Below are 72089 nucleotides of genomic sequence, written 5' to 3' on the forward strand. Positions count from 1 at the left end.
CAGATGCTGTGTCTCCCTCTGCCTCTGCCCCTCCCCTGCTCATGCTCTGTCTCTCTCTGTCTCGAAAATAAATAAAAACATTTAAAAAATTTTAAAAAAAGAAATGATAATTTGTGTAGTATGCTGTTCTTTTTGTAATATGTGGTTTGTAGGGGCAGTATCTTCTAAATAAGATGCTATTTTGTACATTTTTCCTCTGCTTCTTGACTTGTCTCTGAATAATCTAGGTCCCTTATTTATATGTAATCGTTTTGCTCTCTTTCCATCAGAGGCCTTTCTCACGTGTCTGGTTATCATTTGCTGGGCATTTTTTATTGTGGGAAATATGCATAATATAAAACACACCCTTTTAACTATTTTTTTCAGCATAAAATTCAGTAGTACTGGACACATTCACAGTGTCGTGCAAACATCACCACCATCCATCTCCAGAACTGTTCCAGCATCCCAGATGAAAATTCGGTACCTATTAAGCCATAACTCCCCATTTCCCTCTTCACCCAGACCGTGGTGACCATTGTTCTGTTTTCTTTCTCTATGAATCTGACTCTCCTAAGTACTTCCTATAAGCAGAACCATACAATGTCCGCCCTTTGTGACCGGCTTCTTTCATTTAAGCACAGCATCTGCACGGTCCATCCATATTACAGCAGGTGTCAGAATTTCGTACCTTGCAAAGGCTGACAAATAGTCCATTGTGTGTCTACCCCACATTGTGTTCATCCCTCCATTGATGGGCACCTGGGTTTCTACAACTGTCAGTAACGCTGCTGTGAACGTGGGCGTAGAAATACCTGACTGAGTCCCTGCCCTCAATTACTTCTGCCAATTTTTTAAGGTGAGACAGTAAACAATTATTACTCTGGGTAGGTATGTGACACCCTTACTCTGAAAGGGTGTCAGACTCATTGTTCATTACAGGATCCCAGGAACAGCATATTCGTTTCAAAGCCGTATGCGTCGTGCTTTCTCCCGCATATCCAGCAGAAGTATCATTCACAGCACACAGCCCAGCACCTAGCACCGTGCCTGGAACTTACCAAGTGAATGGTACGTGGGTGACATTCTTTCTCAGCCTTCCACGTGTGATTTCCTTGTACTTTGGTATTTCCTTGATAATTACAGTTGTGATTTGGGAGGTCGGAAATGGGGTGTGGAGGGGCGCCTGGGTGGCTCAGTTGGTTGAGTCTGACCTCGGCTCAGATCATGATCTCACAGCTCATGAGTTCGAGCCCCTCATCAGGCTCTGTGATGACAGCTCAGAGCCTGGAGCCTGCTTCCGACTCTGCCCCCCCCCCCCCCCACTCATGTGCTCTCTCTCTCTCTCTCTCTCTCAAAAATAAGTAAACATTAAAACAAATAAATGGAGTGCAGAGGAGGAGAGCTGTACAGTTAAGCATTTGTGCTCAAGCTGCCTTGATTCTTGGAAATTCCTTGAATATATATATATTTTAGTCAGCCTTCAGAGCAGACTCCATATTTTATGAGCACCAGCTACATATATCTTACTGTGTAAGATAGTTCAGGAATAAGAGTTCAGGAATAAGGGGCCCCTGGGTGGCTCAGTCGGTTGAGTGTCTGTCTTCGGCTCAGGTCACGACCTCACAGTTCGTGGGTTCGGGCCCCGCGTCGGGCTCTGTGCTGACAGCTCAGAGCCTGGAGCCCATTTCGGATTCCGTGTCTCCCTCTCTCTCTGCCCCTTCCCTGCTCGTGCTCTGTCTCTCTCTGTCTCTCAAAAGTAAATAAACCTTTAAAAAAAAATTAAAAGATAGTTCAGGAATAAGGAATGACGGCTTCATCTTGGAGTGCCATGCAGACGCCTGTAGGACATGAAGGTGTCACAGGAGACAGGGGACTCAGAGGGAGGAGGTCTTGCTCAGGGCTGGCATCCACCTGTGCAGTCTTCCGTTTTCAGATGCTCCGCTCCGGCCGGTTCAGGGAGTGAGCTCACCAGGTCAGTGGGCTTCATGAGACAAAGTGCACTTTTGTGTTTTTATTTTCTTTTTTAATTAAGATTAACTTCCGTTTGACTCTGCTCGCAGACAGGGTCATGTTCTCATTATCTCGATGGGGACAGGATGGTGAGCGAGTCTGAGCAGCTGGTGTTTGGTTCAGTCTCTTCCTGAGTCTCTCCGGAGCCATCAGAGAAGAGGAACGACCTCGGTGGGAGGTTAGGGTTGTGCCGTGCAGATTTCGAAGTGCATTTTCTCTGGCTTTTATTTTATTTCTTTTTTAAGTTTATTCCTTTAGTTTGAGGAAGAGAGAGAGCAGGGGAGGGGCAGAGAGAGAGGAAAAGAGAGAATCAAGCTGTCAGCACAGAACCCAACACGGGGCTCGATCTCATGAACTGTGAGATCATGACCTGAGCTGAAATCAAGAGCTGGATGCTCAGCCGACTAAGCCCCCAGATGCCCCTGCACCGGCTTTGAAATAATCTTTCTCCTCTCACTTTTCTGCTGCTGGGGAATTGCTGTAAAAACAAGACACGTCTACTTAAATTTTGCTCCTATGGTAGTCATTGTTATTCATTTATTTACTTTACAAACTCCTGGATGGATTGTATACGATGTGGCAGTTTCTTTCTCGAAGTCTCTCACTTTGATCAGCTGAACACCATCTGGGATCATTAGACAGCAGTGGCTGTGGCTGTGTCTCGGGAATTCGCTGATGCCCCGTGAACCGGATTTGCATAAGCCTCTAACAGTCCCTGCTAATCAGTGTAGGATGTCGACCAGGGCCTGCCACGCTGGAAAGCGATGATTAAACTGACAGAGATCCAACAGCCTTCCCCGTACACAGAATTGCAACAAACTGTGCAGACAGGCAGGAAAACTTCCCAGCGTCCCTCCCTCCATCTACTGTAACTAACTAGAAATCTGACATGTCTTCAAGGAAATGTCGAATACTCCCCCATTACGTACTTCTTCACAATTCTTTCTTTTCTGTTCGATGTTTGTCGGAGATACAATGCACAGTGAATGCACAGATCTTAACCTGACACTTGGAGGCATCGTAACAAGTGTATCTACGCATGGAACTAACACCCCAGCAAGACAGAACATTTCCTTCACGCCGGCAGTCAGTTCTGTGTGTCTCATTCCCTTCAACCTCCCTGCCTCACAAGGAATCACTGCTCCGATTTCTTATCAGCGGAGATTCGTGTTGCTGGTTCGAGAGCTCCGCGTAAATGCAACCTTTGTGTCCTTTGTAATCGAACCGTGCACGGTGAATGTTCCTTTGTGTCTGGCTTCTTTTGCTCGTCCACGTAATTGTGTATGTGAGTGGTTTGTTCTCTCTACTGCTAAGTGTTAGTCCGCAACATTTTTAAATCATGGAATGCTACTTAAAGGGAGAACACATGTTCTTTCACCAAATGCGTGGACTTTCTCTCCCCCACCCCACATTAAGCAATTCTGACACTAAGCACCCAGAGTTGGTGCAAGCCCTACAGGGCTCTGTCCCACAAGACCGGCCCCTCCGCCCCATTCAGATACCAATCATAAGTTCTGCTTGTCACACAGACCAGCCAGTTACAGAATCAGGGTTTCCCACAACCCCCTGCCTGGGTCCAGGAAATTGCTAGAGTGGCTCATAGAAGTCAGGGAAATGCTTGCTTATGTTTCCTGGTTCATTATTTTAAAATGTTATAAAGGATACAGATGAACAGGGAGATAAAGAAGTCTAACATAGGGAAAGTTCTGGAAGTCTTGAGCATCTGTCCCCCTGGAGTTGGGGTGCACCTCCCCTTGGCACATGGATGTGTTCACAAACCCAGAAGCTCTCCGAACACCAGTTCAGAGATTTTTGTGAGGGCTTCATCAGGTAGGCACAATATATTATTATTATTATTATTATTATTGTTGTTTATTTATTTTTGAGAGACAGAGAGAGAGAGAGGCAGAGAGAGAGAGACTCAGAATCCGAAGCAGGCTTCAGGCTCTGAGCTGTCAGCACAGAGCCCGATTCGGGACTCGAACCCACAAACCATGAGATCATGACCCGAGCCAAAGTCCCGACGGAGCCACCCAGGAGCCCAAGGCACAATATATCATTAACTCAATCTCCAGCCCCTCTTCTCTCCCCCAGAGGATGGGGAACAGCAGTGGGCTAAAAGCTTTAATCATGGCTCGGTCTTTCTGGTGACCAGCTCCCATCCTGATGCTATTTAGGAGCTGGTCAAGAGTCACCTCATTTCCTGGTGAGCCTATCCCCCAGAGAATTCCAAGGGATTTGGGAGCTCTGTGTAGGGAACCAGGGTCATAGCTCAACTATCAGAGCAAAAGAGGCTCCTAGTGTCCCTATAAGGAAATTACAAGGGTTGTGGGGGTTCTGTTTCAGGAACCTGGGACAGAGACCAAGTAGATATTTCTCATGGTGTCATATTATGAGTATTCCATGAAACTTTTTATAGATTCTTCTATGGGTAGATATTTCGGTTGTTTCATTTTATGAATGAGGCTGTTATAAACAGACTGATACAAGTTTGTTTTTTTTTTTTTTGCCGACATGTTTTTACTTTTCTTGGGTAAACACCTACCAACTAAGTAGCTGAGTCATAGGGTAGGCATATGATCAAACTTCCTGTTACATTTATTTCCAATTGCATCATTCTTGTTACCGTTGTAAATCGGATTTTTTTCCCCATTCCATTTTCCAAATATTTAGTTCTGATTTATAAGAAAGAGAACAATTTTTTAAAATATTCGTTTGGGTAATTAGAGTCTTTGTGGATCTTTTTTTTTTTTCACTGATTCTTTTAAATTGTCTTTTATTTTACCCAAGCAATACACCAACAGTCTCATCACAAAAGATTCAACCATTAAAAATATAGAGGGAAAGTAAACATGAATGGTACCCCTTACCTTCATGCTAGTTCTTGCCTTCAGACTTTCTTCTAAGCATTGAAATATGTGAGTTTGCAGGTAATAAACTGCTCATGTAGATATCATAGATTTGTGTAGTTATCATGCCGGTTTGTTAGCAGGACATCCATTAAACAGACATTTATTAAAATGTCTTGTGCTAACAAAATCAGAATATTATTATAATTTTCTGACAGCTGGAAGTAAACTATCTTCAAGAGAAGGCACCTTTTGTAATTTGCACAAAAGTCTTGTGGACCTTACATTGATTATATATGCTACACATATACAGATAATATCTATTTTTTACAAAAAACATACACATAGGTCTTTCTTTCTTTCTTTTTTTTTTTAAGTGGAATCGGGGCCCCTAGATGGCTCAGTCGGTTGAGCATCCAACTCTTGATTTCAGCTCAGGTCATGATCTCACGGTTCATGAGTTTGAGTCTCACGTTGGGCTCCACGGAGCCTGCTTGGGTTTCTCTCCCTCTCCCTCTCTGTCTCTACCCCTCCCCCATGCACTCACTCTCTTTCTCTTCCTAAATAAATAAATAAGCAAACAAAAAAAGTGGAATCATACAATATTTATCGCCCTATGACTTTTTTTTCAGTTATCAATATACGTTAAGTATCTTTGCATTTCACCATTTAACATAGACTTAGCTCACTTTTCTTCATTGTTACATATTTTCGTATACTCTGCGCATTAAAATTTAACTTGGACATCCAGATTGGTTTCAGATTTTCATTATTTCAAAGACTCTTAAACATGTATGTTTGTACACACATGTATATATTAGGGAGGATTCTTAAGCAAAGAATTCCTGGGTTTAAAGGTACACACAATTACAATCGTTCAGGTACCACCGTTTATGTCTCCAGTAAGCTTTATGAAAGTACACTTCCATCACTGATGTATGGAAGTACCTGTTTCCATCCATTTTGTATAATGTAGGACATTACTTATCACCTTTCATTTTTCTAGGACATTGTTTATCTCTTTAACTTTTGGTCAAACAATGAGACTGCATTATTGTTTTATTTATTTTATTTTTTATTGTTTTATTTTTTTAACATTTATTCATTTTTGAGAGAGAGAGAGAGAGAGAGAGAGTGTGAGCAGGGGAGGGGCAGAGAGAGAGGGAGACACAGAATCCGAAGTGGGCTCCAGGCTCCGAGCCGTCAGCACAGAGCCCGACGCGGGGCTCGAACTCAAGGACTGTGAGATTGTGACCTGAGCAGACGTCAGACACTTAACCGACTGAGCCACCCAGATGCCCCTGCATTATTGTTTTAATTTTCATTTCACACATTCTCATTAACAAATGAGCAACATTTCATATATATGTTGACTTCCATTTACATTTCTCTTCGTGAATGTCCCTTTCATATTTTCTGCTTGTTTTTATTCTGTTTTTTTTTTTTTTTTGCCTTTTTCTTATTGATTTATGGGAACTTTTTATATATTCCGGATTGTAATCTTGAGTCTATTCTTGCAAATATTTTCCCCAGTCTGTCGGTGGGTATTTTACTATGTGGAGAATTTTGAAAAAAATCTATATTTTTATAGTGAAGTCAGTTACATTTTCTTGTTATGCTCAAGATTTTTTTTTTTTCATCTTGCTCAAGAAAGTCTTTCTGAATTCAAAGTTATCAGTGTGTTGTGTGTAGCGCTCGAGGTTGGGGGGATGTTCTGGGGGGTAGCAAAGAAATAGATGGTGGAGACATCATTGGAAGCAAATAAAACAGCAAGGGCACAAGTGTAGAGATGGAAGAAAATGGCGCCCAAGTCAATTGGAAGTAAGATGAGGTGAGGTTGTAAACTCCATTAGATTGGGAGCTTGGTTCATCTGACTCAGGGAGCATGCAAAATATAGCCCAGGACCAAACATTTTTTGTAAATAAAGTTTTATTGGAACACAGCCACACCCATTTGATTATCCATTGTCTACGGCTGCTGTTTGCACTATGATGGCAGAGTTGATATTACGGCAAGCAAGACCAAAAATGTTTACCATCCAACCTTCCCGGAAAAGTTCGCGGATTCCTGATCTAATTCATTAGCATGTCCCCAGACATACAGACTCTAGCATAATGTCTGGTGCATAATGTGTGCTCAGTATACAGAGATTTACACTGAATTGAAGCAGTACTAGAATTCGGGTAAGGAAGGGACCTGTCTTTGTTCCTTCTTGTTAAGGAGGTGGGGCATTACCTTAAAGGCAAAACATGTTTGATCCATTCATTCATTCATATATTCATTCATTTGAGACTAGACTCAAACTTGAATGGCCTCTCTATAGTGTGTTTCCATAGCAAACTGGATGAAACTTTCATCTCGCTGTTTTCCTACTTGCTCACTGTTTTTTTCCATTAGACTATGATCTACTTGAAGGTAGAGAGGATTTCCTTTGCCTTTGTCTCCACAAAGCATGGCATAATGCCTGGAACATCGGGATCCCTTGATAAATACTTTTTGAATGAATCAAACATTCATTTATCAAATGCTATTTTGAAAGAACGCAGAAACCCGGAAATAATGCTGATTCGAAGAGATGCTTGTGTTCCTGAGAATTACGTGGAAGTGCTTTGTAATCTGAAAAGAATTACACAAACGGAAAAATGCTTTTCTTGCTCCAAAACTCTTTCTACTTGTGTGCCTGAGTTAAGCATAGAAGCAGCTCCTTCAGGAATTGCTGACAAGAAAATGTGTGCAGTTTGGGTCCAGGTAGATGTGAGTCTTCATGAGTTCCTATGCTGATGAGCAACTTGTTTGCACAGGCCCAACTCAGGGGCCACATTTTAAATACAGCAATGAAAAATGAAAACTTTTATTGATGGGCCCATGGAAAAATGCCCATTCTTACCATTTGGATGACCCACATCTTTTGGTAGATTTCCTGGAGATCTTTGTTCTTCTAGTTCTTACTCTCTTGAAAGAATTGAAGAGTTGCCTCTGACATTAGACCACCTGATGTGAAAGGAGCTTGGGTGGCATTTGGTCAATAGTGGGCTTTCACCGCTCAATGCTGTCTGTCCTAAAAGCTTTGTTGCCCACTCTCCAGTCCTCGAATCTTTTGGACCCAGTTGCTTCATCCTTCTGGAGTTTCGCCCCCAACATCCTGAACTCCTAGAGTCTTGAGAGGCTCTCAAGATAATGGGAATGAATGGGAAATCCTGCAGAAAGGAAGCAAAAGGGCACAGTTGGAATAGTTAAGGCTGTATATCACCAAATCCCACCTCCGTTCCATTTCAGCCCATTTCCCTGTTATAGAGTCTGGAGTTTCCTCCCATCTCTACTCGCCCATGCTGTCCTCTTGGTCTGCAAAATCACCCCCAAGAGCTTTACTCCTTATAAGAAGGTGGGGAGCTGGGATTTACCTACAAGTGGCCATTTTACATTTGAAGGTCAAGGAGTCTTTCAGCCGGGACAAAGAGGCAGGGTCTTGAGAAGGGTGCCACGGATAGTCTTGTGTGTGTGATAGTCTTGTGTTCACATTTTCCCAACATGTTTACCCTCAATAAAAGAAGAATCTTCCTACAGCACAGTCCTCAATCAATCTCCAAGAGGAGACTTACTGGGCAGGGTGCATTTATAAGTCTGTTCTAGATATTGGACCCACTGTAATTCTGGGAGAGATTCTGGATATGTCCTCCTCTGTCCAGAGAAACCGGAATGACCCGATGGGGCAAGATAACAGCCTTACAGAGTTTTAACAGAAGGAGAAGCGTGAGGTTGACTAGTTTTTTTATAGACTCATGCAGAGACCCAAGCTGACAGACTGTATGTGAAAAGTGTCCAGGCCAGTCCCAGCCATCACGCTCAATGACCCTGGTGCCTTCATCTGTTTATTTCTCAATAGACTTATTGATTTTATCAACGCTAAGCAGATAGAAGCTGGTTCTGCTCAGGGGAAAATCCCACGGGTTAATTTATTTCCTCCTGACCCAGAAAGAAGGAATCTCTGGAACAATGTGCAGTGTTTCGCACCCTGTAATTTCCCGGATCCAAGAGGCCAAAAATCTACCAAAGAAGGTGACTTCTTTGCTCTTTCTCAAAATGTTCAAGCCACACGGGCTCCTGGACTCCTCTGAGGTTTCTAAGCAAGGGGCGAGCTGCTCTGAGGATGAGCCAGTGCCCCACGCAGCACATGAAAATTTGATGTGTGCTTTACAAAGCCTGCCTTGCTCAATGCAGGCGGCCCTTTTGTCCACAAGAGCTAATACCCTTTTGGGAAATGTGATTTCAGCTGAAATGTCGAAGGGGGAGGGTGGAGAGGGAATGTGGGACTCTGCCACGTAACCCCCTATCTCCAACCACTTAATAACTTGGCTAAAAGCTGCAATCAATACAGAGCCATCAGCCGGGCTCCGGCCCCTCACTGCCTTCCCAATCAATCAACAAGATTTAGTAAGCTACCAGTTGGAATTTATGTCACTTAAAAAGTGTGGGTTCCTAGACCCGTCCAACAGAGACTGATTAATTCCTCCCGGGCACTTTGATAAGCTTCCATTTGGAGAACAGCAGCCTGTTGATAGAGGCCCAGCTGTTAGACCTTCCAAATGCATACCTAGGAAGCGGAGGCATTTAGCACAGTGTCTGCTCAGCCGTACGTGTTCCCCACTGAGCATAACTCTGCCATCAATTAATAGCACCCTTTTGTGGCGGTGCTGGGGTCGAGAAGAAAGAGAACCACTGGAATCTCTGACAGGCGCCAAGCTTTTTATATTCGTTCTTTTGCACTTAGTCTTACAACAGCCTCAGGTGGTAGTTATAATTAGGCCTCATTTTGCACGCAAGGAAACTGAGGCAAGGCCTCCCTCTCCCTCCGCAGGAGTCAAGAGTGAACCCCGGCCATCACATCTATTCACCTTGCCAGGAAACGCAGCGTGTGCCCCAACCCCCTCATCATGTCACTTGGTTTTACCCCCCCCCGCTCCATGCCTACAGCCACATCGTGAGAGCAGCCCCAAATCACAACTAAACAGAATCTTTTATTTTTTATTACCATTAATTATTTTTTTTTTTTTTTTACAAATTTAACGTTTACCTGTTTATTTTGAGCATGTGAGCAGGGGAGGGGCAGACAGGGAGAGAGAGAGAGAGAGAGAGAGAATCCCAAACAGGCTCCATGCTATCAGCACAGAGCCCGATGCAGGGCTCGAACTCACGGACCGCGAGATCATGACCTGAGCCGAAGTCGGACGCTTAACCGACTGAGCCACCCAGGCGCCCCATGGAATCTTTTCTTCCTATTCATAGCTATAGACTTAGTGTGGCCAGCAGCCATGCCTAATTTTCTCAGTTCACTCACTCTCCTCCACCCCCAGATTTCTACTTTACGTCTTCCTCTCTTGCCTTGAAATCCCTGGAACTTCCTCACTCACCCACACTCTCAGATACGACCTTGCTTCCTGTCTCGCTGGGAAAGGGAAACACTTTGAAGAGGGCCTCCCTGGGCTCCCGCCACCAAATCTACCTTCTCCGTGCATTCTGCCTTCTCGCCTGTTCTTATCCACGAACCATTAATTCGGTCCCTTCCCCCCTCTACCCCGTGACATCACATTAGTGGTTCTGCCACATGCCTTCTTTAACATCTAGTTCCCCTTCTACTGGATCGGTTCCATTCAGAGCATAAGGACACCTACTTAAAGAGGCTGTTCCATCTTGGAGTGCCTGGGTGGCTCAGTCGGTTAAGCCTCTGACTTCGGCTCAGGTCACGATCTCATGGTTTGTGAGTTCGAGCCCCGCGTCGGGCTCTGTGCTGACAGCTTAGAGCCTGGAGCCTGCTTCAAATTCTATGTCTCCCTCTCTCTCTGCTCCTCTCCACTCATGCTCTGTCTCTCTCCTTCAAAAATAAATAAAAACATTTTAAAAAGAATTTAAAAATAAATAAATAGATAAATAAATAAGAGACTGTCCATCTGAAAGAGAAAACTTTCTCTTGACCCCATTCTCACCCCCCACCCCCCACCCGCTGTCACCTTCTTTCTCTGCTCCTTTTTGGATTTAGCAATAACCTTGACCAAAGCATTTTTGATGGTGTGATTGGGGCAAAAGCCTAATCAGAATGGGTTGAGGAACGGAGACGGTGAGTCTGGACCGTTACTTCAAGGAGTTGGCTGCAAAGAGGAGTACAGACCTCTCTTACACCAGCAGTATAGTTTTAAACTTTGAGACTTAAAGGTGAAGGAAGGGAGCCTGAGAAAGTAGGTTTACGTCGGTGCGATGCTCCCAAGAAGCCAGGCATGTTCACAAGCCTGGGAGGCAGATGATTGTAGAGAGATACGGAATTCCGCCAAAGAACTCTGACTGGGTTGCGGGAACACGTGAACGGGACAGGTTGGTGGGGAGGGGACTGGATTGCATGTGACCAACCAGACAGGGGTCTTTGCTCTGTCTCTCTCTGCCCTAGGACCTCAATTTGCACACTCTCTCAACTTGGCCTTCTCGAGCCCCCACTCTGGGTCTTTTTATAGCCTTACCTGAGCCGCGCAATATCTCAGGCCAACTCTTTGTAGGACTCACCTAGGGGCAGACCTGAGCCCTCGTGAGGTAGAGCGACTCCTTCATCCAGCCCTCAGGGCTCCAATCTTGCATCCCTATGGTGGGATCGGTTGTCCTTGCCTCCGGGTGCCATCCCATGGGAGACAGCCAACCAGCTCAGCCTGCCCTCCAAGGCTGTCTCTTGGCTTCTTGCCGCATTTTCATCCAAGGAATGGGGCCGGCCGTCTCTGTCCGCAGGTCTCCACCCTGCTCCTGCTGCAACGCAGATAATGCTCACACACCCATGCCTAGCCTACACCTTGGCTTTCACTCTCCAGAAAGCATGTCAGAACACAAGTAAACAAGAATACATAGTTATTCCAGGGGTAACTTTGGTGCTACTCTGATTAGTTTTGAAAGTAAATCACTTGCAAATATTGATGCTCTAACCTGTCATTAGCAACTTATAACTAGCATCCTACCTCGCAAGGGGTCAGGACACTCCCTGCAACTGAAAACTGTAATTAACATATTCAAGCTAAGTGCAGGCAGAGGCCAGACAGATCAGACAGAGGGAGAGAGGGCTGGGTGGGGACTAAAACGAGTGTCTATCAGCAAGGGGTAGAAAACCAGTCCCCTCTGATCCATTGCTATTGTCGCCCGCCAGACACAACCCATTTTCTGAGTTTTCCAAAGAAGCTAGAAATTCAAATTTTAGGGGAAACTTCTTTAAAAAAAATTTTTTTAATGTTTATTTATTCTTTAGAGATAGAGACAGAGGGTGAGCAGGGGAGGGGCAGAAAGAGAGTGAGACACAGAATGGGAAGCAGGCTCCAGGCTCCAAGCCATCAGCACAGAGCCTGACACGGGGGCTGGAACTCACAGACCGCGAGATCATGACCTGAGCCAAAGTCGGGCGCTCAACCGACTGAGCCACCTGGGTGCCCCTAAATTCTTGATTTTTAAATACTGAACGATAATGCAAAACCTTCAAAAACACTTTGCATGCCAAAATCCAACTGCAGGCTGAGTCTGGTCCCTGGGCCCTGCCAACTGGTTCTCCACCTCTGGGTCTGTGTTCCCCAGATGGCTCCCTCCCTGTCTCTCCAGCTCTGTGTGTCTGTCTGACCCCACTGTGCTTCTCTTCCAGATGGTGTTTCACCACCGTGCCCCGAAAAGCGTGGTGTTCACCCTCACTGGCAGAGGGGCCTGGAGGTGGGGGGCGGGGGGGGATGCACCTGCATTGCCAAGAGGTGGCCAGACAGGAAAGAGAGCAAAAGTGCTGGGGTAAATGCCAAGAGAGGCAGGGTCTGAAGACTCGGGCCACAAGGCCAACCCACTTCAACTGGAGTCACAGGGACAGAGAATGGGGTCACCTCTGCCACTTTCTGTCACCATCACATCAGCTGGGACTCCAGATTCCGTGTGCACTTGAGGGGCGCCTGGGTGGCTCAGTGGTTAAACGCCTGACTCTTGGTTTCGGCTCAGATCGTGATCTAGAGGTTCATGAGTTCAAGCCCCGCGTCGGGCTCTACGCTGATAGCATGGACCCTGCTTAGGATTCTGTCTCTCTCTCTCTCTCTCTCTCTTCCCCTCTCCTGCTCACTCTCTATCTCCCCCTTTCTCCAAAATAAATAAATAAATAAACATTAAAATAAAAGACTCCGCATGCATTCGAGAGTTGGCTTTAACTTGTGGGAGGAGACTCTGAAGGCTTGTATTTGGTTAGGGGGCAGGGGTGCACCTAATCTCCAAAGGGCTCTTCTTTTTTAAGGAAAGAGAACAGTAAGGCGTTGATGAGTTTGCGGAGAACCTGAATCTCTGGTCCCTACACTGAGTCCCTGTGAGGTCAGGGAACAGTCTCTGTGAAATCACTAGGTTCAACACAGTGGCTGGCACATAGTAGGGGTTCAAAACTCTTGTGGAAAAGACAGACAGAAGACAGAAAGGAAGAAGGAAAGAAGAGAAGGAGGGAGAGAAGGAGGGGAGGGGAAAGAGAGGTGTCTCTGAGAGTCGACCCTGTAGGTGAAGCCTTGCAGAATGTCTGATAAAGACTATTTCATTTTCAGGGAAAGCGTGGGCCGAATACCGGTCAGGCCTTTCTCTTAAACACCCCACACAGAGGAAGGAGGAAGGAGAAGCCTTGCAGGCACAGATTTTCGATCTTATCTTATCTATCTTATCTTATCCTTCTGTTAAAATATAAAACTTTCCCTCCCATCTGGAGAGAAATCGTTTTAGTAATGTGGCAGCTTCAATTCGCAGCTGGAGAAGTAATTTAGGAACAGGAACATGAAACAGTTCTGGAAGAATGACCATATAATTTAAGGCCCAGAATGATCACATTAATGGTGTAGTTAATATTGTGCCAGCTTTGAAACAGGGAGAAGGAGGCCGGCCCACCGGCGTGCAGTCTCCCTGAACCACCAACCAGTGGGTGCTGTGAGGTTACTTTCTCCGGGTTGCGGTGGACCTTGGTTCCCTAGGGTGGCCGTGGCTTCCCAAAGGCGCTGTTTCTGGAGCTGAGTGAACAGAAGGCACGCACTTCCCTGGCTACTGAACTCAAAGCCCAGTGAAGACCAGGTTCCGACCAGTGCGTCTCACTAATGGGTACAACATCTCCAAAAGCACTGACTGCATGACCTATTAACAACTCTGATGCATCCTCTGCGTCTGGAAAAGGGGCCGCCATTTTGTCCTGGGAAGGAGAATGCCAAGTTCTTTTCTTCTCATGCAAATCCCTCAGTGACTTGCTCCCTCTGTTGATCCAGTGAGCCTTCCGGGGGTATCTTCCACAGGCCCCCAATGCAGTTCTCTGGGCAAACCCCAATGAACACAACACCTGCTGTCGATGGGAGCCATTACTCCCTCTTCTCTTAGGAGGAGAACTTCCATCTTTCTTCACTGCTCTATTGCTGTTTCTTCTTCAGAGAGGAGGAGTGACTTATCCAAATGCCAAAACTGGAGAACGGAATCTTGCCTGTGTAGCTCAGCACGCTTCCCTTTTCTGCTTCTCGCTTGGATTCTGCTTTGCGTGGTAAATGCCTTGCTCTGCCTCCCTCTCTGGTGTGTGTGTGGGGGGGGGGTGAGTGGGGAAGAGGGAAATCTGAAGTTAAACCACAAGGTAATTTCCATGGGTGAAGGATAATTGTTATGGACTAAATTTAGTTCCCCAGGGCAACTTGCTAATAATAGAGTTAATGTTGTGGTTCTCATCTAATTTTTGTGTCAGTTGGTTCAGACTGTGAAGGAGAGAAGGGCATGATCAATGGCCCCCATATGCTCCATCATCTGTCTTTAAGGAGCCCACGGTCAACTTGGGAAGCAGAGGAGTAACCCAGTGATACAGTGATAAGAGTGATAAGTATAAAGGACTGTGACAGCCCAAGTGAGCCACATCGAGCCACGGAAGGCTTGGGGAATGAATAGAATTGGCCAGATGAAGTCCAGCACGAGCCTTCAACATGGTGGGAGGTGGGGAGCAGGAGCAGATAAGCAGAGACCAGGGAACAAAGAACCGTATGACTCTTTGTGGAGGAGTTTGGATTTTATCTTGAGAACAATGGGGGCCAAGCCAGGGTTTTGAGGAAGGGGGTGAAAGAGTGAATTGATCAGACTTAGAAAGATCGCTCTGACCTATAATGTTGAAGAGGTTGGAGGGAGGCAGGTTTGGAAAGTGAGAATGTTTTAGGAGACCGTTGAGATTATTCTGTGTGTGCCAGTGGTGGCCTGAAGTGTCGTATCGGCATAGACGAAACATTTAAGAGACTTTCTGCTGGTAAAATCCAGAGGGCTTGGTGAGTGATTAAGTAGGCAGAGGAAGCCTGATAAAGGAATCTTTGATGACCCCCAGGCTTCTAGCTTGGGTCTTGGGTGGATGGTGCACCTTTCACTGAAATAAGAAACAGGAAGGAAACAAGCTTTGAAAGAAGGAGGCTCAGGAGAAGCTGTTTGAACTAGTCTCTGTGGACAGTAGGAGAGCCTGCAGCCTACGGGAGCTCGGAAGTGTTCTTGGCAACTGTTGAGGCATCATCCGTATTTCGAGTTCAGTTAATGCAACTGGCTGGGCGTGGGTTTATTACTGAATGTCTCCAACCTACGAATCTATGGTGTCCCTTCTTCCGTGGTCAGTCTTCACCTTAGGCCACACCCTTAAGTAGAGGAGGTCGGTTCTGAGTGGATGGGGACACTCAGGGCTTCCAAGTAAAAATGTCAGGGAATGTCTTTGCCTTCATTACCTTCAAAAGAAACTGATCTCCGTGACCCTGCCGTTCAGGGGCTGCTGGGCTGATGTCTACACCTGTGTTTACACCCTCCCTGTCTGTCTAAAGGCACTCTAGCAAACGCAGTGCACACTGGAGATACCTGCAGAGCTTTCCAGAGTAACGGATGCCCCGGACCCTGCCCCGGTCCATCTGAATTAGAACCTCCAGTGGTGGAGCGCCACAGGCACTGACATTTTTTAAAAGCTCCCTAGGAGTTTCTAATGGATGGTCAGGACTATGAGCTACTGATCTAGGTACACTCTAGCCCTCTGAGCCATTAACCTTCACCAAGTTAAATAACCAGTCCTCCAGAAATAGGAAATACCTGCAGATCTGGAGATTTTGTCAATAGTGTTATAGAAAGTGATTTAAAAAAAAAAATTCCAGAATCTTCCAGCTGTAGGATAAGCTGATGTACCCTTTGCCAGAATGAGCCAGGGAGGACTGGGGGCAGTGGTGTCTGGGCTTGTCTGCTGGGGCCGCGTTAAGCCTCTGGCCGGTTGGGAGCACATCTCCCCTAAAGAGGGCAGTATTCCTACCTGTAGAGTTAGGGTGGAGATCGCAGTAAATGTTCAGCTGAGTTTCCAGAGAATTGGGTTCTGCCATGTGCCAGCCTCTGTGAAGATTGCTCTGGGCCGGTATTCCCAACGTCTGCCTGCATTTGGGATCCCACTTTACTTAGACATCATCAGGAGAGAGACTGAAGGTGATGTGCTGGCCATTGGGAATCTGCTTCAACCCTGGCGGGTTACAAACCAACCAAATCCTAAGCCCCAGTGAATCAAAGAATTGTTGACCTCTGCCCATGGGGTGGGCTCCCACCTGTGCCCCACAAGTCACTCAAAGTCAAGGACCAGACATTTGTCTTTCTTCTTTCTGCTCAAACAGGGCACTGCCCACTTTCTTGTCCCGTGGGCACCTGTCCCAGTAAGCACGGGAGCCCACAGACAGGGTTTGCAAGCCTTCAGAGGACAAGAGGGCGTGCTCACGTTTTTCCCTAAGCTACACTAGCTTTTTCACTCACAGGAGTTGCCAATTTTCTACTTTTGCAACAACCAAATGAGCTTTGTCCTATGCCCAAGACAACTTGTAATTCATCAAATCCATTTACACTCTTTTCCCTTGCTTTTTACCCAAAGAACGCAGCAGAGAAGTTATTAAATCCTTTCCTAGGGGTGAAATATGTAGAAAGGCTATGTGATTCAGCAATGCACTCCAAGAATTTAAGTAAATTTGCTAAGCTTGATCTCACTGTTATGAAGCCAAATTTGCTGCTCTTTACAAGATAATACGTAAAAAAATATATTCAGCACACACAGCTCCTAATATTCCCTGCTGTTCTCAACAATGAGAGCTAAGCTTCCTGCTTTAGCTCATTTTTTCTGAATAAGAGGAAATGGAAGGACAATTTTCTGTCCCTTCCTCCTGTGCCTGGAATTTCAACCACATCCCCAGAAGGTTTTTCGGTGTTTCTTCCCCATGGTTCAGTGTTTCTACTGGGCCATCATTTATCCCCATTTCGTGGTACAGGAAAGTCCACTTTTAGAGAACAGTGCAGATGTGGAAACTATGTCTTGGAAGTGACTTGCTTTTAGGTGAAATTAACTGCATGTTTGATAGTTTTGCTATATTTGGACATCTAGGAAATGATCACGCGAACTTTTGTTGATTGAGCATGAGATATGTGCCATGCTTTACACGGATGCTTCGCTATGTCAGTTCATGGGATTCTCATGGTAACCTTGCAAGATAAACACTATGATCTCGGTTGACAGATGATAAGTCAGTGTTAAGAGAGGTTAAGTTTCAGGGCACCTGGGTGGCTCTGTCGGTTAAACATCTGACTCTTGATTTCGGCTCAGGTCATGATCTCATGGTTTGTGAGTTCAAGTCCCATGTTGGGCTCTGTGCTGAGAGTGTGGAGCCGGCTTGGGATTCTCTCTGTCTCCCTCTTTGGCTGCCCCTCTCCTGCTGTCTCTCTCTCTCTCAAAAATAAATAAATAAACATTTTTTTAAAAAGAGAGAAGTTAAGTTTCATGCTCAAGATTAGAATTAAAATCTAATGAATTTATCCATTTATTAGCTTATTTGATAGAAAAGTTCATGTAGAAAAATAAACAAGAATAGCCAGGACAGCTCTGAAAAGGAAAAGCACGATCAGGCTTTGAAATATATTTGAAAACCTCAATGGTTAAAGCAGTATGTTATGGTCCTTGAATAGACAGGAAGACCAAACCATGGAAGCAGAAATCCAGGCACGGGAGTAAGCGTGTTGTGGCAGGAATGTTACCACCTGGTTAGACCCAATGGATATCTTGGAGAATTCTTCCCCTTCCTCCCACCCCTCCCCAGAGCTGGGGTTCTGCCTTCCTGCAGCAGGGCTCACAGTGAGGACTGAGGAATATTGCCAGGCAACTTGGACTTGAGTTATTCCAACCCTCTTATTTTAGAGACAAGGCAACAGAGATCCGGACATGGTAAGGGACTTGCTCATTCATCATTGGCGATGTGGTAGGATGACATTTCCAAGTATTAGTAAATATCCCACTTCCCACCTGATGTGGTACAGCTGGCGACCCCCTCCCACCCCCAGAAAGAGAGTCGAGGCTTTCACCACCCCAGGGCCAGCCCACCACCAGCAGTGAAGGCACCAGACCCTGTCATCAGCTCAGAGAAGATCCCAAGATTCGCCCAAACACGTTCAGATAGAACTACTTCTACAATTCCTACGGTCTAGGTCAACGGTTCTCAACGAGGGAAAGTTTTGCACTGGGCAATGTCAGATGAGATTTTCGGTTGTGACAATAGGAAGTGGGCATTGCGCCAACTTTGTGCATCTGGCGTCTAGCGTCTAGAGTCCAGTGATGCCACTCGTCCCACAGTGCACAGCACAGCCTCACGACAAAGAATTATCTGGCCCAAGATGTCAGTAGCAGCAAGGCTGAGACACCCTGTTCTATAAAGAGAGCTGAAGGACGGAAAGAAGGAGAATTTAGGATCGAAGAGATAGATGGAGGAAAGCAGAAGAGAAAAAGACACACCCAGAGCAGGGGCACCCGAGGGACCTGAAACAGGGACCACTTTAAGAGAAAGAATGTATTCTCCTACAAGGAAATGTGCTTTCCTTTATTCACATATTTCTGATAGCAGAGGGCTTCTGTCTTGACCAAGCACTGATGGAAAACAAATCTTCACTTACAAAGTTATTTGCCTGATGGGATGGGGAGAACGTTCCACAGATGGGATTCTGGCTCCTAACATTCCCAGGTGTTACTTTCCTGCACCGTGCCTACATTCTGTCTGCTGTGAGAGGCAGGACATGTTCATATAGTGGTACAACTCTGGCCCTGAACCTACCTTGTACAAAGTCAAGATCTGGGTGATTGGCACAGTGGACCAGAGAGGGTCTTCCTGGAAGCCATTCCTGGACCAGGATGGTTGGCAAAGACTTTGCTATATTCGGAAGTGACTGTGAACCTCATAATTATATCCCACTAAACCCAAATTGTATTCCCAACTCAACTTCTCCCAAGCTATACACACATTCATGGTCATCCCAACGCCATCCGGTCTGAGAGGAGGTGTGGTAGAGGGGAAGTTGAGGTAGAAAGAAACAGTGACCTTATAACCAGTTGAGATGAAAATATTTGACTTCCGTGAATTTGACAATAGCAAGCGACCGCTGTGTGCGCGTGTTGCTAGGTACCTCCCAGGAACTCAGAGAGGGTCTGTGCAGGTGAGAGGCATCGAAGCTTACTTACGCTTTGCTCCCATCACCACAAATACACCTTGGTGGGTAGTCTTCGCCTACCCTGCTCCCTGCCGCTCTGGTCCTGTGTGATATAAGAGAACAAGAGAGCACATTCGTGAACAACAGAAGTTGTACAGCAGGTTATTTCTTGACTTGGCAACTAAAGTTCTGATGGCGTGGAGCGTGTAGGCACTCTGGGGCCTAGACCCCTTCTTCGGTTTGCACATTTCTCTTGGTTGTAGTGATCTGAAGGGTAATAGAGAGTCTGTTAAGAATGCCAAGCGGGGAGGGGAGGGGGGGTCCCAGAGCCACACAACGTGGGCGTTCAAGATGGATGCAGCCAGAATCACACAGAAAGGACGGAAGGTACCCCCAAATCTCTTGGAGTTGGAGTGGGTGTTGTGATATAATAAGAGATTTGGGCTTTGCCCCAGTTTCCTGGCACAGAGCTCCTAGAATCCTTGGGATTTCCTGAGTGATGGGAGGCCGGGTGTATCTTTTGCTCTTCATAATAAGCCCCTTTCAACCACACCTGAGTTTATGCTAATGAAGTGGCTCTTGGAGGAAGAGGCTGGTTGCCAGAGGAACCAACCACGTGATTAGAGAGTGGGTGGGAACTCTCAGCTCCATTAGAGAGTGGGTGGGAACTCTCAGCTCCATTAGAGAGTGGGTGGGAACTCTCAGCTCCTGGGAAGGTGGAGGGGCTGGGATTGAGCTAATCACCACCGGCCAAGGATCCAATCAGTCATGCCTACATAATGGAGCTGCCGTCAACAGTGAGCCTCTGGGTTCCTGGTGACATGGCGGCGCATCCTGCGTGGAGAGGGAATGGAGACCACTTTCGTGCCTTCGCCTGTCCGTCTCTTCCAGTTGGCTCTTCCTGAGTTGTACCCTTTATGGTAAGCTGATACTGGGAAATGAAACACTTTCCTGAGTTCTGTGAGGGGCTCGTGGAAACTCCTGATTTGCAGCCAGTCTCTCCAAAGTATGAAAGGCCCAGACTTGCCATTGGCATCTGAGGTGGGGACAGTCTGGCGGAACGAAGCCCTTAACCGGTGGGGTCTGTGCTGACTCTGGGTGGTTAGTGCCAGGAGTGTTGTGAATCGACAAAGCAAACAATTTTTTCCATTCAGGAGTGGATAGGGGTCTCGCCCGGTGAGGCGTGCGGAAACCAGTCTGCCCCAGGAGACACGGCTGACTTTCACTGGCCAGAGCCCAGCTCCCTGGCCAGTGTTGAAAGTACGGACAAGAATACGCAGGCAGGTACTAGCAGGAGCCAGCTTGGAAGAGCCCAAGCCGGGCCCCTCGTCATCCCCACCCGTGCTGGGGTAATGGAAAGATCCATCCGCTGTTGCCTCAGGTGAGGCCGGAAGGGCCATGCGAGCCCCAGGGAGTTGAGAGCTGCTTGCGAAAAACGCAAGGCAATTACAGAAAGGAATGGCTTTGCTGTAATTTCTAACTCAGACTGGGAAAGAGTTAATGACCCTAGATTTCATTTTTAAAATATCACATTGGAATATGAAAATTCTGATTGGACCGTATGATTTTTTTTTTTTTTTAATTTTTTTTTTTTTTTTCAACGTTTATTTATTTTTGGGACAGAGAGAGACAGAGCATGAACGGGGGAGGGACAGAGAGAGAGGGAGACACAGAATCGGAAACAGGCTCCAGGCTCTGAGCCATCAGCCCAGAGCCTGACGCGGGGCTCGAACTCACGGACCGTGAGATCGTGACCTGGCTGAAGTCGGACGCTTAACCGACTGCGCCACCCAGGCGCCCCTGGACCGTATGATTTTTATCTGCCCCAGGACAGGTTAGGTTTCAGAGCCAGAAATTAAAGTCAGCCCTAGGAATTAAGAGTGCTTCTTTTTTTCTTTTCTTTTTCTCTTTTTCCTTCCTTCCTTCCTTCACCCATCCTTCCATCCATCCATCCACCCCTCTGTCCGTCCATCTATCCATCCATCTGTCCTTCCTTCCTTCCTTCCTCCCTCCCTTCCTTCCTTCCTCCCTTCCTTCCTTCCTTCCTTCCTTCCTTCCTCCATCATTCCATCCATTCATCCATCCACCCATCCATCCTTCCTTCCTTCCTTCCTTCCTTCTTTCCTTCCTTCCTTCATCCATTCTTCCATCTTTCTTTCTTTCTTTCTTTCTCTCTTTCTTCATCCGGAAGCCTGGGATTCTTGAAGTACTGATTATGCCTGTTAGATCAGCATCCAGGCTGCCATTGCACCACGGATATGTCTTACTCCTGCAGACTGCTCTCTCCCTGGCCCTTAGCTGAGTTTCTTCCTGGAGACTGAGGGGTGCTCCTGGAGTTCCAGGAGAACCAACCAGAGGAGTGCAATGAGGGTGGGCGGCACCAGAGAACTGAATTCTGTGACCTGGGACCAGGAATGGAGCGCACGCATTGGTGTGACAGCCTCACCAGATGCTAAGTTCTACCTGTACCCTTCTCCCCATCACCACCAAGACTTGTCTTGAAGCAAAGGTGAAGATGAGCAGGATTTGAAGCCTCTCATCTATGGAGAGGGGCCTGGAGTCTCTTGCTCGACCTCTGGGATAGGGAGCTGTCCTTTGTGGGACTAGAGTAGACTATTTGGGTCAAAGCCACCACTTTTAAGCAGGAAATGAGCCTTTTGCACAATGATTTATGTTGCTCACCATTCAATAGACTGTAACATTTTCTGCTCAGCTCTCATGGGAATGTTGCTAAAACATTGTGTCCACTTTCACCTCATGAAAAATGGAGGTGGGTTGCACAATGAACCCTAAATGCCAAGGGACATAGGTCCTACCTCCAGGAAAGCCAGTTTTCTTCAGCAGTGCCCAGAGAGGACAGGTGCATTTGGCTTTGAGGGGAAGCAGGGAGGGCTTCTTAGGAGGGAGGAGTCCTGAAGGCTGAATGGAGATCTCTCCTCGGGCCCAGACAGGAAAGGAAAGACTTTGTGAGGTTAGGAAACAGGGAGAACGATCTGAACATACTATGTTCTGTTTGGGAAACTCTGTAACTCCTGCGTCACAGCCAGAGCCTCTGGTCCAGAAACAGAGCCTCGATTCTACTCACTGCCTGAAAATCACAGCCCAGGAGAAGGTGGGAGGGAAGATTTTATTTCACTGAATGAATATGCTTTCTCATTTCCCGTCACCCTGGGGCCTCTGGGGAGCCTTGCAAGCACTCTGAGGGAGTCCTGTGGAGTCTGGAAGCACTGCCTTCTATACTGATAAGCATAACCGAGGCAGGCTGCGTGCTCCCTCTGCAGGGTGGAGTAGAGGATGCCCTGGGGTTTGGCTACTGAAAGGGGTGAACACTCATGCTTCACAAATGAGTCTTAAGACGGTGTGGAGTGGAAGAGAATTGCGTGGGTGTGCCTCGTGCCTGCCAAGGGCTTGTACGTAGAAGATGGCAAGCAGCAACTGGGGAAATGGATCTGTATCACGTGGGGGCTCAGATCAGGGAATGGGGAGACTTAGGGTTGACTCCCAGCTCTGCCCTCTCCTGCTCTGTGGGCTGAAACCAATGTCTATACCTCTTGTGCCTAAGTTTTCTTATCTATATATGTCATCCATTTGAACAGTATTTATTGAGCCCCTTCTCTGTGCCAGACCCTGCCGGATGTTAAGGATACCAAGAATAAAAGGCACTAAATCTTGGCTTCAAGGTGTGTGCCCCATGGTGGGTCAGAGGAGACAGCCTTTGGACCTCTCTAGTCCCATACTATGTGTTCTATTCTGAGATTTGAAAACCCTCCTGAGAAATTCCTAGAGGATCTCTTCTACTTCAGTCTCCTCTCTTTCCAGGTGCTTCGCAAAAGTTGTCCTTGGCCCCCATCCCTCATTCTTTGTCCTTCTGGAGCCCCACCCCCACCCCCATCAGGTTCCCAGGGCTCCAGGGGCAGCCGCTCTCCCCATCTCCCACCTGCTTCCTTCCCTCCATGCCATTGCTGAAGCTGGGGACTCTGATGGAACTACCTAATTCCAGCCAGGGTATCTGTTATTGATTTGCATGTTTACACATTTAATCTGTTACTCCTTTCACGTAACATTTACCTATTAACGGCAATTTCCAACACGTCGATCCCAACATCGATCTCAAGAAGGGTTTGATGGTTCTTGAAAACTCATTGATTACAGAGAAGAAATAAAGGGAAGGGAGGTGTCCAAAACTAGTATTATAGATCTGAGTCTGGGTGATTAAAGAAGAATGGCAGTATTAGCCGATATGGGAAATTGAGTGGGATAATCAGGGTTTTTTTTTTTTTTTGTAATGAATTATTACTCAAATAATATATGCAAACATTATCCTCACTAAAACATGACAACATGACAGTCGTTATCACACTTGATCTTAGCCAAAAGGCCAAGAAGCGATGACAGTCGTTATCAATGACTTTCCAACAAACCCAATACCGTGCTTAGATATAAACACTTTTATTATTTTCATATGTGTTTTTCTAAGCCTTTCTTTTTACACTTAATGAGTGAAGGACAGTGCCCCAACATTGTAAGCTCTATACAAAATAACAATTATTGTTCTTTCTGACAGCGTGCGATTTCACAGTTGGAATCTGCCATAGTTAATGGGTACATTACTCTCTACTGATACATTATTGGGTGCTTGCCATTTTGCCATTATGAATGATGATGAAATTATTGTACCTGCTTCCTGTACACACGTGCCTGTGTTTCTCTACATCAATGAGGCACTCATCTTTTAAATGTCAGTATTTACCATCACCCTGCCATCTGGATGTGTTGCCTCGAAAGTGGCAGTGCCCCCCTACACACGGAGGCAGTGTTTGCGATCTAGTTTAGAGTATGTTGAGTCTGAAGAGTCAGCACAGAGCATCTCTACTTGAGTACCTCGCGATGTTTGGGGAAGATGATGGGGTGAAGGTTTAAGGTTAGATATGTGGAGTTTTAGAGTGATTCTGTAAGATCTCCAAGAGCGTGGGAAGAGTGGGAGGTAATCAGGGCCAAAGACTGATTTAGTGGTGAAGGGAAACATTTGCACCATTGTGCAGAAAGAGAGGAGAGGAAAGCTGTAGGTTAGGGTAACTGTCCACTTAGCCAAGATGGGAAGAGTTTCCAGAATGTTGGACTTTCACTGGTAAAACTGGGTAAGTCTCAGGCAAACCTGGATGAACCTGTCACTCTACTGAGAGGAGGGATCAATTTGAAAGAGGAAGGACACTGTTTTTCCTAAAACAGTGTAAGGAAGGAGGCTCAAGTCAGGTGACTTAAGGCAGCTAGAAAACACACAGATTTTGGAGGGGGAGGCTTAGCTTCTATCCTGGAGGAAGTTTTGAAGCACAGCATGATGGTTCAGGATCTAGCATCACAGGATGATTTGGTTGCAAGCAATAGAGAGCTAACTTCAGCAAGAGGGAAAGTACCAAAAGACTGTTAGAGATTCACAGGAGGAGGAAAGGTTGGGAGCTGGCCCCATCAACACCGGCAGATAGGAGCAGAAACGTGGCTATGATTTCGTGTCAAAGAGAGCTTGGTCAAAACAGTGGCATCCGGGGGCACCTGGGTGGCTCAGTGGGTTGGGCGCCTGACGCTTGATCATGATCTCATGGTTCATGGGATCAAGCCCTGCGCGCTGGGCTCTGCACTGACAGCTTGGGATTCTCTCTCTCCCTCTCTCTCTCTGCCCCTCCTCCACTTGCACACATGCACACACACGCTCCGTCTCTTTCAAAATAAATACAGAAACTTAAAAAAAAAAAATTGGTACCAGATAGCACTGAATAGCCACACTGTCAATAGGGAGAGACCTACTGGCCCAGCTCAACACCTGACCAGGAGAAGGTAGATATCAGAATATCAGAAGATACTCTGATCATATCCTTCCATGATGAATCCAAGAAGACAGAGGTGACTCCTCAAAAGGAAATTAGGAGATTGTCAGAAGGTAGAAATGGATAGCAGTCCACCAAAAACATTAATCGAGCTGCACTATCAGTCCCTAGAGATGGAACTCATTTCCTGGACATTCCATGTGCTGCGTGTATATATTCATATAAATGTAAATGAATGTATTATGTGCAACACAGGTACAGTTTTGTTGGGTATAGAAATGGGTGAACATTCCTACAGAGGCTCATATACTCCATTAGCAGTGAGCAGGATGGGCTATTTTTCCCATACAATACCCTTGGTTTATACCAAGGGCAACCCCCACCCATACTAAGCCACAGACTCTTGTTTGCACCAAGTGGCTCCCACAAGAGAGCATATAAAATGTCCCAGACTTGCTGACATAAACCTGCTCCAAAGATATGGGTCCCTTTGTATCACTGACATCCTCTTAAAAAGTCATCCTTAAGTTTATTTTATGGAAAGAGTTAAACGTTTTTATTTATGTATGTATGTATGTATGTATTTATTTATTTATTTTTAATATAATTTATTGTCAAGTTAGCTAACATAATGGTGTATACAGTGTGCTCTTGGTTTTGGGAGTAGATTCCCATGATTCATCACTTACTTACAACACCCGGTGCTCATCCCAACAAGTGCCCTCCTCAGTGCCCATCACCCATTTTCCCCTCTCCCCTCCCCCCCCCCCCATCAACCCTGAGTTTGTTCTCTGTATTTAAGAATCTCTTATGGTTTGCCTCTCTCCCTCTTTGTATGGAAAGAGTCAAATATTAGATTTAGTAGGGGAACTTTCTGTTTATAGGAATATTACAGCAGTTTTTAATACCATATTATTTGTTTTATAATTCTAGATTTTCTTCATAGATTGGATTTCTTTAAAGTGGAATAAACTCCCCATTAGGGGATTGGCTATCTGAGTTACTTAAAAAAAAAAAAAAGACAACCCTTAGCTTCTTATACCGGATTTTAGACGCACAACATGAATTGGTGACAAAGTGTTTCTGAGTGGAGACCCTGGAGGACCACTTTGGAAACTCTCTGAAACCCATTGGTAATTGGTTCTATCCATCTTTATTCCAACGATTAATGTGCCGACGTCCTTATAATCAGTTGTCCTAGTAATTCCCTTAAATGGGATTTATGCAATCTATTTTACTTTGCAAACCTTCTTTTGTTGCAGGGAATGCAAGTGTGAGCTTTACTCCCAATTCAGAAGCCCGATTAATAAGATTTAGGTATAATTTCAAATAGCAATCCATGAATGCTCTTAACTCTCCCATCATAGGGCCTGTGCTTCCTTTTGGGGACTATTCAGTCTGAGTTGGGGTAAGCCACGCTGGGCTTTCATTAAGGGGCAGGGGTCTGAAACCAAGCCTCCCTTGGCTAGTACTTCACGTCTCTTTTTTTAAAGACAGAGAGAGAGAGAGAGAGAGAGAGGGAGGGAGAGTGCAAGCGGGGGAGGGGCAGAGGGAGAGGGAGACCCAGAATCGGAAGCAGGCTCCAGGCTCCAAGTGTCAGCACAGAGCCCGATGCAGGGCTCGAACTCACAAACTGCGAGATCATGACCTGAGCCGAAGTCAGACGCTTAACCGACTGAGCCCCCCAGGCCCCCCTCGCTTCTCTTTGATCTTTCGGTTAAATCCTGTTGTTGCTCAAGAAAACTCTGCATTTCCATATGTACAGATGGGCTGTCTGGAGATTCTAGCTTGCATTTCTTCTGATGTCCCAGGATTTGCTTTTGCTGTTCCCCCAATACGTAGGATTTGTGTCCTTTGCATTTGACTTGTCTTTTGTTGCTTGCTATTGGCGATGATGCGTGGATCCAGGATCCAGGATCCGATTCTGGATCCATCCAGGTTTTGCCAGGACTTACAATGAGGTGCTGTCTTATGCTCTGAGGTGCTTTACAAGCATACGACGAGAAACTGAGAGTATCGGATGAGATCTCCAAGGAGAAACAGCTCCAAACCTGGGCGATAGGACCTACATAAACCTTTGCCAAGACTCACTTCTGGTAGCCGGACTTGTCATATTCCTTGCTCCCAAGCTGCTGGCCCAGGGGGCCAACGGTCTTAACTGTTCTCCATACAGGCTGGTTTCTGCCTTCACGTGTCATCCCAGGGCTACGGGGGCCAGGCCTATTTTGTGAGAATGGATCTTCTCACCAGCGACACTGCCCACAGCTGCAGTCAGAGAGCGCAAACACCTCGCACAATTGCCGTGACTTGCTCCCACCCGGGGCCTTCGTCAGATGTCACACGATACTCCTTCCTGATGAACTCAAATGTGGCCTTCCAGACCTCAACTAAGAGAGGCACTCACCGATCACGTTTAATTGAAACGGAATTAAAACCCTAGATTAATTAGATCATGTGGGGTGGTGGTTAGGAAAAGGATTCCAACATCTGGCAGTGGATGGGTTCTGATGAGCTTGGATGTCTCTTTGAGATTCTGTAACTTGGTGCGGGGCGCCCTCACCGCGAGCCCTGCTTTGCGTGGAAAGAAAGTGTATCTGTTTGCGTGGAATGCACCCTGTGCTTTGCCTGGGCTTCCTGTTTTTCCAGCTGGTCTCCGTGAAGCTGTGTGGATCCCAGGGTGACCTTGCACAGGCCGGCTTTTCTGCACTAGGTGCTTCATCTGCTTCTAAACTGCAGCTGTCACTCCGAGCGAACTCACCAGCTGATGAAAGCCTCGTCTTTCGGAGCAGAAAATGAAATCTGAAAAGTAAGGCCATGTTGCTGACACCTTTTGGGCAGAGCCTTTTATGAAGGGGGAATGTTAGCTTTCGTGGGTCCCATTTCCATATCCTGCCTGAGCCCCGGCAACCCAGCTGACAGCTGGCAGCAGCTGAGAGGCACCGAGAGCAGAGAAAATCAAAGCTCTCCCTCGCCACCGGAGAGTTAAACCCCAAAGGGCCTGTACAGAATGCTTACTTGGAGAGCTGCAAGGGGCTTTTTATTCTCTTCAGGTTAGCTTTGCTGATATCCAGGGGCTAAGTATAACTGTAAGCATGTGAATTTCAATAAATATGTTTCCTTCAATTACCCAGCTGGACAGTTTAGTTCACCAGAGCCTGTAATCACACAAAAGCTGCCAGGGAATTGTTGTGATTTAGATAATTTCTAATCTCCTCTCTGCTTAACCTGCAGGGGCTATGGGCAGCCTCAGAGACCAGGGGGTGGAGAGAGCCTGTTCTCATCAACCCAGAGAGGCAGTTCCTTGGCTCAGCCTGATGGACTGATGCTGTATTCAGACAGAGAGGCTGAAGAACAGGGTGGGGGGCGAAGGTGTGAGTGTTGGGGTGTGGTTTGGGAGTGAGAAGGTTTGGGGTGTGGTTTGGTGGAGAAGGTAGAGTAGCCATGGGATGGCAGAAAAGAGCTGCTAGCCAGCCTGGGTGCTAAGAAGCAAAAGACCTCCCCCCGCCACCCTCCAGAGGCTCCCCCTCTGAGCGAGGACTCAGATTTGAGTCCCCGATCTTGCACCCAGCACCCCTTCTGCAAGTTCCAGAGGGGCCGTCCATGGTCAACAGAGATCACCATTTTAATGTATTACTTGTAAATGCAATTTGGTAGACTCCTTGCCAACACAGTGTTCCCTGCGATGTCTGTTTAGCTAAACCACTAATTGTATGGAAGATTTCTCCCTAAGTTACTTGTTAGGGGGGGTCAACGATCAAGGGACTCTTTCTCGGTCTTTATGGAAAGCTGCAGAGGACAGTGGGGAGCCAGCGCTGTCGTTTGGGGGCTGGGTAGCCGTGCTGTGAACTTGGAGGCTCTCTCTGGTTGCATGTGTGGTCCAGGGCCGTTGGGATTCTAGACTGCAGGGGAAAAGCATTCCTCAAAGAACAACAGCATTTGTCTCTCCTCTTTCCTGTTTCCTGGATGCTTGGCATCTGTTTCCGTTCTTCAGCGCCTTCTGATTTCCTCTGAGGCAAAGTTTCTTCCTTGTTAAATGCAGTCTGATGGAGAAGTCATTGGAGGTTCATCATCTCATGACCCGGTCTAAGCCAAGGAGGTGAATTCCCCCTTGCAAAGAGACAGGACGCCCGAAAATGGCTGGCATTCCATTGCATCCAGGGACAGGGTGCCAGCCAGTCACTCTCGTTATGGGACAAATGTGGCCCCGGCCTCTTGCCTCTGGAATTCTGCCATTCCCAAGCCCGACTCTCCCAACACCCCTGAGTCCTTTATGACCCATTATCCCTTGAGCTTAACTTAGCCAGAATTGGATGCTCTTCCCTACAAGTAGCAGACTCTGTCACCGCAAAGATCCACATCTGGTCCTGGCAGCAAAGGCATAATGATTCGTTTATTGCAGGTTTTATTCATTCCAGGGCAGGGACTTTAGAGAATTCCAGAATCCTTCGTGTTTTGTTTTGGCTTTTCGTTTTTAAAATGTGGGGAAGCTAAGAAATGAGATGGGTTGACTCGCCTGGCGTCCTGTGGCTGGTTAGTGACAGAGCAGGGACGCCAAGTCAGGACTTGGGTTGAGTCTCAGTTCTTCCTGCGGCAGCCCACATCTGCCTCAGCTGAACGTTCTGGCACCTTTGTGGCCGGTCTGCCCTTTGGCTTGCGAGCAGCATGGAGGAGAGGCACACGGCCAGCAGTCGCGCCCTCTGCAGCGGGGGGCTGGCCGGGGCGTGTGGCAGGGCTTCGGGGAGAGAAGGGAGCTGCGTTTCAGAAAGTACCTTCATCTGCCCTCTGCTTGGTCAGAGAGCTCGAGCCCATGGTGGTTCGAAGTGGCACATAATAAGAGGACATTAATATAAATAGGAAATAAATAAGCAATAACCACAACACGCACATCTCAAGATCACCTTGGAAAAAAGTCCTACAGATCCCCCCGGGGACAGGTTCTTCCTCCCTCTGCCTTATTTCTCAGTGTGACCCACCACCCCCCCTCCAAGGCCCTGCCAGCTGCCATCTCTTCCACTCACTTCAGTGTCTTAGCAGGAAGCTGCCCTCTGACACTCCCCAGGGCCCTGGGTGGGCCCTTCCTCCTGTGAATAACCGCACTAACGAGGGTGACATTTCCACTTCCCCTCCTGTTGGCTTTGTCATCCTACAACATCCCCGGCCTGGTCTCCTGGGATACCTAATTAAAGAATTGACAGTGTTCTTACCAATAGTCATGTTCGGAGGTGAGCAAAAAAAAAGCAAACAAAAAACAAAAAAACCCCCAAAAAACCCCGACGACAACAACAACAAAAGCATCTTTGTATCTGTTGCAGAGGCTTACTTTCCATACGGTAACGTAGCCCACACTGTAGGCTGCACACAGTAGGCAGCCGGTGTTAGACCGCATCTGCAGCCCCTGGGGACACCGTATATCATGGCGCAGGGTAATAATGGATGGTTTTCACGACAACCCAGACTATGTTCATTTGTTACGCTGATGCGTTTACCAAGCATGAGCTGCCTTGTATGTGCTCGGCGCTACGCGAGGAAAATGAAGATACATGAGAGAACAAGAAGACAAGGTCCCTGCTCTCAAGGCGTCTAGGTGTACCGGGCCTCTGCCGTGTGTGACTCACTTTGGACCTGGCCCGTCCGAGTACATTTGCACTCCTTCCAAGCTGCAGTGATTGGCTCCTGGAGGGAACATGACCCAGGGCGGTCCCAGGGAGAGTCAGTCCAGGAACTCTTATCAAGACTCTGGGGACTAAGGTGTTCTTCTTCTGCTAAGAGGCAGAACGGAAGCCTGGAGATTCTCACAGCCATCCTGGCAGCCTTCTGCTTTGAGAAGGAAGTCACACTCCTGAACTCGTCATTGGAGCCCCTGTATCCCATGGTGACAGAGCCACCCACGAAGTTTGCAATTCCACAAGCTAATCAATTCTCTTTTCTTCTTAAGCCAAGTAGAGGTGGGTTTCTCCCTTTGAAATAAAAGTAATCCTGTTACTAATACTACGAGAAGAGTTGATTACTTACCACAACACACTGTCTCAATCGAAAGGCACAGAAATGCCATAGGAGTAGAGCGAGGGGAGAGCCTCACTCCAAAAAGAAAATCGGGGAGGGATTTGGAAAAAGATCCCAAGAAAAGAGACCACTCGGATTTAATCGTGACAGATGAGTGGGAATTGACTGGATACATGGGGGGCATTCCAGGCCATGGAAGAACACACATAAAAACAAGCTCGCATTTCATTTTTTTTTTTTAAGTGGCATTGATGTCCAAAAGGAGGAACGTCCGTTTCATTCATTGAAGAATGTGGGGTAATGATGCCGTATAGTTATGGCTTATGATGCCATATAGTTAACTACTGCTGTATTGATGAGCTAACTATTCCTGGACATCCCCTTCAAGTTCTTTAAGAATTCTGGAAGCAAAACATGCCCACATCGGAGAATGGGATCTGTGGCAGTGGTCCACAAACCTGGACGCTCATGAGAATCGGTTGGGAAAGTGAAAGCCCAGACACGTACACCCCACCTCTGACTGAATGAAACTCAGAGTGGCATCTAGTGTTATATGAAAATTCCTCCGGTGATTTGGCTGTGTAGCCAGTTCTGGTGCACTTAATCTAAAGAGAGGAGAAAAAAACAAAACAAAACAAAAAAACAACCCAATGATAGAAAGCACCAAGATTTGGAAATCAAGCCTATCTGGGACCCCAGGTTCATCATTTTATCCGCAACACTAAAGTTGACCTCATTTGTGAAACAGAAACAATCATATTCATAGAGTATTTATAATTATTTGTGGGATGTTTCCCAGGTACTGGGTGCTATATTATATGCCTGGGATATATTAGTGAATAAAACAGATGAAGATCTCTGTCCAGCAGAGACAGATTGTGAAAATAGTTCAATGGGTAAGTTACATGTGATGCAAATTAATAGGTGCCGGGAGAAAAAGAGAACAAAAGGAAAGGGGGATTGAGAGTGATGGGGGTGGTCAGGGTACGTGAGGCTGGTCAGGGTAGGCTCATTGAGAAGGTGATTTGAGCAAGTACTGAGGGAAGAACAGGAGTTAGTGCTCATGGGTTAGAATCTCACAGGCAGAGGGTTGGGATACTGAGATTCAGAGAGTCACCCCAGGGATGACTCCAAATTCTAGGTCTGAGAAATTGGAAGGATGTAGCTACCATATATGGAGACAGGTGATCAGCTTGTGGATAAAGCAGGTTTTGGAGGGAAGATCAGCAACCCAGTTTAGGACATGTTAAATTGGAGATATCTATTAGATCTCCAAGTGGAGATGTTGAGCACGTGTTGCTTATATGGTTTCAGGTTTGGAGTTTAGAAGAGGTTTCTTAGCTGGAAATGTAAATTTGGAATCCAGCACAGATGAGTTTTGAAAACCTTGGAACTCTAAGAGTCCAAGGAGGGAGAGGGTAACCCTGCAGAAGAGAGGAGGATGAAGAATTGAGCCCTGGAACTCTCCAATGTGGAAATGTCAGAGAGGAGAGGAGGAAGCAGCAAAGGAGACTGAGGCTATCCAGTGAGGTGTTCTGGAAGCCAAGAAAAGGAGTGCTTGAAGGACGAGGGAATGATAAAGTATGTTAAATATTGCCACTGTTGCCATATAAGTAAGAGGAATGCGAAGAATTGACCCTTGGCGTGGAGAAAATTGTTAGCCATGACCAAAGAAGCTCTGAAGGATTGGTGAAGTCAAAAAGTTTTGTCAGAGAGCGTGTGTGAGTTTCCATCACATGATTGTTATGAGGATTATATGATAACTCTAATGTGTAAATTAATTACTATCGTGGGTGGTATTTAGCAATAAATCTTAATCCTCCTTTTTGATCTTGAAACACCTGAATGTGTCTTCATTCCCAAATGAGAGCATAGCCCAATACTACAACGGTGGACATAAACTCAGGGATTTGGTTTGGGATTGCACTGAATCCATAAATCAAGTGGGGAAGAATTTGACATCTTAATAAAATTGAGTCTTCAATCCATGAACATGGAACACCTCTTCATTTATTTAGATCTTTGATTTCTTTCATCAGTTTTGTTGTTTCCACATGTACTTCTTGTACATTTTCTTAGACTCATACCTAATATTTTCCTTGTTTTTTTTGCAGTGCTATTGTAAATAGTATTATAATTCTAGTTTCAAATTCCAGTTGTTCATTGCTGTTATATAGGAAAGCAATTGACTTTTGTGTGTTAGCATTTTATCCTGTGACCTTGCTGTAGTTGCTTATTAGTTCCAGAATATATGCTGATTCTTTGGGATTTTTCACATAGACAATCATATCGCCTCTGAACAAAGGCAGTTTTAGTTCTTCGTTCCCATTTTGTACACTATTTCCTTTTCTTTAAAATTTTTTAATGTTTATTTATTTTTGAGAAAGAGAGAGACTCAGAGCACCAGCAGGGGAGGGGCAGAGAGAGAGGGAGGCACAGAATCGGAAGCAGGCTCCAGGCTCCAAGCTGTCAGCACAGAGCCCGACACGGGGCCTGAACCCACAAACCATGAGATCATGACCTGAGCTGAAGTTGGACGCTTCACCAACTGAACGACCCAGGCACCCCGTTTGTTTCCTTTCCTTATCTTTCCCCTCACCCCACACACTGGCTAACACTTCCAGTATGATGTTGAATAGGAATGGTGAGAAGGGACATCCTTGCTTTGTATGTATCTTAAAAGAGAAGTATCTGGATAGTTGCTCACCATTATGGTGTTTGCTGTGCACTTTTAATAGATTATTTTGGTCAAGTTAGTTTCTCTATATTCTTAGTTTTTTGGGAGTTTTTATCATAAATAGGTGTTGGATTTTGTCAGAACATTTTCTGAATTAGTTGATATTTTGTGATTTTTTTTCTTCCTTTGTTGATGTGCTGCAGTATACTGATTGATTTTCAAATGTTACACCAGCATTCATACCTGCAATAAATCCCACGAGATTGTGGTACATAATTATTTTTACACTTTTTCCCCTCTTAAGAAATTTTCTTTTTTTGCCTTCTCTGATTATAATAGAGCATTTCGTATGATTCCATTTTGTCTCATGGAATACCAATTATACTTACTAAAAAAAAAAAAAATAGTGGTCGCCCTAGAGTTTGCAATATATATATTTAAGTAACCTAATCCCACCTTCAAATAACATTATACAATTTGGCATTTAGTACAACCACCTTATAACAGAATAATCCCAATTCCTCCTTCCTATCCCTTGTGGTATTACTGTCATTCAATCTGCATATCCATATGTCCTAAATACCCAGTATATATACTGTTGTTACTTTAAACAGTTATCTTGTTGATAAATTAAGCATAAGAAAAAACATAACACTTTATTTCACCTTCAATTACTCCTTCTCCAAAGCTCTTCCTTTTCTCATGTAGATACGGATGCTTCAAAATTTTTCTCTTTGCTTTTGATTTTCTGAAGTTTGAACACAATATGTCTAAGTGTAGATTTCTTGGTATTCTTTTTGCTGTGTTCTCAGAGCTTCTTGGATGTGTGGGTTGGTGTCTGCCATTAATTTTGACAAGTTCTCAGTTATTATTTCAAATATGTCTTCTGCTTTGTCCTTTCTTTGCCTTCTAGAATTCCAATTGCATGCATGTTACACCTTTAAAATTGTCCTACTGTTTTTGAACATGCTGTGTTGTTGTTGTTGTTGTTGTTGTTGTTGTTGTTGTTGTTTTCATCCTTTCTTCCCTTTGCATTTTAGTTTGGGAAGTTTCCCTTGACCTCTCTTCAGGTTGGTGATTCTTTCCTCGGTGATATCAGAGGAAAGAATTTTACTGACGAGCCTATCAAAGACGTTTTACGTTTCTGCTACAAAGTTTTTTGATTTCTAGCATTTGCTTTTTTATTCTTAACATTGCACCTCTCTTGATTACATTACATCTGCTCTCGCGTGTTGTTAATTTTTTCCATTAAATCCTTTAACATATGAATCACAGGTATTTTTAAATCCCCTAGGTGATAATTCCACAATCTGTGCCATATCTGTGTCTGGGTCTCATGCTTGTCTCATATCGTCAGACCGTGTAGACGTCTTGTAGCTTTCGTTATCCTTTTTAGTTGTGAATCAGAGATGATAAATCTGATAAGAAGGCCTGAGTAAATAAGGCTTTGGAGTGAGGTTTTATGTTAACCTGGCTAGGAGTTGGCTTGTGGTTACAAGTACCAGAAGCTTTACATTCCTCTCGTGCCCTTGTTTTTGTCACCTCCTTTATCTTTGCGCTTCCCTAAGAATTCCTCTTTTAAAAAAAAAAAAAAAGTTTATTTATTTATTTTTGAGAGAGAGAGAGAGAGTGTGTGTGGGCAGAGGAGGGGCAGAGAGAGAGAGGGAGAGAGAGAATTCCAAGCAGGCTCCATGCTCTTAGCACAGAGCCTGACACAGGGCTCGAACCCATGAACCATGAGATCATGACCTGAGCCGAAATCAAGAGTCAGATGCTTCACCGACTGAGCCACCCAGGCGCCCCCACTAAGAACTCCTCCTTAAATAGAGTCTGTACCTTGCAGCCCTTTTAGCTGTAAAATGTTATTATATTGGAGGCCTGTTGATGTGGTGATAAAAAATCAGAGAGGGAAGCATTCTATAATCTTAGGATTAAATCTCAGTGTTCAGTGGGTCTGTGTCCTGGGTTGTGACCTTTACAAGTTTTTCATAGCTTTTATTTTACTTCTTAGGTGACAGAAGAAAACTACAGGGTCTGGAGTTAGAGATATGCCCTTCCCCTGAGTGGGATGTGTCTTTCCCTGTGGAGAATAGTCCCTGTGATGGCGAAGGGTCTCGGTGCATTCACAGCGATCACTCTCCTCCTTACCCTGCCAGAGCCAGGAGGAGCTCTTTCCCATCTCTTACTGCTGTCTGACCTCGGGTGAGGAAACCAAACTTCCCTGAGACTCAGTATTTTCATCTCTAAAATAATTCAACCTCCTCACAGGGTGGTGGTAAGGATCAAGTCCAATGACTCATGTAAAACACATGATGCTGTGCCTGACACGTGTTAAGACCTATTTTGGTCACTCATTGCCACTACTTTATATGTTCCCATTCCAGGCTCCAACCTCGTGTCGTTTCTGGTAAATATAATAGAAAAGCCTGCTTCGTGTAAATATGAGCCCGAGGAGACCTCTTTTATCTCCTTGATCTACTCATTCAACTACTTTTTCGCCCTTTAATGTTAGAATCCTCCAGGAAATGAGGATTTTTCAGGTTAATTTCTGTATTACTTTGCTAGGGCTGCCGCAACCTAGGACTGCCGACTGGGGCATGAACAACAGAAATGCATCTTCTCACAGTTTTGGAGGCTGGAAGTTCAGGGTCAAGGTGTTGGTAGGGTTGGTTCCTTCCGAGGGGTCCAGGGGAAGATCTGCTCCACACCTCTCTCCTTGGCATGAAGATGGCCATCTTCTCTCTGTCTCTTCACATGGCATTTTCCCTCTATGGATAAATTTCCTTGTGCCTAAATTTCCTGTGCCTAAATTTCCCCCTTTTAAGGGACCCCAATCAGAGTGGATTAGGGACCACTCTGATGAACTCACTCTAACTTGACTACCTCTGTTAAGACCGTATCTCCATATAAGGTTACATCTGAAGGTACTAAGTGTCGGGATTCAAAATGCGAATTTGGGGGGGACGCAGTTCAACCTGTAACAATCCCCTCGCCAGTAGCTTCTTCCCGCTGCTACGCCTTTCCCGTCTTGCATCCTGCTATTGCCGAGACTGAGGGACCTCTGTAAAAGTTAGTCATTGCTTTGCACACCTTTCCCTATTTCAGAAGTTTTTGGCTTCATTCATTCTCTGCTCTTGGGCTGTCATTACCTTCCGTGACTCTTTCCTGATCCACTGAAGAGAAATGTTATCACGAGTTGGCTGTTCTCATCTTCTGGCTGCGTTGTTTGTCTTGGCTTTGAAAAAATTCCAAAAATAATTCTTGGTAACCTGTAATTTTATCTCTGTGTTGTCTTTTGTTTTTCCCCACGTTTCTGGAACCATGACAGAAGATTCTGAGTAATTCTGATCAGCATATATTCATGACAGCTCCAAAAAAAAAAAAGGTTATTTTATGCTTCGGCAGATGCACCTGTAACTTTGCATCTCTTAGTACTTTTGGACGTACCGGGGAATTAGTATCTGGACTTGGCTTTGGAATGCTATGTATTTGCATACCTAGAGATTTTGTTTAATTTATTTCAACTCAACATATATTTATTGAACACTTAACTAAGCTTCAGATCCTGAAGGCATAATAATTTATAAGATGTTGCTAATTGCCAGAAGCACTTGGTCCAGCAGAAAGGACACAGGTAAATACCATATTGACCCAGGGTGACAAATGAGATACCCATATGGTAGCTATAAAATGCCGTGAAAGCTCATGTTGCTTTAGTTTTTTCATTTTATTTCATTTTAGAGAGTATTCTGGAGCTTTTCTTCTCCTCCCTCCCTTGAAGTTTTGTCATGGAGGTTAGCCTGGAGTATTCATGATGATTTACCTTGATTTCATGGCTTTCCAGAGTTCTCAGGATATACTTAAAAGCCTCTGGGGGCGCCTGAGTGGCTCAGTCAGTTAAGTGTCGACTTCGGCTCGGGTCATGATCTCACGGTCCGTGGGTTCGAGCCCCACATCCGGCTCTGTGCTGACAGCTCGGAGCCTGGTGGCTGCTTCGCATTCTGTGTCTCCCTCTGTCTCTGGCCGTTCCCCTGTCTCTCTCTGTATCTCTCTCTCTCTCCCTCTCTCTCTCTCAAAAATAAATAAACATTGGGGCGCCTGGGTGGCTCAGTCGGTTAAGCGGCCGACTTCGACTCAGGTCATGATTTTGCAGTCCGTGAGTTCGAGCCCCGTGTCGGGCTCTGTGCTGACAGCTCAGAGCCTGGAGCCTGTTTCAGATTCTGTGTCTCCCTCTCTCTGACCCTCCCCCGTTCATGCTCTGTCTCTCTCTGTCTCAAAAATAAACGTTAAAAAAATAATAATAAAAATAAATAAATAAATAAATAAATAAACATTAAAAAAAATTTTTTTTTAATCCTCTGAGTGTCCTACGGGGCTCTGTGTGATCTGGCCCCTGCCCCACTCCCCTGCCTGCACTTGAGTCACCCTATTCCCTAAAACACTGGTGGTCTTCCTTTCGGCCAGAGCTCTGTACTTTTTTTCCCGCTCCAATGTTTGAGCACAGGCCTCTGCCCGGGATGTCCTCATCCGCCCCACTTAGTCAATACCTCTGTTTCCTGCGGCCTTCAGATGATTAACCTCTTGTTCAAAAGAACTCTGCTGGGCTCCCCTCTACCCATCTCATCCAATTCCACTGTATGGCCCCCCTTGTCACTCTGAATAGCACAGTTTATTTCTGTTGTCATGTGTGTCTATAATAATTCTTTTTTTTAAATGTTTATTTGTTTTTGAGAGAGACAGACCATGAGGGAGGGAGGGGCAGAGAGAGAGGGAGACCCAGAATCGGAAGCAGGCTCCAGGCTCTGAGCTGTCAACACAGAACCCGACGCGGGGCTCGAACCCATGAACCGTGAGGTCATGACCTGAGCCCAAGTTGGAGGCTTAACTGACTGAGCCAGCCAGGTGCCCCTGGGATCCACACTTTTGAGGGCAGAATTCTGAGTGTTTTGACAAAGCTATAGAGTCATGTGACCAACACCACACAATCATGAGACACAAGAGTTCCATTACCCCCACGTTCCACTGTGCCCGTTCCTGTCTCCCAGCCCTTCTTCTCCCTGTGTAATTTTGCTTTTGCCGGAGAGTTATGTAAATGGAATCAAAAGTTTAGCTTTTTCAGTCTGGCTACTTTTACTTACTTATAATCCATTTGAGAAGTCATCCATACTGCTCATGGGAACAGAGTTTTAATGCAAGTTTGTAAAAAAAAAAAAATCAATACAATGGATTTTCATTTACCTGTTTAAAAATATTTATTGAACTAATCTTTCTTTCCTTTCTCTTTCTTTCTTTCTTTCCTTCCTTCCTTATCTATCATCTTTATATCTGTATCTCATAAGTTATCATAAAAATTTTTATTTTTATTTTTATTTTAAGCACATTTGAAATGGGTACTTAGAGACAGTAGTTTCTGAGAGCATTCCCAGGAGAGAGAGGTGTTTCTTTACAACAGGGGATGTTTTCGTAAGGTGGATGCATTGGAGTGAGCCTTGAAAAACGGCTAGGGCATTGCTTCAGGAAATGTCAGATATCACTCAGAAGGCATCAAAGTATTCTCTTTGGCCTCTTAGGGACTCATCAAGCCTCCCCTACGTCTAACCCAACCTTACATCTGTGCACAAGCTGGACAAGGAATGGCCTGATAGATCTTATCTTTCTTTATCTTTCCTTAACAAACATTCACTAACCATATACTAGCTGTGAAGTTCAATGCAAGGTGCCCAGGGAAATGTGAAAGTAATAAGAGAGTTTTGCCTACTTGATTTATCCCCTGTCGATACTCCACTTTCCTTTATACTAGCCTCATTTTTCCATTTTCTCTCTTCTTATCTTGTTTCATAAGTAAGAGGCAGCTTGCAAAAATATATGGAAAATAAATCATGGAAAATGTTGGGACAAAGAAATAATGTGGGTGAAAAAACAATCCGAGGGCAAATTTACCTACCTCTCATTGCCACATTGTTTTATAGAGGCACCCAAGATGGACCACTGATGGGGTTGTATGTTTCCCGGAAACTAAAGTAAGTAGGGAAATACGCGCTGTTAAAAGATCCAGATCGTCCGCAAGATAGAGACAAACCCGTTGTTTAAAGTTTTCTCATCTTGCTGACCTAAGAAAAATTCTTCCCTCGGGTCTTCATAAAGAAAACACTTTTTAATTCAGACAAGAACATCCTGGACTCCAGCCCAGCAATAAATACAAGAGTAAAGTTTGCCCGGCTGCTTCTTACAGCATCCCTCAATGCAAGCCAGTCTCACAACAGTGAAGTTCAATCCTGTCAAGTAAATTTGACAACAGTCAGAATGATGCCATTCCGATATGCAGCTCTCAGATGGTGTTATTTGATCCAAGGGTAAAATTTATCATTTCCAGAGAATAGATGAATAACATGTCCTTCAGGCAAATCCTCCATAAATATCTGTTCTCATAAACAGGATTTTGATGGGATTTGGACAACAGAGTTATCTGACAAGCAGCTAGGGTGCATCTGTGTGGGCTTTCCATTAAGGGCTGACACCAATCAGACCCAAGGTAGGATAAAATTGTTGATTAAAAATCATGGAGACTGTATAAAGCATATTTAAACAGGTTATTCCTCTTTATAATGGCACCAGGGTGTACTTATTCCAGAAGAAGGCAATAAGCTGAGAGCTTTAAGTGTATCCTGTCGTTTCAATATCCTATAACATTCCTATGTAGTACCTTCTGTTTGTCACCCCATTTTACAGAAGAGAAAACCAATATTAGGAGGAGTTCAGTAATTTGTTAAGCATTACACAGCTTGTAAAAAGAGCCAGGATTCAAACCAGTTCTCTCTGGAATCGGAAACAGCATGAACCTTTGTTTTTGTCTTTTGTTTGTTTAAAAACATTTTACACATAGGGACACCCGGGGGCCAACTTCAGCTCAGGTCATGATCTCACAGTTCATGAGTTCGAGCCCCGTGTCAGGCTCTGTGCTGACAGCTCAGAGCCTGGAGCCTGCTTTGGATTCTGTGTGTGTGTGTCTCTCTCTCTCTCTCTTCCCCTCCCCTGTTTGCAGTCTCTCTCTCTCTCTCTCAAATATAAATTAACATTTAAAAAAAATTTTTTTAAATAATGGCAAAAGACATTTGCATAGATATTTCTCCAAAGAAGATAAACCAGTGACCAAGAAGCATAGACACAGATGTTCAACATCACGAATCATTAGGGAAATTCAAGTCAAAGCCACAAGACCCCACCCTCCACCCATTAGGGTGGCTATTATCAACAAAGTAGGAAAGAAGGATTGGTAGGATGTGGAGAAACTGGGACTCTTGTTTATTGCTAGTGGGAATGTAGAGTGGTATAGCCACTGTGGAAAAGGGTATAGTGGTTCCTCGGAAAGCTTAACATAGGATTGCAAAAATGGTCCAGCTGTTATACTTCTGGATATATACTCCAAAGGACTGAAAGCATACTTGAAAAGATGTTTGTAAACCATATTCATGGAAGTGTTATTCACAATAGCCAACTCCAGTGTCTATCAATAGATGGATAGATATACAAAGGAATATTATTCAGCCTTAAAAAGGAAGGAAACTCTGACATATGCTATAATATGGATGAACCTTGAAGACATTATGGTTTTTGTTGTTGTTTTTCTTAGAATGGTTTTATTTATTTATTTGCCTGTTTGTTTGTTTTTAATATAATTTATTATCAAGTTGGCTAACATACAGTGTATAGAGCGTGCTCTTGGTTTTGGGGGTAGATTCCGTGATTCATCGCTTATGTACAACACCCAGTGCTCATCCCAACAAGTGCCCTCCTCAGTGCCCATCACCCGTTTTCCCCACACCCATCAACCCTCAGTTTGTTCTCTGTATTTAAGAGTCTCTTAGGGTTTGCCTCCCTCCCTCTCTGTCTGTAACTGTTTTTCCCCCTTCCCTTCCCCCATGGACTGCTGTTAAGTTTCTCAAGTTCCACATATGAGTGAAAACGTACGAGATCTGTCTTTCTCTGACTGACTTATTTCACTTAGTGTAATACCCTCCCGTTTGAAGACATTATGTTAGATGAAATAACCCCATCTCAAAAGGATAAATATTGTATGATTCCACTTACATGAGGCATCTAGAGTAGCAAATTCATGGAGACAAGAAAGTTGAATGGTGGTTTCCAGGGACTGGGGAGAAGAAAGAATAGAATAGTTATTATTTAATGGGTATGGAGTTTTCTAACAGTGTGGATGTACTCGGTGCCACTGTAAATGGTTAAAATGATGCATTTTACATTATGTATATTTCGCCACATCAAAAATACATTTTCTTTAAAAAAAACCCACAAAATACTTATGTATCAAAATAATATAATTTTATTATAATTTATTTCCTTTTGAAATTACAGTTGTCATACTTTTATGACTTTATAAATATAATATCTTTAATTGAAAAATCAAATAGCATTACATTTTTTTTAATGTTTATTTATCGTTGAGAGACAGAGAGAGACGGAGCATGAGCAGAGGAGGGTCAGAGAGAGAGAGACAGAATCCGAAGCAGGCTCCAGGCTCCGAGCTGTCAGCACAGAGCCCAACGCGGGGCTTGAACTCACGAACCGCAAGATCACGACCTGAGCCGAAGTCGGATGCTTAACCAACTAAACCACCCAGGCGCCCCATTAAGTAGCATTTTAAAATTATGTTAATTTCTTCAAGGGTTTAATGCTCCTCAAAGGAGACTGTTCCTATCTTCAAGATAAAGTAAAGTTGCCTTCCTACTCTCCACCAAATGCTCAAAACCACACCAACAATTTAGTTTGCTTCATAGGAGATCCTAGAATATCTGTTTTATGTTGACTTGTTGAAAACAGAACAATAGAGAAAATCAGTAAAACCAAAAGTGTTTTTGTTTTGAGAAGACAAATAAACAGATAAATCTCCAGCAGGCTAACCTAAAAAAGATACATAGTAAGGAGCCGCACATTAACTATACCAGAAATGAAAGAGGAATCAACCTGACTGATCACATGGACATTAAGAAAGTAACAGAACAGGAAGAGCATGTACAGGACCAGGCATTTGATACTTAAATGAAACTGATCAGTTCCTTGAAGGATACAAGCTACAAAAGCTCATTCAAGAAGCAGTAGACAATAGGAACATTCCTGTATCTGTTAAAGAAATAGAACCAATCCTTAAAAAGCTTCCACAAAAAGAAAACACCAGGACCAGATGGTTTTGTTGGAGAATTCTATAAAATATTTAAAGAAGAGGTAGCACCAATTTCCCACAATCTCTTCCAGAAAATACAAGTAGAGGGAGGAACACTTCTCAACTCATTCTATGAGAGCAGTATTAGGCTAATACCAAAACCAGATAAAGACATTACAAGAAACTCCCATAAACATAGATATAAAATCCATTAAAAATTTAGCAAATCAATGAGGCACCTGGGTGGCTCAGCCGGTTGGGCGTCCGACTTCAGCTCAGATCATGACCTCACGGTTCACAGGTTCGAGCCCCGTGTCGGGCTCTGTGCTGACAGCTCGGAGCCTGGAGCCTGCTTCGGATTCTGGGTCTCCCTCTTTCTCTGCCCCTCCCCCACTTGCACTCTGTCTCTGTCTCTCAAAAGTAAATAAGCATTAAAAAAAATTTTTTTTTTAATAGCAAATCAAATCCAGCAGCATATAAAAAAGGATACTTGATGGTGACCAAGTAGGGCTCATCCGCAAAGCCAGTTTAACATTTGTAAAGAAATTAATATAATTTATCCTATTAATAGACAGAAAAATCAAAACGATGTGATCATATGAATTAATGCAGAAAAAACTTTTGACAAAATTCAACACCTATTTGTGACAAAAACTCTCAAAAAAACCCCAAAAAAACAAGGAACAGAAGGAAATTTCCTTAACCTAACAATAGCTAACGTAATAATTCATGGTGAAAAACTGAATGCTTTTCTCTGAAATAGGGAATAAGGAAAAAATGTCCTCTTTCAACTCCTGTTCAGTGTTGTCTTGGAAATTCTACCTAGTACAATAAGATAAGAAGAAGAGATTGAAAGTTTGTGGGTTAGAAAGAAATAAAATTGTCTGTATTTGCAGGTGACATTATTATCTGTGTAGAACAACTTAAATTATGTACCAAAACACTGATAGAACTTCTAAGCATGTATAGCAAGGTCACAGGATACATGGTCAATGTATAAAAGTTGATTACTTTCCTATATACCAGCAATGGACAATCAGAAATTAAAATTTAGAATCAATACTATCTATAAGCACACCAAAAAATTAAGTATTTGGGCATATTTCTAATGAAGTATGTATGGGATGTGTATGCTGTACAAAACACTGGTGAAAGAAATTTTTAAAAAACTCAATAAATGGAAAGATATTTCATGTTCATGGATCAGAAGAGTCAAAATTATAAAGATGTCAGTTTTCCAAACCAACTTAATCTGTGGATTAAAGGCAATAAGTTAAAGGCAACCAGAATCCCAGTCAACTATTTATAGATATTGACAAACTTAATGTAAAATGTATATGGCAGGGGTGCCTGGGTGGCTCAGCCGGTTGAGTGACTGACTTTGGCTCAGGTCATGATCTTGTGGTTCGTGAGTTCAAGCCCTGCGTCAGGCTCGCTGCTGTCATCACGGATCCCGCTACAGATCTTCTGTCCCCCTCTCTTTCTGCCCCTCTCCCTCTCATCCTTCCTCTCTCTCTCTCTCTCTCTCTCTCAATAAGTAAAACATGTTTTAAAATACAATAAAATTTATATGGGAAAGCAAAGGATCTAGAAAAATGGACACACTATCGAAGAACAACAGAGTTGGAAGATTCACACTAACTGTCCCAAGACTTAATATAAAGTTACTGTATTCAGGACAGTGTGGTATTGGCAAAGTATGGGCACATCAATCAGCAAAAGAGAAGAGAGAAGCCAGAAATAGATCCACATAGTCAACTAGATTTTAACAAAGGTGCAAAGCCAATTCAACGGAGAAGGGATAGTTTTTCTTTTTAAAAAAATTTTTAATGTTTATTTATTTTTGAGAGAGAGAGAGAGACAGAGTGTGAGTGGGGGAGGGGCAGAGTGAGAGGGAGACACGGAATCCAAAGCAGGCTCCAGGCTCTGAGCCATCAGCACAGATCCCGACGCGGGGCTCAAACCCGCGAACCGTGGGATCATGACCAGAGCCGAAGTCAGACTCCTAACTGACTGAGCCACCCAGGAGCCCCAAGGATAGTTTTTTTCAACAAATGATGCTGGCTGGCACAATTGAATGTTCATATGTTAAAAAAAAAAAAAAAGCGGGGAGGGGGGAGACCTAGACATAGATCTTACACTTTTTAGTAAAATTAACTCAAAATGTATCATAAACCTAAATACAAAATGGAAAAGTGTAAAACATATAGAAGAAAACCTATGAGAAAGTCTAGATGACCTTTGGCTAGCGATGAGTTTTTAGATACAACACCAAAAGCACAATCCAAGAAAGAGACAATTAAGTTAGACTTTATTACAGTGGAAACTGTTACTCTGGGAAAGACATTGGTAACTGAAATGAAAAGGCTAGCCACATAATGAAACGTTCTCGAAGCACGTGTCTGATAAAGGACTTATATCCACAATATAAAAAGAACCCTTAAAATTCAACAATAAGAAAACCAGCAACCCAATTTAAAAAATGGAAAAAAACATCTGATCATTTCACCCAAAAAAAGATATGTAAATAGCAAATAAACAAATGAAAAGATACTCAACATCATTAGTCATTAGGGAATGGCAATTTTTTTTTTAAGTTTTGTTTTCTTGGGGTGCCTGGGTGGCTCAGTCGGTTGAGCGTCTGACTTCGGCTCAGGTCATGATCTCACGGTTCGTGGGTTCGAGTCCCACATCGAGCTCTGTGCTGACAGCCTGGAGCCTGGAGCCTGCTTCAGATTCTGTGTCTCTCTCTCTCTTGGTCCCTCCCCTGCTCTCTCTCTCTCTCTCTCTCTCTCCTCTCGCAATTATAAATAAATATTTAAAAATAAAAAAATAAATTTTGTTTTGTTTTTTATTTTAGAGAGAGAGCATGTGCAAGTAGGGGAGAGGGGCAGAAGGTGAGAGAGAGAATCTCAAACAGGCTCAACGTGGGACTCGATCCCACGACCCTGGGACCATGACCTGAGAAGAAATCAAGAGCTGGACCACTCAACCAACTGAACCACCCAGGTGCCCTGGGATTTGCAAATTTAAGCAATAATAAGATACCAACCATACAGAAGATCCCCAACTTACTATAGTTTGACTTACTTTTTTTGCTTTAACTTTACCATAGTGTGGAAGTGATACACATTCAGTGGAAATTGTACTTTGAATTTTGAATTTTGATTTTTTTCTTAGGTTAGCAACATGCTGTAGGGGACCCGCTCACGATCCTGGGTAGCAACAGTGAGCAGCCGACCCCCCATCAACCCTGCAATCATAAGGGCTAACACTCGATATACGTAAAACCATTCTGTACCCACACGACAATTCTGTATCTCACCTTCAGCACAGTATTCCATAGATTACATCAGATATTCAACATTGTATTATAAAACTTTTTAAATGTTTATTTATTTATTTAGAGAGAGAGAGGTGGAGGGGGGCGGACAGAGAAGGAAAGAGAATTCCAAGCAAGTTCCACACTGTCAGCACAGAGCCCAACGTGGGGCTCAAACTCACGAACCATGAGATCATGACCTGAGCCTAAATTAGGAGTCAGACGCTTAACTGACTGAGCCACCCAGGCTCCCCTCAACATTATATTATAAAATAGGCTTTGTGTTAGATGATTTTGCCCAACCCTAGGCTAATATAAGTATTCTAAGCATGTTTAAGGGAGGTTAAGGTAAGCTATGGTGTTTGATAAGTTAGGTGTAGTAAATGCACTTTCTACTTAATGATTGATATTTTCAACATGTGATGGATTTGTCAGGGTGTTATCCCGTTGTAAATCCGGGAAGATCTGTGCAATCCGGGATTCCTGACTAAAATCCAGGAAACTGACCATATTAATTAACTGGGGAGGCTATGGGGCAGTAGGAATTCTCACTCAATGCTGGTGGAAATGAAAAATGATACAGTCACTTTAGAAGAATTAAAACATAATCTTACCATATGATCCAGCCATTCTATTGTCAGTATGTATCCAACTGATTTGAAATTTTCATGGAGGAAATTGCTTACAGTTTTATTTTCTGCTGGTTTCTTTGTCTGACCTTATTATCAGGGTGATGATGGTCTCATAAACTGATTTGAAAGTGGTCCCTCTTCTACTTCTTGAAGAGTTTAGGAAGGATTGGTATTGATTATTCACTGAATGTCTGATAGAACTTACCTGTGAATCCATATAGCACTGGGCTTTTCTTTGTCGAGAAGTTTCTGATTACTGATTCAATCACCTTATTTGTTACTGGTTTGTTCTGGCTTTCTATTTCTTCTTGATTCCGTTTGGATAGGTTGTGTGTTTTTAGGTCTTTGTACATCTCTTCTAGGTCATCCAATTTGTTCGTGTATAAGGTCCCTCAAAAAATTAAAAAATAAACTGCCTTAGGATCCTTCTAGGTGTGTATCCAAAGGAAACAAAACCATGATCTCAAACAGATGTCTACACTCCCATGTTTATTGCAGTATTATTCATAATAGCCAAGATATGCAAACCACTTAAATGTCCATTGATGAATGAATGGATAAGGAAAATGTACACATATACAGTGGAATATTATTCATCCTTAACGCAGAAGGAAATCTTGCCATTTGCAATAACACGGGCAAGCCTGGAGGACATTATGCTCCGTGAAATAAGCCAGACACAGAAAGACAACAGTGTTGAAATGTTCTCATTTACATGTGTAATCTAGAATAATCAAATTCATAGAAGCAGAGAAGAGAATGGTGGTTGCCAGGGGCCAGGGGGAGGGGGAAATGGGTCCAGGGCACAAATTTCAGCTACACAAGATGAACTAATTTCGGAGATCTAACGTACAACAATAGGAGTGTAGCTAACGATACTGTGCTGTATACTTAAAACTTGCTAAGAGGATAGATCTTTTTTTTAATTTTGTTTTTAATGTTTGTTTATTTTTGAGAGACAGAGAGTGAGAGACAGAGAGAGAGAGCATGAGAGCAGGGAAGGGACAGAGAGAGAGAGGGAGACACAGAATCCGAAGCAGGCTCCAGACTCCGAGCTGTCAGCACAGAGCCCCACGCTGGGCTCGAACTCACCAACGGTGAGATCATGACCTGAGCTGAAGTCGGAGGCTCAACTGACTGAGCCACCCAGGTGCCCCTAAGAGGATAGATCTTAAGTGTTTTCACAACAAAGAAAAAAAAAGGAAAGAAAGAAAAAAATGCTAACCCTGTAGGTGATGGATATGTTAATTAGCTTGATTGTTGCAATTATTTCACAATGTATACATGTATCAAAACATCAGGTTGCCTATCTTAAATATACACAATTTTTATTTGTCAATTATACCTCAATAAGCCTGGGGGGAAGAAAGAAATGAGCTATCAAGATTCGCAAAAACAAAGATGAATCTAAATGCATATTGTTTTGGGGGGTTTTTTTGTTTGTTTTTTAATTTTTTTAATTTTTATTTTTTTAATGTTTATTTATTTTTGAGACAGAGAGAGACAGCATGAATGGGGGAGGGTCAGAGAGAGAGGGAGACACAGAATCTGAAACAGGCTCCAGGCTCTGAGCCATCAGCACAGAGCCTGATGCAGGACTCGAACTCACGGACTGTGAGATCATGACCTGAGCCGAAGTTGGACGCTTAACCGACTGAGCCACCCAGGTGCCCCTCTAGATGCATATTGTTAAGTGAAAGATGACATTCTGAAAGGGGCAGAACTATGAGAGAGTAAACATCATGTTTGTGAGGGATTAGGGGGTACGGTGTTGGATAGGTGATATTTTTAGAGTGGTGAAACTATTCTGTATATTATAATGATGGATACTGAAAAATTGGAGGGGAGAAGGTACCCTGTGTATTGAATGATGAGACCATTCAACTTCCTTCTTCTCCTGGGCTTGTGGAAGGCCGTCCCACAGGCTACACCTGCAGGGAGGAGATAGCAAGATCATTCCTCAGGAACATGAAATAACCGGGAGAAAGGATATACCGAAACTGATGGTAAAGGGAATTTCTCATCAAAACAACCTTAACCAGAATGCCTTAGTCAAAAGCTCTACTCAGGCACACACGGGTTCCTATTAACTCCAGCAGGTGCCTCGCTACGGAGATCACCAAGCCCCGAGGAAAACCTGTATCATGAGAGACATGATAGAGTAGAAAAGAAAAATCTCAGAGGAGGGACAGCAGCAACACCGGCAGGTGAAGAAAAGCCTAAAAATCCTTTTATGTATCTCCACAGAGACATAAGAGAAAATATTGTACTGTGAAACAGAAACAGGCTGCTATAAAAAAGGAATATTTTACGAGAAACGAAAAGCTTTGGGGAGTTAAAAATATGATAGAAGATGAAAAATTCAATATAAAATTTGGAAGATGATGTTGAAAGACTCCCTCACAAATAGAGGAGAAAGCTAAAAGAAACAAAATACATAGGGGACCAGTTGGGTGGGGTTTGACAGCCGAGAATAGGAGAGGACTGAGAAAATGGGTGGAAAATGTTTTTGAAGAAATATATCAATAGAATTCCACATATCGGAGGTGTATGACTTTCCAGACTGGAAAGGCAAACCAAGTATCTGTCTTGTATCTTTACAAAGAGAGAAGGAGAAAGAGAGGGGGGGGGAGAGAGAGAGAAGGAGAGAGGATGGGAGGGAGGGAGAGAGGAGGAGGAGGACAGGGAGGAGGGGGAGGAGGAGGGGAGTGAGAAATCATATACAAAGTATCAGGAATCAGACTAACACTGTAACTATTCAACTAACCTGGAGGCTGGATGGCAACCCAATCAGTGCCTTCAAAATTCTGAGAGAAAATTGCCGCTTAGTTTCTGTAGCTAGCCAGATTATTGATGAAGTGTTAGTGTAGAATGTACGCATCTTAGATGTGAAATGTCTGACACGTTCTATCTCCTGTGCCCACTGGCCCACTTTCTCAGGGGGTTACTAGAAGATGAATCCTGTAGAAACAAAGAAGCAGATGAAAAGGGAGAGAAACAAAAAACATGATCCTGGAAAGCAGGGGATCCGATACACGTGAAACATAAAGGCAGCCCTTTGGATGATGGTAAATAGAGTTCCCAGGGGCTTTGGGGACAGAGAACGACCAGTTCAGGTTGGAGCAGGAGAGGGGGGGAAGGCTCTGGAGGAGGCTGGGATCAAGCATGCCAGTTACTAACGTGTTGAAATGTACCACGAGAGGATGCGCACAATTGGTAGAGAACTCGGGAATGAACTGGTTATGGACACTTGCAAAATGAAGCAAACGAGGCTCAGAAAAAAAGTAACACGATACCAAGAAAGGACCATCTTGCTCAACTGTGAATAACAGTCATATAGTAAAAATATGGTAGGTAATAAATGTGTCTAACCAAAGCAAGATAAATCTACATTTGGAAGGAGAGGTAATCTCTATGTCTATAGAGACAGGGAGCTTGGCATCGGAGAGCTAAATTCTCATCATCTGCAGTGGTAGTTCAAGAGACAATATTTAAAAACTGAAAAGAAAAAATCAAAGACCGATAGCATGTTACTTAGAAAGGTAGAGGTAAATATAGCAGGTGTGGACGGGGGCGGGAGGGAGGGGAAGGAGAATGAAAGGAACTGAAAGATGTTGTCTCTAGAAAATGGGGATTAGAGATGTTGAGGGGTAGGTAAAGCATAGTTCTTTTTTTCGTTTCATTTTGTTTTGTTTTGTTTTGCTTTAAGTCATGTAGAACCATTGGACTTTTTCAACAATTATTCAATAAACAAATAAATACACCAAGAGAAATTGACTAATGGAAAGTTGGTATACTTTGGAAACTTCAAGAGGTTTGCCTCTGGTGGTGTTTCTCGATGATTTATTAAGTGTCTTGGGTATAGCTTGAAATATCTATCACCTGAGGGATAAAATATCCTAATTTTAAGGATGAAAAATCAAACATCGGGATTTTCCAAGGAGACCTAACTTGGGACAAACAGCTCCACTGTTGAAAGCTTTCTTTTCTATAACTTACTGATTTTTCTTTTCACTTCTCAAGAAGTGACTTGGGGGCATATTATTTAAAATCACGGGGGTGCCTGGGTGGCTCAGTCGGTTAGGCGTCCGACTTCAGCTCGGGTCACGATCTCACGGTCCGTGAGTTCGAGCCCCGCGTCGGGCTCTGTGCTGACAGCTCAGAGCCTGGGATCTGCTTCGGATTCTGTCTGTCTCTCTCTCTCTCTGCCCCTCCCCTGCTCATGCTCTGTCTCTCTCTGTCTCAAAAATAAATAAAAACATTAAAAAAAAATTTTTTTAAATACAATCATGTACAAAGGCTGCCACAAATGTAAACCAATACGGATCACTGGGTCCAGTCAAAGCATAGATTAGGAGCTCTTGACCATCATCTCCGGAGTTGAGACACCCAACCTTCTAGTTTGAACTTTGTTGTCTTCATGGCACGATGTGGGAATAGTTTTCAGTGAGAAATCTTTTTGGGTCCACCCAATTCTCTTAAAAACAAGCAAGTGCTTGTAACTGCCACTCATGATGACCCACCGCTGAGATTTAGAGCTTTCCAATTTGGGAGAAATCAGGTGCACAGGAAAAAATAAAATAAAAAGAGAGAGAGATAGAAGGAAGAACTGGACTGAGCCATCAGTGAACCGGGCACTGCTGGCTAAATGTAAGATTGTCATCAGCATCTCACATTGTGATACGAAACAATATTGTTGATGTAAAATACTTCCCTTTGTAATTGCATGAAAAAAAAAATGGTGGTACATTTAAAATTATTACTAGACGTCCAAAGGTTGACCAAGCTTACCCATTGGAAGGTAAGGGCGGGGCGGGTGGGTGGGGGGAGTGCAAGCCCTCATGTTCGTTCTGGCTCCAGAAGCCAGACGCAGGTGTTACGGGTGGACCTTTACTCTATGGGCAGAACAGGGCAAGTGCAATCATGGTCTCCGGAGTCCTGGAGGACAGCCTGGAACTGAGCCCCCTCATTCGGGCTTTCCAGCTGCATGACTTTGACCAAGTCACTTAACCCACCTGGATTCCTGATCGCAGGGGTCAAGCAGAAGCTGGCTGACAGCTTCCTGGGGACGGGCAGGTGCATGCAAAATGCAGGAGGCGGGATTAGAAAACGTTGCACCCCTTTTCGCTTCTACTTAAGGGGCTCAGGTCTGAGCCACGTGGTTCCTGAGCGGGGTAGACAGGCCTGGCGTGCTGGCTTGCAGTCTGTCGCTGCGTCTCACGTGCCTGGCCACGGTGGGACCCGGTCCCTGGGGACTTCGTCGGTGTGATGGACGGCAGACTCTGGACTGGGCCCGAGAACAGTCTTCCCTTCAGCGCGCACTCAGGGCAGAGCTTTGCTGCCCTCCAGGTCTGCGAAACTCCACATGCAGAAAACCACCACAACAAAGGCTTGGAGCAAGCCGCACAGGAAGGAGCTGCGTGTCTCTCGGCGCGAGGAGGCATAAACGCGCGAAGTACGATGTGTTTTGACACAACGAGCTCACAGGCACAAACCCACTCTGTCTGCCGGGCTGCGTCTCTCACGCGCACCAGCCGCCTGCAGACGGGAAGATGCTGTCAAGGCAGAGCAGCATGAGAGACAGAGAGTGAGTGGGGGAGGCGCCCCCACACTTTTTTTTTTTTTTAATGTTTATTTATTTTTGAAGGAGAGATAGACTATGAGCAGGGGAGGGACAGAAAGAGGGAGACACAGAATCCGAAGCAGGCTCCAGGCTCCGAGCTGTCAGCACAGAGCCCGACGTGGGGCTCGAACCCATGAACCGTGAGATCATGACCTGAGCCGAAGTCGGACGCTGAACCGACTGAGCCACCCAGGTGCACCCTTTTTTCTTCTTTTAAAAATTTTTTTAAGGTTTTTTTTCTTTTCTTTTTTTTTTTCTTTTTTAACTCAGCACTGTGTTAAGCTCCAGGGATTCAGCAGCTAGAAGGATCAGGGGTTTTGATCTGAGGTTCCCGAGGAAGGAGACAGAACGTCTGAACACGAACATAATTTCAATTAGCGATAAGTATCATAAAAAAAATAAAACAGGAAGAGGACATAACAGGAAACAGAGTGTCTTGGAGACACGAGTTTAGATAGGGTGATTGTGGGAGGGTGAGTTTGAATCAAAATCTGAAAAATGAGAAGCAACCAGTCTGATAATAGCCCCGGGGTGGGGGCTGAGGGGGGCGGGAGAAGAAGGAATAGTAGGGGTGAGGGGTTGGGGCGGAAGCCTCAAGAAAGAAAGCAGTTTGGTATCATCTGCAACCAGGAAGCAGGCCAGTGTCACTGAAACTTAGTGATCAAGGTAACTTAGTGATCAAGAAACTTAGTGATCAAGAGTAGACAGCCAAGTCAGACGGTCAGGCAGAGGCCAGCTCATATAGGACCTCATAGGCCATTGAAAAAGAGGCCTGAGGACAGCAGAGATCACTGGAAGGTTTTAAGCAGGGAAATGACAAGTAGACTTTTTCTAAGTTTATTTTTTATTTAAAATGTTTAATGTTTATTTTTGAGATGGAGTGTGAACAGGGGAGGGACAGAGAGAGAGGGAGACACAGAATCCCACGCAGGCTCCAGGCTCTGAGCTGTCAGCACAGAGCCTGACGCGGGGCTCGAACCCACGAACCGTGAGATTGTGACCTGAGCCAAAGTCGGACGCCCAACCGACTGAGCCACCCAGGCACCCCCGTGATTTTAAATAATATGCCCCCAAGTCACTTCTTGAGAAGTGAAAAGAAAAATCAGTAAGTTATAGAAAAGAAAGCTTTCAACAGGATGACTGAGCCATCCCGGCGCCCCGAATACTTTTTTCTTTTTAATTGCAAAACCGATATGACAACATTAGAGAAAACACATCACATGAAATGTCACCGCCCCAATATGATTTCTATAATTTGTCTTTACTCGCGATCTTTTTTCCCTGTGCTTCTTACCTTTTCACACAGTTGTAACTGGTCTTTGGACTTAATATTATTAACATAAGAATTTTCTTCAGTTTTGTCTTGGTCTTATTTATGACCTATTTTTTTTTTTTAAGTTACCCAATGCTATCTCATATGCATTCACTGTACTTTAAATTACTAATCACGGGGGCATCTGGGGGGCTCAGTCGGTGAAGCGTCTGACTCTTGATTTCAGCTCAGGTCATGATCTCACAGTCGCGAGATCCAGCCCTGTGTCAGACTCCACACTGGGCTTGGAGCCTCCTTAAGATTCTCTCCCTCTCAGAGGGACACCTGGGTGGCTTAGTTAGTTAAGCTTCAGGTCATGATCTCACAGTTCGTGGGTTCAAGCCCCGTGTCGGGCCCTGTGCTGACAGCTCAGAGCCTGGAGCCTGCTTCGGATTCTGTGTCTCCCTCTCTCTTTGCCCCTCCCTTGCTCATGCTCTGTCTCTCTCTCTCTCTCAAAAATAAATAAACATTTTTAAAAATTAAAAAAATATTTAATGCCCTGAGGAGGGCACCTGTTGGGATGAGCACTGGGTGTTGTACTGACACCAATTTGACAATAAATTTCATATTTAAAAAAAAAAAAGATTCTCTCCTCTCCCTCTGCCCTGTCCCCTGCTTTCACTCTCTCTCTCTCTCAAAAAACAAAACAAAACAAAACAAAACAAAACACACTAATCACAGACTCCTGGACTTTAAACTGCTACCAATTTTGTACTATGGTAATATTGATCATTTTGGCTTCTTTTTTATTCCTTTTACTCACTTGCATTAAGCAGGATTCCTGGATGAAAGAGTATAGGTATTTTTATTACTCTTACATATTTTTTTTTTTTTTTACTTAAATAATAAGCAATGGTCTTTCGATAAAATAATGCAGACTGATCACATGTGTTTGTGTGTTTGTATCTTTGTTCTCCTGAGATCCTACTAAACTGACAGAGGGCGGAGAGCACAATACGTGTTTGGAGGGCTCGAGATAGGGACTGAACACAGGGGTAGGCTGTAGCCTGCTGGAGAGACCGTGTGGTGAGGCTCTGGGGATGCAGAGAGGAGGGGCCGGCTGAACTGGAAAAACTAGAACAATGAAAAGAAAAAAGAGGAAATCATAGAACACACCTCAGCCTCTTGTGAATGTACCAGAATCGGCTTAACCTTTCCCCAGCATTGAATGTCGTAATGGCTCATTTTATGTGTCACCTTGACTGGATCCTGGGGTACCTAGATATTTGGCCAAACATTACTTCCGGGTGTGTCTGTGAGGGTGTTTCTGGAAGAGATTACGTTTGAGTCAGTAGACCGACTATAAAATAATAGAAAACAATAGAATATATTTAATTGGTCTCTGCCCCTGACCCCGGGCACAAAGCTCCTAGAACCTTCATAATTTCACCTTGTTCTAATGTGGCGACTCTCGTGGGCTCTTGGGTGGCTGCTGGGTGGGGGCTGGTCACCAGAAGGACCAAACCATGATTAGAAGCTTGGAATTTTCGTGCCCAACCCCCATCCTCCAGAGAAGGGAGAGGATCTGGAGGGGTTCATGGAGCTTCCAGACTGGTAAACACCTCCACATTGGGAGGGTGATGCTCTAACTCCGTGGGAGACAGAAACCCTTGTGCTCAGGACCCTCCCAGAACCTCTCCCTATGTATCTCTTCATCTAGCTCTTCCTCTGTGTTGTTGGACAAACTGGTGAACATAAGCGTTTCCCTGAGTTCTGTGAGTGTCACCAACAAATTAATCCAACCCAAGGGGAGGACTGTGGGAAGCTCCGATTGGCAGCCGATTGTCCAGAAGCCCGGGTGACAGCCCCGACTCGTGGTTGGCATCTGAAGGGGGTGGTGTGCAGTCTTGTCCGACTGAGCCCTTCACCTGTGGGACCTCATGCTACGTTAGACAATGTCAGAACGCAGCTCAACTGTAGGATACTCAGCTGGTGTCGGGGAGAATTGTTGGGTGTGGGGTAAATCCCACACCCGTTTGGTGACCACGAGTGTTAGGAGCGTTCTTTTTTTTTGTCTTCTTTTTTTAGTTTATTTTTATTTACTTTGAGAGAGAGATAGGGAGCCAGTGGGGGAGGGGCAGAGAGAGAGGGAAGGAGAGAATCCCAAGCAGGCTCCTCACTGTCGGCGCAGAGCCCGACGCAGGGCTAGAACTCACCAGCCGTGAGATCACGACCTGAGCCGAAACCAAGAGTCGGATGCTTCATGGACTGAGCTACCCAGGCGACCCCATTCGCGTTCTGTATGAGCAGAGGAGACATAGTCAGGAGGAGGACTGGGTAGCTTTTCTAACTCGCTGAGTACAGCAGATTGCCCTTCCCCAAGTGGGTGGGGATCGTGCAATGTGTTCAGGGCCCGAATGGAACAAAAAGGCAGAGGAAGGAAGCATCTACCGTCTCTGCTTGACGGCTGGTGCTGACCTTGGTCTTTGGCCCTCGGTCTTTTGCCTGTGGTTCCCACATCTATACCGCTGGCCTCCCTGGGTCTCTGGCTTACAGATGGCTGGTGTGGGACTTAGCCTCCATAACGGTATGAGACAGTCCCTTATAATGAACTCCTTTATATATTAAAAGAGTATGTAATATATCAAAAGAGTGTGGCTAATATACAAAGAGATTTTACATATGCCAAAGAAAATATATATATTATATCTCTAGTATCTATCACCTACCCGCCTGTCCTATTGATTGATTGTCCTATGGCATTGTCTAACACGATAGGTTACCTCTAGTGTCGTTTGGCGCCTATCGTATGACATTGGTTTGCACTGTGAACCACGTTTCATTGACTGCCCGTGCACATCCCAGCTCCCTAGGACGGCGGCCTCCTGGGAGTGAACTCGCCAGGTCACGCCATTGGAGGGTCTTCTCCAGGTTCTTGTCAGGCACTGTCAAGTTGCCTTCGAAAGGGCCACCCTGCCCCCCCTTTGCATGCCGAGACGCTGGTGTCCGTTTCTGCGCGTGCGCAGTTTCACCCCGGTGCACCGGCGTCCTCAGAACCTTGAAATTCACCTTCCTCTCTCCTTTGGAGTCCCCCATGCTGCCTGCCCCTGGTGTTTTCCTAGTGCCTCTCCTCTTTATTGACTCTCAGATAACCCACCCCTCTTCCTCTTCCAGCCCAGGATGCATTTCATCAGAAGTCCAGACCCAGCTGTTACAGGACTTGGGGAAAAAATCACTTAAATCCACTGGAAACCAGTTCCCTCAGTGGCAAAGTGAGAGGATCTTATCACATAATCTCTAAGGTCCTCTCATTTTAAGGTTTTATTGATAATAGAGAATGATTGAAAATAACCAAAATGTTTGGGGTGCTTGGGTGGCTCAATGCATTAAGCGTCCAACTCTTGATTTTGGCTCAGGTCATGATCTCGCAGTTCATGAGTTCAAGCCCTGCATCAGGCTCTGGCCTGATGCATGGAGCCTGCTTGGGTTTCTCCCTCTCTCTTTCTCTCTCTCTGCCCCTCCCCTGCTTGCTATCTCTCTCTCCCCCTCTCTCTCTCTCTCTTCTCAAAACAAATAAAAACATGATTTAAAATTTTTTTAAAAAGAGGGGCGCCTGTGTGGCTCAGTTAGTTAAGCATCTGACTTCGGCCCAGGTCATGATCTCACAGTTTGTGAGTTCAAGCCCCTCATCAGGCTCTGTGCTGACAGCTCGGAGCCTGGAGCCTGCTTTGGATTCTGTGTCTCCCTCTCTCTCTGCCTCTCCTCTACTCCCTCTCTGTCTCTGTCTCTCTCAAAAATAAACATTAAAATTTTTTTTTAATAAATGGAAAGAAAAGAGAAAATAACCAAAATGTTTGACAACAGGGTTTAGTTAAATAAACAATGGTATATCCAGAGGATAGGATACCAAGCAGTCATTTTTTTTTTTTTAAGATGGACCTAACTGTCTCGTGTTACCATGCTAAATGAAATCCGCACGACCCTGTAGGATTCCACATTTAATCTCACAAATCTTAATGCCTAAACATAAAAAGAAACACACCGCAAGGCTAATAGCAATTTTCTATATAGTAATTATATTCTCGGTAATACCGTCGTCATAAAAATGGCATTTTCTTTCACTATGAAAACCAGATACTGAAGTAGAATGAGCTTAAGCTTTTTGGCCTCTGTGCAGCTTTTCTGGACCCCCAGGCAGGACTAGGGCACTTGGTCCCGGCTCCCACCGTATCTAGAACAAGCCTCCATCACAGCAGACATTACCCTGCATGGTCATCACAAGCCAATGGGTCTGCTTCCTACCGAATTCTGAGTCTCCTGACAGAGTCTTTGTCTCGTTTGTTGATGTAGCATGTGATGCCTGGCACTTCGAACACGCCAGACACATGTTGACTGAAGAGTGAAACGATTGATGTCGGAACTCCGGACCGATTCAATCGGATTTACTTCGGACGCTTGATATTGCCCACTACCTCTCAGTTTCTACGGTGAATACTGTGAGCCCCTCAGATCATAGTTTCTCCTCAAGGCTTTGTCTACAACTGAGCTGAACTGCAACCGGGAGATGGGGGCTGCCCAGGCATATGGGTAGGAAAATTCCTTCGAGGGACATGGGGGCATCAGGCAGCCATACCTGGTGCATCAATTACGTGCACATACATCTATCTCCCCACGCAGGCTTCAAGCTGTGATTTCGCTTCTTGCGCAAATGTCAAAACGGAGTAAATGTGCCAGCTGGGCTAGAGGACATGAGTAACTGTTCCCCCCGGCAGTTATGTTTCTCAGGGCAAATTAAAGAATGGGCAAAATTTTGTTAGCTCAGCCTTTCTGAACTCCATTAACTCTGGAACACCGAGGAAATTAGTTTTGGGGATCTGCGAAGCTGGGGATGGGATTTCGGACTCTGGGGACCCAAATGGGGTATTGGCGCGCCCTGGAAAGCCTCCTGGGATGCTTTATGCTTGGGATGCCACCCTCCTCACCTCCACCGATGGTCACTGTCACGAATGCCATAGAAAATACGTCCAAGACAGGAAGGAAGTTGGTTAACTGTGGACTATGGGCTGTGGACAAACCTTCAGGTTTTGGTGCAAGAAAGTTTTAACATGGAGTAATTCTACCCTTGCCCAGGAGAAGATCAGGTTAAATATGCAAGGGTGTGGTTAAACACTAATGGAGCAGGTAGAAGTGGCCCTTAAGCCATTTACTCTCTAAATGGTTTCCTGCTTATATATGCAGCCAGTGCAATTGATATTTATGTGTAGCTATTTAAAATCTGTATTTTTTGTTTTCATAGAGAAGATCTTTTAAAAAGTAAAAGCATCCCAGCTTCTCTTTTCCATCCGTTTGATTCCCCAAGCTCTCCTGTGTAGCCCATCCTGGCACCGCAGGCAGACCCAGACCAAAGGCTACGTTCTTGAAAGGGCAGGTAGGACGGTAGTACTCCGTGTGTTAAAAGTCTCCTTCGGTCAGAGCACCTGGGTGACTCAGTCCATTAAGCATCCGGCTTCAGCTCAGGTCATGATCTCGTGGTCTGTGAGTTCGAGCCCCACATCGGGCTCTGTGCTGACAGCTCGGAGCCTGGAGCCTGCTTCGGATTCTGTGTCTCCATCTCTCTCTGACCCTTCCCTGCTTGCTCTCTGTCTCTCTCAAAAATAAATGAAACGTAAGAAACAAAACAAAACAAAAAAAAAACCCCTCTCCTCCGGCTCTTGCGGGTACCCCATAAAGCCCAAATTCCTGAGCTGGTATAAAAGGGCTTTCACAGTCTGACCCAATTCCCCACCACAGAGCCCATATCGCAGACACACTGAGATGTACACATTGCTCTGGGATGGCTTCCCGACTCATCATGCTCCTGTGTCTTTGCGCCCGAAATACTTCTGCCTGGAGAGCTTTCCTCTGCCTCTTTGGAAATTTTGTTTGCATCCTTAAAATCAGCAAGCATGGATTCTTGCTCTTTCCTTTGGGTTTTCACAGTCCCTTAAGCAAACCTATTCTCTAGCAATTACCCCCGGCGTTATAAATATCTGTTGACGTATGTTCGTCTCTTACTAAACTATGAGATTCTTGAGAGCGGAGACCTGCCATTCATCTCTGTGGAGCCAGTGCTTAGCAGAGTGTCTGACTCATCATGGATCCTTAATTCATGTTTATTGAATTTATTAATTAAGCCATAACCAAGGCATCACCATCCATTTAATTGCAAATGAAGTCCCAAAGATGAAATTAACAGCCTCATTTCTATCAGCCTCACTGATAAAGTGATGACAAACACTGAGTGCTTCTCACCATACCAGCCAAGGTAGAGCAAAGAAAAGCATCCAAGGGCATTGGCCTTGCCCTCGAGTAGATTGTGATAGAGTGGGAAAGATAAGATTCCCGTTTACAAAACAAATTGAGGACAACATCAGGAATGTTTGAAAGCTATGTTAGTTGTAGCGGGCCTCTGAACTGCCTGGGAAGATCCCCTTCCTCCTGGCCCGCCATCTCTTCCTAAAGTGCGGTTGGAAGGTGTAGTCGTTTGGAACCCAATGTGGGGGGGGGGGGGGCAGGGGACCTTGAACTCATCAGGCTCAGAGGAGGTTTCTAGATGAAGCTAGGTCAAGGTTGTTGACAAAAATATGGTTTGGGGAGGAGTAAAGAAGAAGATTGGGAGGAAAGCATCTAGAAAGGGGAAGCAATGCTGTGAACCCACATCACAGGCAACCTGAGTCAAATCTTTAGGTACCACAGTTGTTTGAAGGATTCTGTTGTGCTGTGGACATAGAGAGCAACAATAAAGATAACTCTGTTCATCTTTTTTTCTTTACCATCTACACAGCGTTGATGCATCCTTGAAATAGTCATTGGATGATCCTCATGACGATCATATCTGGCGTGTTAAGTGCTTAGAGGTTGAGTCTTCCTTGACCCTGTCATACCATAGGCTAAGGCAGAAACCCTTCTCCATGCTCCAAGGGGCCTCCGAGGTTCAGCAGAAACCCTTCTCCATGCTCCAAGGGGCCTCCGAGGTTCCCTGTGACACAGCACATTCACATGCTATGTTCATTGGTTTATTCCTGGGGAGAGTAGGTGCCATATCTTACTTGTGTCCAGCACCTGGAGTAAAATAGGAGCTTGGTAAATGTTTGCTGCATGAGTGATTGAATGCGTAAGTGGAGTACAATCCATGGCGACCCTACTTGCCATCACTATTGTCTCCATAAAGTGCCTCATTCTCCCCCTGAGTTCACAGGTTACTCACCAAGTCCCTGGCAGCGAACACAAAGATTCCCAACCCATCTCAGCATCTCCAGCTCACCAAACACCAAATGCACAGAGTTGCCCAGCAGAAAGCTGGATCCGTCCTTCCTCCAGGCTTGGAGTTACTAAAGGCTGGATAATAAAGATAACAAAGCGTGGCATGCCAGCTAGAGCACAGAAACAGACATGACCCAGCAGCCCCAGGCTCTGCTGATAACAAAGGCTTTCTGAGCAATGGCCCTTCAAAGCAACAAATCAAGATAGACAGCCTGCCAAAAACATGCCGATCCAGCAGATGCAGAATCCTTTACCCGCCGAGAAACAACCCTTCCAGCCCATCCATCACTTAGACAACTCAAATTAGATGGTGAGAACATCAAAGAAGCAGAGTCTGCCTTTGTGGCTGTAGGAAAGCTCCTGGGCAACTTTGCTCCAGGTACTCCCCTCCTCCGCACCTTTCAGGTAACCTAAGGCATAAGTACCCTTATCTGCCTGTCAGATTTCCATTCATCCTTCAAGACTCAGCTCCAATGCCCTCTTCTGTGATGCCTTCACCCATCTCCAAACAGCACGTTGTTAGGTCAAGAGTAGATTTTAATGTTGTTCTGGCTAAGGGTCTGTGCCCTGCCCAAATTCCAATCTTCTGACCCATCACCTTTTCCCCAAAAGAGGTACACACAAAGAGAAGTGATATGGGGCACAAAAACCCCATTTGTATTCAACGCCTCAATGTATAGCTCTCAGAAAGAGCAGAACTAGATTATAAAATTTAACTTGAAGCCCAAATTGGGTTTCTATCTCCTCCTAAAGCCAGAATCCAAGTCCTGGGGTCTTAGCCCCCTTAAACATGGCAATGATGAGTGCATTCACTTGTGTAGGATGAAGGAGAGACTTGGCAGTCCTGGCCTGATGAGGCAGGCTCTGAGTTCACGCATCAATCCTACCCCATGGGAGGGGTAGGCGGGAGAGGAGAGAGATTATTACTTACCTTTTTCAAATCAGGTGGCCCCACTCATGTATGGCTTGGCCAATGGCTTGGACTCTGGCCAATTACATTAGCAAGGAGAAGGAGGGTCACCTTTCTTTCAAATGTGACTTTAACCCTTTAACTACTGATCACATATCCATGGAATCCGATTTTTGAAGTGACTCTTCCATACTCAACACCTGTGTTCTGATTTGGATCCAAGAGCCTGGAAAGTTCCGCTTTCAGGTGCCGCTTAACAATGCCCTCTGTGCCTTCTCATGAGTGGGCAAATTCAGCAAGAGGAAGGGTGAAGGTGCTCCATTTTATAAAGAATCAAAAATATCTAAGTCCTACAATGGGCTTATGTGTCGTAAGAACAGCTCATGACACTTCAAGACTGTCTTGGGGGAAATGTTCAGGACTTGTCTCCAGGATGGAGTGGGACACTGTTAGGGAAGGAGAAGTAGAGGTGTACAAAAAGTAAGGAGATCATTTAGGGAGGAAAGAAAAAGAAGCTGGGAGAGATCAGGGAAGGAAGGGACCCCTGACATCCTTCTGTGAAGACCCTAGGGACTGAAATGAGACTCAATAGACAAGTTTGTTTGGGACCACCTCTACTCTGGTTGAGTTCATGGTCACCTGATGGTGAAATTACCTCTTAGTAATACACTGTACCTGCACAGCTTCCTGAATGTGTGGATATAGCTGAGAACTCTGTTACTTCTGGGAACACTCCAGCTTTCCCATCCTTGGTTATGGATCCTGGTTTCAATTCTGGCATTTCAGACCCAAGTGGTCTCTAGTATGACGTCTGCCCTAAGGTTTGGCACAGATTGTGAACTATGTCATCAGCTCTTTCAAGGGCAGGGGAATCGGTAGGACAAATATGGCACATGTACGTGTTGGAACACTCTGCCTGGCAGTCTGCTTACCAGTATGGGGCCCCCTCCCCTTTCAGACACAAGGAAGGATTGTATTTCCCTGCCAACTTTGATGTTAAATCAGATACAAGACTACCTTTGGCCTAGGAAATGTGAGCCAGTGTAACTTCCATAAAGGTGCGGAGCATTTAACTGCCAGTGGCCAACTTTCCATTGCTTTCTCCTCCTCTCAAAAAACCTAAAGCATTATGTTCAGATAGAGGCATAATAAATAGTGTGGAGTGGTTATGTGGAATAAACCACCTCCCAAAACAGTGGGGCTTGCGGCACAGACAACAGATTTTTGTTGAGTTAAACCACAGAGTTTTTGCTGTTTTCTATAATATGCATTAGATGTAAAGTATAAATCTAGATAGGAGCACTGGGGGTTCAGTTGGTTAGGCATCCGACTCTTGGTTTCGGCTCAGGTCATAATTTCACAGTTTGTGGGATAAAGCCCCACATCAGGCTCTGCACTCGCAGTGGGGAGCCTGCTTGGGATTCTCTCTCCCTCTCTCTCTCTGCCCCTCCTCCACATGTACATGCTCTCTCTCTCAAAACAAATAAACATTTAAAAAGTACAATATCCTTTTGAAAGTAAATCTATAATATTTATATATGAATAATATGTACAATTTTTTTGAATGGTAATATTAGTTCTTTCATCATTTAACTCTTTTTCACCATGAATGTATGTTATTCTTATAGACACAAAAGTGCGATTTTTAATAAATATGTGTATGTGCTCTTTCTCACCCTGGTGCTTCCCTGAGTGGGTCGTCTGATAGGCTGACAGTCCTTGAAGGCCGAGTTTTGCTTTCTGCTTCTCTCACGCAGATTTGTCACACACAGATGGTGCTCAAAGAATATGTGTTCAATGAATGAATGATTAGATGGAGGCTCTCTCCTCCTTAGCTGTCAGAGAAGCTCAGAAGAGCATCACCTTAAAGCAGGAATGGAGACAGAGTGAAGGGTCAAGGAGAAAATGAGAATGATCTGGACACAGGAAGTCGATGGGGAAGTCCAGGGTAAAGAACTTTCTGAAGACCCATCAGACACAGTGCCTTGGAAATCTTGTCTACCACCTCCTATCCATCCTTCGAGGACCAATTCAGATCCTACTTCTTCCATGAAGCCTTCCTTGACTTCTCCAGTCTTCAGGAGTCTTCTTCTTCCAAGTCCTACAACACTGAGACTATAGATCAATGGGATTTCAAACATAATTCCTTATGGGGTCTTGGAGCCCTCCTGTCCTCCAGAAATCCCTTGTGAATGGGGCGACTTGGTGGCTCAGTCGGTTAAGCGTCCAACTTCAGCTCAGGTCATGATCTCATGGTCTGTGAGTTTGAGCCTTACGTCGGGCTCTGTGCTGATGGCTCAGAGCCTGGACCCTGCCTTGGACTCTGTGTCTCCCTTTCTCTCTGCTCCTTTCCCCCTCATGCTCTGTCTCTTTCTCTCTCTCAAAAGTGAATAAACATGTAAAAAATTTTTTTAAGAAATACCTTGTGAACTATCTCAGAAGAGGGAAGATGTGCAATCTCTCCATCCTGTCCTTGACCAGAACAGCTAAGACAACTGTCCTATTTCACGTGCTTCCATATACAAAGAACAGGTTCTGCTGCTATAACAAAAGAGGGTGTGTGTGTGTGTGTGTGTGTGTGTGTATGTGTGTGTTAGTTAAACAGGCTGTGGTATCTCCTCAGATACTTTATTTCAGAAGGCGTGGAGACCAAGGTTTTGCATCTATTGGGGTGTCTGGGTCTTCTGCCACTGGTGAGGGAGAGGTTAACTGTGCCCATCTGTGATCTGGCAGGCAGGGCCTCTCAGCCATGGGTTGCCATAGTGACAGTCACAAGACACTCAGTAGTACAGACAACTGCATCAGGAGGCTCCCCCTCGCTCAGCCTAAGGCAGGTATGTTCCTACAGACAGTGTATTCTGCTCTTGTCTTTTCCCATTCAGATTCCTTGGAAACTGCTGCCCCGAGAATCCATGTAAAAGAACGTCTCGTACTTCCGGTGTATTTTTCAGCTCACTTGCCCTTTTCAGGAAAGCAAAGCAAAGCCGGACTTCCATTTTGGAAGTCAGAATCAGAGGGGACCTGATGAGCTACGTATAGAATCATTGCTTAGACTTTGGGTCCCAAACTGAGACAGAGCCTGCCTCTATGCTGAGATCTCTCTTCTTCATCAGACGGTGCTTCACCCAGACCCTCCAGTGTCAGAGGCTGGCTCCCTGAACAGTGGTCCTTGCCCACTATTGGAGCACTCTGTTGAAATTCTTTTTCTAATCCTAGTGAAACCAAAGAGAATATGGCCTGGACACAATGCTCAACACCTTAAATACTTGTTCCCTATTTTATATACGATAAAATCGATGTGAGGAAAGTCAAATTGCATGCCTAAGATCGTATAACCTGTCGACTCCAAAGTTCATGCTCTCAGCTACTCTGCTGTCTTGTCTCTCATGCGAAGCTGAAACTAACCTCCCTGGTGACTTCTATCCTCATTCATTCTCTGGAGCAGTAGAGGCACAACTCCCCTTCCATTTCACAGCCCCGTACCTTGGAGAGAACATACGTGACGTCCTTCAGTGGATTGGGAACACCACAGGCAGTTGTGATGCTCCCTCAGGCCCCTTCCACTCCAGACCAAACTTGTCTGTCCTCCCTTAAAATGTATGACAAGATGATATGGTCATCATTCCTAACAAACAGATGCGTTTATATCAGAGTCTTTCCAGAAAAGGGCAGACGACTCTGGAATGCTGCTCCCCCAGCCACCCCCTCCAGTGACTCAGCATTGGGCCACCAGGAATGAAATGCCTGGCCTCCACACCATCAGCTTATGCGCTGCCTAACACCTGTCAAGCAAGCAACAACTATGAGGCCATACTTGGTCCTCTGGTCCCAGTAGTCATGCCAGCGACAGGAGCAAAAGTTCGTCTGTCTTGGCACAGACTTTGGGAAAGCAACTAGGTGACAGTTTGGTGACAGACAGGATACACCTTTGGGTATTGACTAATTGTCAAGCATGGGTTGAAGTCCTCAGAAACTCACCCCTTTTGCATTGTGCCTTCAGAGAACCCCATGATCATAGGATGCGGTATTTAAAGGGACAAAGGTGATTTTTTTTCTAATCCAATCTGATAGTAACTGAGACCCAGAAAAATGAGACTTCGTTGTCAGCAGCATCAGGAATCAAATCCAGGTCTGTCTGAATCCAAAGTCCATCCTCTTAACCCCCACACTGTAAGGTGTATTGTTCTCTAGTATTGACCAACACCATGGCTTTGGGAAGTGTGCGAAATGGACATAGTATAAGTACAATATAGAACTATGAATACTAACTGGAAAATAATCTTCCATCTGCCCAGCCCTCCCCATCAAAGGTAGCCAGTGTCGTCAGCCGGGACCAAGACCCACACCTCTCTCGTGTTTCCCTGAGGCAGCCCTTTGTACTCTGTACATCAGCCTCCCTAGTGCACCTTATCACAACATGGGCAGGGATGGCATGATCTGGGGCATAGAGTGACCCAACAACAGAATCATGGCTCTCGGTGAGCTTGTGATTCCATGGTAGATGCAGAAACAACCCCACCTCGTGCATCTTCTCAGCAGACTGTGACACAGCTGTGTGATTCGTCCTTCTTAAAACCCTTCCCTCTCCTGGTTTTGGAGACAGTACCATCTATGACCTCCTACATAATCATGAACTCCTTTGCTGACTCCTCATGCTCTCCTAGATCTCTAAGTGTTGGTGGCCCTCAGGGATCTTCCCTCTCATCTCCAAAGAGACCTCATCCTAGGTGACCTCATCAGTTGCACGGTGTTGAGTACCAACAGGATGCTGACGACCCTGACATTTTCCTCTTCAGCCTTGACCCCCTTCCTAAGCGCCAAGCTCCAACATCCAACAACCTATATGATGTTTTCAGTCCAACGGTTCCAAGGATCCTTGAACTTAACATTTCCCAAACTGAACCATATTCCCCCATCCCAAGCCCATCTGTCTCCCTCACTGCTATTGGACTTACCTTTCATTCCCATGGGGTATTAATTCAACATATGTTTACTGAGTGTCATCATTATTACAGGCATTATTCTAGTCCATGGGGCAAAAAGAAAAAAAGACGAAGTCCCTGTTTTCATGAATCTTATACTCTAGTAGCAAAACCAGAAAATAAAGCAGTAATAAGCTCGATAAATCACATAATTCAGGCATCAATACTTATTCCTCCCTCTACATCTCAGTAGATGACATCACCATGGCTACTTGCTGAGGCCCACATGCTTGAAGTCATTCTTGACTCCTGCCTTTCCCTCAATATCTCTATGTGATCCATCAGCAAGTTCTACCAGCTCTACCTCCAAAATATATTTGTTTTGAAGAGTTAAGTGGTGGAGGTGTTAAGAATGGATGGGATCAGGGATGACTGAAGTATAAATCGTATGCTGTATCTGAAAAAAAAAAAAAGGAATATGTTAGATGAAAAAAATTTTTCTTCATTCTTCAGAGAAATACAGGGAATGGGGATCAATCACCAAGCACACTCATGTTGGTTACCGGGACAATTCATGCTATTGCTGCTTTCCTGGGTTTTGTATTTCTCCAGGACTTGTTTTTTGGGGAGGGGGCTCTCTAATTCCTCTTTTCACTGAGGTGGGGGTGGTGGTACATCTCTTGCCATTGTATTCAATCCAAGGAAGATCTCCAATTGTTCTTACGAAGTCTGACTGAGGCATGGGTGCAGGGGCATGCCTTTCCATGCCTCTTCCCACCTCATTGGTATGTCCTCATCCCATCCTCTGAGTATGGGTCTTAGAAGTGTCTTGCAGTGTTTAAAGGAGGGCTTACAAATGGAGTAAGTTAGATGGCAACCAAAAATAAGTGTGTGCATCATAGGTGTCACTTCTGTAGGATGATCATCAAATGATCTGTTGGTCACGGCTGACATCAAAATGGGGGACAGCCACAGAGTTTCTCTACAGGGCTCATGCCCCCTGCAAGGACTCACTTGGCTCCCATGTTTTTCCGGAGTCTTGGCAATATTGAAAGCTTTCTTTCTGACACAGGGTGAAGTTTGGGAAGCTCTTTGTGTTGATTCCATATCTTTCTGCCTGGTCCCTCTGGGTGTCATCCATACTCTGTCACCTCTCTTTCCTTTCTTTGGTGGTGGTGGTGAGGTAGAGAGAAGCCTTGCTTTGACGCAGCCTGTACAAAATCTATTGCCATAATCCTGCACTGCCCCCCTTCTTCCTGAGACCTCGCGTTTCAAATCGCAAAAGCTTAGCCATTTTGCCAACCTTCTTCTGAGACAAATATGTAGAATGTCTAGTGGACAGAATGGTGAAGTTGATGGTGAAGAAAACACACCGAAAATAACAGAATCTCTCTACCAAGGTCGTGTTGTCATTGAGAAAGTCCCCAAATTGTGGGGTAGGCTACACCTGTAAATATAAGACCGTTGGGGTTTATAAAGAGTCTCTATGTACAAAATCTCACTTAATCTTAACATCAATGCTGTGAATTAGTTACAGTTAAGATATACAAAGGATAGATGATAGATAGAGTAGGTAGGTAGGTAAGTAGGTAAGTAGGTAGATATGATGGGTGGGTAGATGGATGGATGGAGAGAGAGAGAGAGAGAGAGAGAGAGAGAGAGAGAGAGAGAGAGAAGGGTGGGGGAGAGAGAGAAGCTGCCCAGACCTTATCCCCAGGTGAAAACCCTGGCATTAATGACTACCGATTCTACTGGTAGACCTCTACCCTAGACCTTTGACCCAAATACCCAACGTTTATCCATCTGAGATTCACTCAAACAACCAACTTAAGGCAATTTCTCTTCCCCTCTCAGATCTGGGAAGCCCATCATGGGGTCATAGGCTTACCGTCCTTCCCCACTGCCCTGAGTGAGTCCTATACTGTTGCTGTCCCCCACTTCCTGGAGATAATGTGATCTGGAACCAAGGCAGGAAGATGGGGCTTTAAAAGAGATGGGTAAAAGGGAACAGACTTACAGGTGACTGTGACAGGGGTGGGAGGGAGCTGCATGCTTGAGCTTTAAAGAGTGTGGAACAAACTTTAGGTCTTCCAACCATGAGCAGCATAAAGAGGAATGTGCTGATTTTTTTCTTTTTGATTTGTTTTTAACTAGACATGTTCCAGGGGGGTAGAGCAGACCTGCATTGCTTCTAGGAGAACTTGAGTTTCAACGCATCTGCCAAAAGCCCTTTAAGGACACTGTTGGCTTCTATCCTTCTTATCATGGCCGAGAAGTGAAGGTGCACTGAAAAAAAAAAAAAAAAAAAACTCATTCTGGTTTAAACAAGAATGGGGGGAGAGGAATCTGGAGTCGACCTTCTCTGCTTTTTGTGGTGAGAGACCACTTTATATTATTCATGATTGCAGCAACGTTAGAGTATCAGTGCTGGGTGGAAGGCCACTTTAAGAAAAAGAAAAAATGATAGAAGAACAAATATTAGAATGAGAAAATAGCCAAAATGAATTTCCGGAGCCGTGGGAACTCAACTACTTTTCTTTTGAAATCTCTCTTCAATTTACAAAACAAAACAAACAAACAACCCCCCCCCCCAAACTGCTCAAAACCCCAAATCCTGCAGTTTGAATTGAATAGAAACAATTTCCGATGACAAAGCTGGTGTCCCCACTCCTCCTGGAATACTCCACAACCCTCAATGGCTCCCAGCATTTGAGGTCTCTGAAGGGGAGGGGGCCCTGGAGGCTAAGCACCCATTGGCTTCTCAGGAGATGTACAGACATTGATAGGTTGGTTGCCAGTGGATTGTAGGGAAGAGGGCGTGTCAGAGGGGTTAATTACCCTTCCTCTTACCTCCGGAACATCCCTGGGGCGTGGGGAGGAGGCTGTGGTGAGCTGTCCCCACCCCAGCTGGTCACATATTGAACTGGTTGGACATCTCTGCTCAGGAGTCTGCCCCCCCCCCCCCCCCACCGGCAGCCTGAGCTGGCTGAGGGCATCTCTCAAGACCCTGGTACCTCTTTATTCCAGGCTTCAAGTGGTAGCCAAGGCAGGCTCTGGATGGGGGCATCTGAAGCTTTTCCCCTGCATGGGTCTCTTTGGGCATATAGACTCTTTCCCCATTTTTACAGTGGTAGCTTCCCTCCCAGTATCTCTTCTTCACCCCACAGGGAATGGAAACTTCTATTCCCTCTACCCATGATGGGTAGGGCTGGGTAGAGGAACTTCATCTCTCTGCCAAACCCACTTAGAGACTTGTCACAAGAGCAATGAATTACTAATCTAACTGTCCCACATCTGGATGTGTTTAATGACTATAGTGACAGCAACCAAGATCATTTTCTTCTTTTACTTTTGGAGTCCCACCTCCCTGCCCCAGACACACACACACACACACACACACACACACACACGCCCTCTCCCCATGAGGTCAAGCATGCATAAGGTCCCATCTGCCTTTCTGGGCTGACTGGCCAGAACCTGCGTGTCTCCGCCTGCACCTGGGAGGGGGAAGCAGACTGGCCACCTTTGTTCTTGTGGTGGAGGGGACAGGAGAGCATTTCTACCAGACAAGGAAATCCTGCTGGTCTCTTTGGGCTTATACGCCTGCCTGTACTGGTAGAGAACTGGCACATTGGGACACATCAAACACTGGCTCAGAGGCTCTGGTTTACAGCCTTTTTTCTTTCTTTTTTTTTTTTTTTTTCTGTATTGAGTTCTCTATTTGGCTATTTTTCCGTCACTACCTCTCCTTCAGTCGAGAACCCAGGAGGGAGGAGAAATGCACTGCAGGGTTCAAGGACTGGAGCGCCATCTGTGGCCTAAACACGCACAAGCGTGTCGGGGCAATTTTGCATACCATTTTAGGGGTGTCCCAGATCTTTCTAAGGAAACCAAGGAGGTCCTCTAAAGCAGGTCTGAACGCAGACCCTGACTCAGGGGGCTGGGGGGTGGGACTTGCGGTCTGCATTTTTAACAGGCTCCCAGGTGACGCCCGTGCCTCTCATCCAGAGCATCTAGACCCTCACTGCTCAAAGGCAGTCCTGGGACCAGCAGCGTCAGCACCCCTGGGAGCTTGTTAAAGATGCAGAATCTCGGGCCCCAGCCCAGATCTACAGAAACAGAAACGCCGGCTACCACTAGGTAGCTAATCACCTTCTCATTTTTCTTACCGCCCCCACCCCTCCCACCCCACCCTGCCAGCTCATCCAGGGTTGCAGTGCTTAAACACATGCCGTCTGCATCTGTTCTGGGTAGGACTTGGTTAACTCTAGAGGCTGGTCAAGTAGGAAGATCGCTAATTTCCCCCAAGGAGCCCCAGAAATGCCGCTGGCAGCCAGCCTTCCTCTGTGAGTCATTGGAAGGCTTGCAAACAGGACCTTGTGCAGTGTTTGCGGAAGGTAATATGGCTGAATTAATGACGATGCAGGAGCCTTCACAGAGGTGATTCTTGGCTCTTCTAATTGTACCATTTCTCAACCTTAATGCTGCCTCACTGTCATTTCTGAATTATATCACCACGCGCATCCAGAGACACGCATGCCATAGATTAATTCTCCCACTCCAACTGATCAACTACCCACCACATAATTTATACTCATCTGTCTTTGCCTTAATCTAGCCAAACCCCCTTCCTTCTTCTACTCTGTCAACCGGCGTGCTTTTGAGAAAATTATTCTTTGGAATGTGTCCCTGTCCTGACGCGCCATCCATGAAAGTCCATTCAGAAAGCTACGTAAGGAAACTGGGGACGAGAAAGGTCTAGGCTCTTTCCTGACTTTTATCTCTGGCTTCATTCTGATCGGGCACGTTATCTAACCATCAGTACTTTACATACTGAAAGTTGTGTGCTGTTCCATCACTGACCAGGAGACTGTCCTTCTCCAGCCGCCCTGGACCCCACGGCTCACCACGCCCTTGCCCCCAGCCTCAACTCTGTGTCCTGACCTCAGAGCTGGAAATGCTGCTTTCTCCAATCAGCACCCGTAGCTGGCTTCCTTCCCTTTCTAGTCTTACTTTCTTGGGCACCTGTCCTGACTGTTGGGTCACAGATGCCAAGAGTGCTCGGCTGTGTCACCTTAGCAGACACTGCTGTCTCCTCCCCAGCC

General features: G+C 45.0%; 1 long non-coding RNA gene across 5 annotated transcripts; it reads right to left on the reverse strand.

The window, feature by feature from the left end:
• Positions 1–11363: 11363 nt before the first annotated feature.
• On the reverse strand, positions 11364–50229 carry LOC122206867. Of its 5 annotated transcripts, XR_006196602.1 has the most exons (6): positions 49743–50229; positions 48831–48906; positions 47181–47366; positions 41935–41995; positions 19376–19447; positions 11364–11625 (listed from the first exon to the last, which is right to left on the reverse strand). It is a non-coding gene; the product is annotated as an uncharacterized LOC122206867 (long non-coding RNA). The 5 variants fall into 5 exon arrangements; XR_006196603.1 differs by lacking the exons at positions 11364–11625; positions 19376–19447 and adding an exon at positions 29302–29898; XR_006196600.1 differs by lacking the exons at positions 11364–11625; positions 19376–19447 and adding an exon at positions 30673–31123.
• Positions 50230–72089: the final 21860 nt, after the last annotated feature.

This window comes from Panthera leo, chromosome E1 (assembly GCF_018350215.1).
Source record: "Panthera leo isolate Ple1 chromosome E1, P.leo_Ple1_pat1.1, whole genome shotgun sequence".
Lineage (NCBI taxonomy): Eukaryota > Metazoa > Chordata > Mammalia > Carnivora > Felidae > Panthera > Panthera leo.